The 72,089-nt window shown below is 39.9% G+C and overlaps 1 protein-coding gene across 5 annotated transcripts; it reads right to left on the bottom strand.

The window, feature by feature from the left end:
* Nucleotides 1–32,511: 32,511 nt before the first annotated feature.
* Nucleotides 32,512–46,674, bottom strand: ANP32E (acidic nuclear phosphoprotein 32 family member E). Of its 5 annotated transcripts, none has more exons than XM_068964317.1 (7): nucleotides 46,359–46,674; nucleotides 43,242–43,391; nucleotides 42,641–42,763; nucleotides 41,736–41,901; nucleotides 40,524–40,702; nucleotides 35,969–36,032; nucleotides 32,512–35,092 (listed from the first exon to the last, which is right to left on the bottom strand). In XM_068964317.1, exons 1-7 carry the CDS (start codon nucleotides 46,410–46,412, stop codon nucleotides 35,022–35,024), a joined length of 807 nt encoding a protein of 268 aa, XP_068820418.1. In that variant the 5' UTR covers nucleotides 46,413–46,674; the 3' UTR covers nucleotides 32,512–35,021. The 5 variants fall into 5 exon arrangements, with proteins under 5 accessions (XP_068820418.1, XP_068820419.1, XP_068820420.1 ...); XM_068964318.1 differs by having other exon boundaries at nucleotides 32,512–35,086; XM_068964319.1 differs by having other exon boundaries at nucleotides 32,512–35,083.
* Nucleotides 46,675–72,089: the final 25,415 nt, after the last annotated feature.

Raw genomic sequence — 72,089 nt, 5'->3', positions numbered from 1 at the left:
GATGAATATTTGTTTCCCTAACTGGTAAAGAGCTAGTATCTAGAGTGCAACTAGTAAAATAATCAAATATAATTGAGATCAGTTACTGTACCTGATGTGTAGTCACTACACACAGTATATTACTACTAATCTCACCATATTAGGCAGACAAATGATACTAAATGAACCTCAGTTCAGAATGTGAACACATAACTTCTTGGCCATTAAAATCAATCCATGTGAAACCTGCTTAGTGGTTCTAGAGAACCTCATATTACCCGTGCATTTCTAAGGGTCTGCCCTGGTCCCAGTCCATCTCTCAGAGTTTCAGAAACTCTCACTTCCCATCATCCCTGCCACCACTCCCACCATCTCCAAAATCTTAAAATTTTTACCTTTACCTTTGAGTCACCCAAGTAATTGCATGACTTTGGACAACTTATGTGCTTTCAAGGTTTAGATTCCCTCTGCTATAATTTAGAGCTATACTGTTCAATTAAAGTAGCTGCTAGCTACATGTGGCTATTGAGCACTTGAAATGAGCCTCCTGCAAATTAAAGTATGTAAAACTCATGTCACAGCCTAAAGACTGGTATGAAAAAAATAATTTAAAATATTGATTATGTATTTAAATGATAATATTTTGTTAATTTGCTAAATAAAATATATTCTTAAAATTAATTTCACCAATTTTTTAAAAAAACTGTTTTAATGTGACTACTGAAAAATTTTAAATTAAAAAAAGTGGTTCGTGTTATATTCCTATTATACAGCTTACCTTGAAGGACTACAGGACTTCAAGGTTCCTTCCTCCCAGGTTTAAACAATAAAATTCTTCCAAGGAATTCCCTTGAAGTCCACTGGTCAGGACTCTGTGCTTTCATTGCAGAGGTCATAGGTTCAATTCCTGGTCAGGAAACTTAGAACACACAAGCCATGTGGCTTGACCAAAAACTTTGAGTTCAAATCTCTGCCCTGCCCCTTACTGGCTTTATAACCCTAGGCAGCTACTTAAACTCCCTGTGTTTAGTTTCCTCTTCAGTAAAAACAGAGATGATGATAATAATAGTACCTACCTTCTTGAGTTGTTATATGGGTTAAATGAGTATATACATGTAATGCACTTAGAATTGTGCCTGCCACTTATAGACTAGTGTTAGCTATTTCCATTATCATTATTATTCACCAAAGAGAGCAAAGTCACAAACCATGCCTTTAGTATATAAAATACCTAGGTGAAAACAGGAAATATCTTGCATAATTCCAAATATACTGTTGTTTAATATTAAATGATGTATACCAAAGTAGTTCAGTGAATAATTCAGATGGATTATGTTCTATATATCCATTCATTCAACTAAACTAATTGAACATCTTGAACATCTACTATGTGCTAGGCATTTTTACAAGTATAAACAAAAATAGACAAAAATTGCTGTCTTCATGGCGTTTACATTCTAGTAAAGGGCAGTACAGCCAGTGACCAATAAAGTCAATCTGAACTACTTGGGTTTTTTTACAATCACATATTCTTGGATTTTTGAAAGAGATCTTAAAAGCAAGCTCAAAAATTATTTTAAAAAATTTCCTAGTCTTTTCCCATTCTCAGCACCCTCTCAAAAGAATGATGAACCTAATTAGTATTCTGTACCACTACACCAATTAGTACCCACCCAGAGCTAAGGGGAAAGAAGCTACAACAAAGATGTGTCTAAGCTCATTACTTAAACCAAATGAAAGCATAAGATTCAAAGAATTTTTTTCATGTTTGTTTCAGAGTTTGAGAAAATATACAATCTGATGCAACATATTATAGGAATTTGGCATTTTAAAACAGACTTAATTGATAAGATAGCAAAAAATGAATATGTGCCACCAAGGCAATGGCACCCCACTCCAGTACTCTTGCCTGGAAAATCCCATGGATGGAGGAGCCTAGTGGGCTGCAGTCCATGGGGTGCTGAGGGTTGGACACGACTGAGCGACTTCACTTTCACTTTTCACTTTCATTCACTGGAGAAGGAAACGGCAACCCACTCCAGTGTTCTTGCCTGGAGAATCCCAGGGACGGGCTAGCCTGGTGGGCTGCCGTCTATGGGGTCACACAGAGTCGGACACGACTGAAGTGACTTTGCAGCAGCAGCAGCAATTCCCATCCTTATGTATATACCCTAGGGCAGAAAGCAGCAAACTTTTTCTATGACTGGTCAGAGAGTAAATATATCAGTCTTTATAGGCCATCCAATCTCTGTTGCACCTACTCACTGGGTCTGAAAACAACCATAGGCAATATATAAACAAATGAGTATGGCTGTTTCAATAGCATTTTATTTATGGACACAGAAACTTGAATTTTCATGTGTCGTAAAGTATCAGTGTTTTTAAAAAAATTTTTAAAGCCATTCATAAAGGTAAAAGCCATTCTTAGCTCTGAATCATACAAGCGCAGGTGGAAATCCCTATGGGCCAGGTCATAGCTTGCTGACTCCCTCCTTAGAGAACTCTCCCACTGCATAAAAGCAGATATATATAAGAATACATATAACATCATTATTTGGATTAGCAAAGAATTGGAAATAAGCTAAATAACTATAATAGGAGGATGATAAATAAATATTGGTATAACTGGAGATATTTGTATCAACATGGATAAATCAAGCACATAATATTGAAAGGAAAACACAAGTTAGAGTATCCTTACATGCCATTTATGGTAAGTTTTTAAATATGCAAAAGTTATACATTACTGCACATATTTGACATATATAATAAAACTATGAAGAAATAGATGGGAATGTAAAACATCAAAGTCATCTACCTGGGCATGATGGCAGGACAGGAGGCAGGAAGAGAAGGATGCGATTGGTGAAGGGTGCACAGAGGGTTTCAGTTGAATTGGTTCATAAATGTCCATTCTTTATACTGTGTTGCAGATGGTACCACTCTAATGGCAGAAAGTAAAGAGGAACTAAAGAGCCTCTTGATGAAGGTGAAAAAGGAGAGTGAAAAAGCTGGCTTAAAATTCAACATTCAAAAAATGAAGATCATGGCATCTGATCCCATCACTTCACAGCAAATAGATGGGGAAAAAATGGAAACAATGACAGAGTATTTTCTTGGGCTCCAAAATCACTGCAGATGGTGACTGCAGCCACGAAATTAAAAGACGCTTGCTCCTTGAAAGAAAAGCTATGACAAACCTAGACAGTGTATTAAAAAGCAGAGACATCACTTTGACAACAAAAGTCAGTATAGTCAAAGCTATGGTTTTTCCAGTAGTCATGTGCAAATGTGAGAGTTGGACCAGAAAGAAGGCTGAGTGCCAAAGAACTGATGCTTTCAAACCGTGGTGCTGAAAAAGACTCTTAAGAATCTCTTGGACAGCATGGGGATCCAATTAGTCAATCCTAAAGGAAATCAACCCTGAATATTCATTGGAAGGAACTGATGCTGAAACTGAAGCTCCAATACTTTGGCTACCTGATTCAAAGACCTGACTCACTAGAAAAGACCTTGTTGCTGGGAAAGATTGAGGGCAGGAGGAGAAGCAGGTGAAAGAGGATGAGATGATTGGATGGCATCACTGACTCAATGGAAATGAGTTTGAGCAAAGTCTGGGAGATAGTAAAAAACAGGGAAGCCTGCTGTGCTGCAGTCCATGGGGTCGCAAAGAGTTGGGCACGACTGGGCAACTGAACAACAACAACATACCTTGAATGTTTAATAAGTAGGAATGTGTAGGTTCAGTGTGAGTTTAGCAAATGGCTTGTCCTGTTTGGGAGAAGGAGTTTCAATTTTTATTAAAATACCCAAAAACTTAGACTTCAGCCTGGATGTCTCACACTGAAAGAGAAAATATTGTTTCATTTTTTTAAAACTGGACTGACCCTTAGGAGAAAACAGAAAATGGCACTGCATTCTTGCACAATTAGGTAATGTAAATACCTTCACACGAACTGGTTATTATTTATCTGTTTCAGAGATGGCTGAGTCAGATTCTCTGCCTCATCTAATGGGTTCAATCAGCTTCACCTGTCTGCTCATAGTCCCAGGGTTCCAGACACTGCTTCCCACAGCATTACAATGATCCACATGTCTTAGAATAGCGACTTTCCATCACCTGCTCCGACAGAGCAAATAGAAGTGTAGGTGGCAATGACGTTAGTGTTACTGTGTGTGAAAACCTAGCGTGCATTTTCCCCTTTCTCTGGCAAAAGTTACAAGGCATCATTTATAAAAAAGAAGAAAAATCCCGCTTGCTCTGCTTTTACTGATTTCAGAAAGAGTAATTGTTAAAACTGCCTTTTGGTCTAGAATTACTTGAATAGTTCTTTAAGGGTCTCCTAAAGTCATTTATCTTCAAGTAACGTAAATTACGAGCTCATTTTTAAGTTCAAAAGACCCCCCAAAGTAAAGTAGTATCAGTCACGACTGTTGGGCAGGTACTGCCCTCTAGTGCTTACACGTTTATAAAAAAAAATTTTTTTAATACTGACATATCAAAGCAAGCCTGTCAAAAATTATCTTTCAGCTTCATACATTTGACATTTGGGGTCAATAAGTCTTTGCTGTGGGGCTGTCCTGTGCGCTCTTGTATGTTTAACAGCATTCCCAGCCTCTCAACCCACTAGATGCTGACGCACCCCCATACCTCAATTGTGACAAACAAAAATGTCTCCAGATATTTGCTAAATGTCCCTAGGGAGCAAAATCATCCCTGGTTGAAAACTACTAAAAACTATCCAAAACATTCATACTAGTCTCTTATAAGTTAAAAAAAAAAAAAAAGTCTCTCTAGACTAATTCATTTGAGTAAAATAAAAGAAAATTTCATTTCTGCATGAAAAACAAAAAAGAATTAAGATTTTTCAGCTTCTCTCCCCACCCCCAAAATCTTGGCTGGTGGGAAAGTCTTTACACGTTTATGTTCCACCTTCACTTCTTAGATCTATTCACTTCCTTTCAAAGTGCTTAGAAAATAAAACTTGCACTTCTAGCTGAATGTAGGAAATATGATAAGGAAAGGCTGGGGGGAAATATGAATGTTTGTACTTTATGTGTTTTAGCATAAGGTAGAGGATCAGGAAATGGAGACTTTGTATTGATTGTAAACATAATATGAAAATTCTTATGAAATACCAAATGAAGTTTCAAATCCGGACTTTAGAAAGTTAAGATTAGGAGGGTTTATTCAGGTCTGCTATGAATGATTTTTTTCCTTGTGTAAGCGCTTTGTTTGTAAGTCCTGATTCTATGAATTTTAAAACCTACAAATGACTGAGGATTTGATATTTTAAACATAAAAAAGTAGTTTAGACTGACACAGTGAAACTTCTTCCTCTCATCAAATTTCTCTCTAGCTTAATTGATTTTACTGAAGAAAGAAATAAGAATTAATAAATTTTAATTCACTATAAAAGCATATTACTTTTTATTAATACATTCAGATCTAATATTTTATTTATTGCTTAGTGAAATTGAAAATATTAAAGCTTTCTACAACTGACAAGTCCTTATCAGCAGAATGTTGGAATGGATATCTATTTTAGCCGCTCAGAGCAATTTGTGATCGCTTCTGACCTCTTCTTAGAGGCTGTTGCTTTGCTGATTTTTATATTGGTTTCATTCTATCCTCCCTAATTAAATTCAATTAGAAAGCCTTCTAGTCATATAATAAAGCCAGAGACAAAGAGGTTTTAGGCTTTGATCTTTTAAAGGACAACCAAATTATATAGAATGTATATTTAAAACAGTAACATAGAAAGTTACATGATTTGGAGCAAAGTGAAAAAAAGGAAAACAATCTTGAAGAATCTTACTCTGATCAGAGAGAGAGGAGTGATACATGTCACCCAGTACATTATTTAAAAGTTATTTTGTAGAACTTTTTTCAGTTGCATAGAAAGTCCTAGTTAAATTCTGTAATGTGCAATTATTTTAAAGCACTTAGAAGCTTTTTCTAAAAAGCAAATTACTCTGGAAATTCATTTACATATTCATTGGTTTTTTTAATTTTGTTATTTATTTATTTAGCTGCATAGGTCTTCACTGTGTTACAGGAACTCTCTAGTTCCTGGTGGGCAGGCTTAGTTACTCTGAGGCATGTGGGATCTTCCCAGACCAGGAATTGAACCACTGTCTGCTGCATTGCAAGGCAGATTCTTAACCACTAGACCATGCAGCAAGTCCCATTCACATATTCATTGTTAATTGCATAGGATTTTCAGCTCCTCATTGAAGGAAAATATTTCCTTAGGTTTTGATTTAAAGGAACTGCGGTGGGCAGAATAATCGCCCCACCTCTTCTCAGAAGTCCATGCCCTAACCCTCAGAACGTGTGAACATGCTACCTTACCTGGCAAACGGGATTTTTCTGGTGGTGATTACATGAACAATTTTGAGATGGGAAGCACATCCTAGATTATCTGTCTTGGCCAAATGCAATTGCAAGGGTCCTTATAAGTGAAAGAGGGAGACAGCAAAGTCAGAAGAAATACATGATGGCAGGGGAGGTCTCAGTGAGGCAATAGCTGGGTTTGAAGATGAAGAGGCTACGTGCTGAGGAAAGCGGGCCATGTCTGCTGCTGCTGCTGCTGCTAAGTCGCTTTAGTCGTGTCCGACTCAGGGCGACCCCATAGACGGCAGCCCACCAGGCTCCCCCGTCCCTGGGATTCTTCAGCCAAGAACACTGGAGTGGGTTGCCATTTCCTTCTCCAATGCATGGAAGTAAAAAGTGAAAGCGAAGTCGCTTAGTTGTGTCTGACTCTTTGCGACTCCATGGACTGCACCCTACCAGGCTCCTCTGTCCATGGGATTTTCCAAGCAAGAGTACTGGAGTAGGGTGCCATTCTAGAAGCTGAAAAAGACAAGAAATGGACTCCCCACTAGGGCCTCCAGAGGGAACACAGCCCTGCCCTTGGTTTTATTCCCATAAGACCCCTTTCAGGCTTCTGACCTCCAGAACAATAAGAAAAATGATTTGTGTTTTATAAAGTGACTAAGTTTGTGGTAATTTGTTGTAGCAGCACTAAGAAACTAACACAGGAATATTTCATTACTTTTTTAGTACTTTCAATATCTTATTAATTCAGAATTTCAGCATTTGAGGAATTATCTCTCATATTACTATCATGTTCATCATTTTTAAAGTTATAGGTGCTCTTTCTCTGGTTGCTGCTGCTGCTGCTAAGTCACGTCAGTCGTGTCCGACTCTGTGTGACTCCATAGACGGCAGCCCACCAGGTTCTCCCATCCCTGGGATTCTCCAGGCAAGAACACTGGAGTGGGCTGCCATTTCCTTCTCCAATGCATGAAAGTGAAAAGTGAAAGTGAAAAGTAAAATTGAAGTCGCTCAGTTGTGTCCAACCCTCAGCGACCCCATGGACTGCAGCCTTCCAGGCTCCTCCATCCATGGGATTTTCCAGGCAAGAGTACTGGAGTGGGGTGCCATTGCCTTCTCTGTCTCTGGTTGCTAATAAGTATCATATTTTACTAAACTATACCTGCTATTTATTTTTAATAGGCCTAAATCAGCCGAAATGTGTATTCCTTGATTTGAAATGTAAGAATTTATTTTAGCTTGTGCTAAGTCACTTCAGTCGTGTCCAACTGTTCGACCTTATGGACTGTAGCCTGCCACACTCCTCTGTCCTTGGGATTTTCCAAGCAAGAGTACTGGAGTAGGTAACCCAGGAATCAAACCCACACTGGCAGGCAGGTTCTTTACCATAGCACCACCTGGGAAGCCCTATGTTAGCTTAGCACTTGTAGTTTAGGAAAGTAAGCTTCAGAAATTCTCTTGCTTCATCTCCTCCTGTCAGGTTTCAGCATCATCTGGCCTTTCAACTACATACAGCATGAGTCGATTTCTTAGCTTCAACCAACAGTCATTTAATATATTGACTTTTAAAATAATGTCTACAGAGTAAATTAGTTATTACAGAATATTCTCATTATTTTCAGCTGGTATCAATTTGGGCATCAAGGTGTCCTTTGTACTAAGCAGTTTAATCTGAATTGGCAAGATATGAATTACATATGTATAGTAACTGATAGATTTCACTGTAGTTCTCCTGTGTGGAATGTTTTATACTATTTTTCTCCTTCTTTGATGTGGTAAAATGCTTCCAGAGAACTTAATGCTCTATGTCTGAACAACAAGTAAACTGTGAGTTTAAGGGAAAATATTTCAAGAAAAGTAAACTCTAGCCATTTTTACCTATACTTGAAACTTTTCCTTTCTTGTACTTCTGTAATGAGGCAACTGATAACTAAGTGAAGTGAAGTCGTTCAGTTGTGTCCGACTCTTTGCAACCCCATGGACTGTAGCCCACCAGGCTCCTTTGTCCATAGAATTCTCCAGGCAAGAGTACTGGAGTGGGTTGCCATTTCTTCCTCCAGGGGATATTCCCGACCCAGGGATTGAACCCCAGTCTCCCGCATTGGAGTCAGACACTTTACCGTCTGAGCCACCAGGGAAGCCCTGATAGCTAAAGGGGATTCTAAAAATCTAAACAGGCATTATAAGCAAGGCGCTGGTGCAAAAGGTGCAAGAGGCAAAGACAATTCGTGCCTTCCAGGAGTTTTCGCTTTGGTGGGGACAGGAAGATGGATGATAAGAGACTATCAGCCATATCGTGGGGGAGCACTAGACAAGCAACCCAAGGATATGGTCAGAGAAAGACTGTATCCCCAGGGATCCATAAAAGAAAATTCCCTGATGATGGACAGGATCTTAGTGAGTAGAGATGAGGGATGTTCCAGGCAAAGGGGAAAGTTTGACCAAAACCAGAGAGATATGGTATATTGTTTTCCAAGGGGTGCTGTAACAAGGTACCACAAATTAAGTGACTTAACATAACAAAAATCTATTCTCCCTTAGTTCTGAAAGCTAAATGTAAAAACTCAAGGTGTTAGCAGTGCCATGCTCTCTCTAAAGGCTTTCAGTTCAGTTCACTCAGTCACGTCCGACTCTTTGCGACCCCATGAATTGCAGCACGCCAGGTCTCCCTGTCCATCACCAACTCCCGGAGTTCACTCAGATTCACATCCATCGAGTCAGTGATGCCATCCAGCCATCTCATCCTCTGTCGTCCCCTTCTCCTCCTGCCCCCAATCCCTCCCAGCATCAGGGTCTTTCCAATGAGTTAACTCTTTGCATGAGGTGGCCAAAGTACTGGAGTTTCAGCTTTAGCATCATTCCTTCCAATGAAATCCCAGGGCTGATCTCCTTCAGAATGGACTGGTTGGATCTCCTTGCAGTCCAAGGGACTCTCAAGAGTCTTCTCCAACACCACAGTTCAAAAGCATCAATTCTTCAGCGCTCAGCCTTCTTCACAGTCCAACTCAGAGGAGAACTTTCCTTGCCTCTTCCTAGTTCTCATGGTTGCCTGAAATCCTTGGCTTACTGGACGCGAATCCAGTCTCTTCCTCCATCATCACATTCTCCTGTGTGTGTCTCTCTTGAAGGTCTTCCCTGGGTGTCTGTGTCTCTTCTCCTATTCTTATAACATTTATCAGTCATATTGGATTAGGGCCCACCCTAATCAAGGATGACCTCATTTTAACTTGATTACATCTACAAAGACTCTATTTCTAAATAAGGTCACACTCACAGGTACTGCAAGTTTGAACTTGGACATGTTTTTCAGGGGACACAATTCAACCCACAGTATGTGGTAATGAGAAGTTCAATGTGGCTAGAAAGTAGACTACACCTTGGGGAAGAATGAAAATAACCCAGGAAAGAGTTGTAGAAGACTTTGATGAGTAAGAGTAGGGGTGCCACAGAATTTTTTTTCATAATTTCTCTTTTCTTTTTTGGCCATGCTCCGTGGTTTCCAGGATCCTAGTTTGCTGCCCAGGAACCAAACTCGGGCTCCAGCAGTGAGAGCCCAGTATTTTAACTACTGGACCATCAGAGAATTTCCCTGCAGAATATTTTTAAGTAAAAAAGTATTAATAAAAAAGTAAAAAAAAGATTTTAAAAAAAGTATTAGTAATGAAACAATCCATTTGGGGAAATTAATTTGTCGTGATTATGTAAAACTCATTATAGAAAAAGAAAAAATAACAGGCAAAGTCAGAGAGCTCCTTTAGCTACAGTGTGTTTGTAATGCCTTGAATGAAATGGTCTCATAAGGTTTATAAAGAATGGGACATACAAGAGAGATTGGTCATAGGAGATAAGAAATAAGGTAAGGCAATTTGGGGACTAGGAGGCTAGTGTACAGTTATTACCATTATTATGTTAGTTGTGTTACACTTTAACACCAGTTCTCTAACAACAGCTGGGTGTCCTACGATTTAACTCTTGACACTATACTAGAGTTAATGCAGACCCTGCATGTTGAGGGCAAAGTCCTTCCCAAGACTGCCCCTACTTTAGACACCACCACAAATGTCAGGGGTCCCCCAGCCACCTGGCATCTGCCCTGCTCACTACAAATTCTCAGGCTTCTCACAGCCCCTTGGGTTTGATAAACAACTTGCTAGAACAACTCACTGAATTCTCTGAAACCACTGTACTTACAGTTTTATTATTAAAAATACAATTCAAGAATAGCTAAATAGAAGAGAAACCTAGGGCAAGGTCTATGGTGGGGGAGCAGAGGAGGGGAACACAAGAGTTTCCATCCCTTCTCCTTATGTAATCCAGTACATCACCATACTGACACATTTATGTGTTTATGAGTCAGGAAGCTCCACTGAGCCTCAGATCCAGAATATTTACTGGGGTTTCACTGAGTAAGTATGATTGACTAAATCACTGGCCACATGACTGAATCCAATTTCCAGTTGTCTCCCCTCCCAGGAGCTTGGGGCTGGGGGTTAGGGCAGGGGGCTGAAAGTTCTAATCCTTTAATTACGCACTAGGTCTTTCTGGTGTGGCCAGTCCCTCACTTGAAGTTGTCTAAAGACCCAGTAAGAGTCACCTCATTAGCATAAATTTAGGTACGGTAGAAATGGGCTTGTAATGAATAACATATTTCAGAAATTCCAAGTTTTTGAAGCTTGTGCCAGGAACTGGAGACAAAGAGTGGATATATTGCTTATTATACACATACTAACGTTCTGTGCTTTAGTCACTCCATCATGTCCGACTCTTTGTGACCCCATGGATTGGACTATAGCCCGCCAGTTTCCTCTGTCCATGGGATTCTCCAGGCAAGAATACTGGACTGGGTTGCACGCCCTCCTCCAGGGGACCTTCCCAACCCAGGGATCGAACCCACATCACCCAAATTACACGTGGATTCTTTACCATCTGAGCCACCAGGGAAGCCCAAGCATACTAGAGTGGGTAGCCTATCCTGTCTACAGGGAATCTTCCCGACCCAGAAATCAAACCGGGGTCTCCTGCATTGAAGGCAGATTCTTTACCAGCTGAGCTACCAGGGAAGCCCATGTGTATTAATAACTAATATTTAGTAAGGACTTGATATGGGGCTTCCTTGGTGGCTCAGATGGTAAACAGTCTGCCTGCAATGCAGGAGACTAGGGTTCGATCCCTCGGTTGAGAAGATCCCCTGGAGAAGGGGACATCAACCCATTCCAGTATTCTTGCCTGGGAAATACCATGCACAGAAGAGCCTGGCAGACTACAGTCACAGAGAGTTGGACACAACTGAGCGATTAACACTTTCACTTGATAGGCAACAGGTACATTTTTCTCACAAAGTCTTATTTTATCATCTCCATTATACAGATGACTGATGGCCCAGTAGATAAGAATCCACCTGCCAATGCATGGGACACAGGTTTGATCCCTGGTCCAGGAAGATTCCACATAGAACACTAAGCCTGTGTGCTACGACTGAGCCTAGAACCTGTGCTCTGCAACAGGAGAAGCCACCACAAGGAGAAGCGTGAGCGCTGCAACAGAAGAGCCCTCCTCTCCAAAACTAGAGAAGGCCTGCACACAGCAGCCAAGACCCAGCACAACCAAAAATAAATATACAATTTAAAAAAAGAAAGAAAATTAAGTCTCAAGGATCATAAGACCAGTAAATGCTAAAGATTTGAAGCCAGGTCAGTAATGGCACCCCACTCCAGTACTCTTGCATGGAAAGTCCCATGGATGGAGGAGCCTGGTAGGCTGCAGTCCATGGGGTCGCTAAGAGTTGGCAGAACTGAGTGACTTCACTTTCGCTTTTCACTTTCATGCATTGGAGAAGGCAATGGCACCCCACTCCAGTATTCTTGCCTGGAGAACCCCAGAGACAGAGGAGCCTGGTGGGCTGCCGTCTATGGGGTTGCACAGATTCAGACACGACTGAAGCGACTTAGCAGCAGCAGCAGCAGCTTACTCTAGAGCCTGTTCTAGTAACCACAATGTATACTTCGTAAGTGTCCTTGGGCAAATCATTCTACTTCTCCAAACTATCAGTAAAATGAAGAGGCTATGATTACCAATGTTCCTTTCAATTCCAGTGTTTCCTTTTTTCATTTAAATTGTTTCAAAGCATCGTAATATTCTACGTATGAGTAAAGAATAATTTACTATTGCTCTGCTATTGGACACTTAGGTTGCTTCCAGTTTCCCTTAGTATAATCACCCTGCAATAGGCATCCTAGTGTGCTCACTGTTCATTTTACAGATTATTTCCTTAGAATAACTTCTTAGAAATAATCCTATCTAAATATATTTCAATAATAGGGTTTTTTTAATTGTATTAATATAAGGAAAATTTAAATTATCATTTTAATATACCTGCTTTTTAAAAGCAGTATTTTGCTATAATGGGAATTTAATAAGAAAAATATAGCATCTTTTTTAAGTTTATTTCATTAAAAATTTTATCACTAATTTTTAAATATCAGGTCTATATTTTATCTTCACAAAATTACATTTGTTAATAATAACAATTCAAAAGAAAAGAAAGTAACACATTTTACTTACACCTGATTACTTTTAAATTGTAATATCTTATTCACTGATGTATCCTTAGGGCTTGGAACATAGACATCAATACTTATTGAATGAATAAATTAGTCTTGCTCTTTTTATTCTTTTTGAACAACTTCATAAAATATTTTCAGTTTCCCCAAAAAAACTCCATAGGGAATTTAAATGAGAATTATATTGAGCTTTTAAGTTGATTTAAGATGGCCTGAAAATTTTCAAAATGTTTAGGGCTTCCATCAAAAACTTAGCATGCCTCTCCTTTCATTCAGTGGTAAAAAAATTAGGATATTTCTGTTAAAGAGAATACCCTTTAATAGAAACATCCTTTCTATTGGGAACACCCAATATTTTTTCTCTCTGCTAATAATTTGATAGCTTGAATTATATAGGTCAAATACATTCTTCAATAAAATCATGCCTATGAATTTCATTTGTTGATATAATGACTGAGATATTTTTCATTACATTTCCTACCTAATTACTGCTAGAATAGAATGATTTTTTTCCTGAACTACTTTGTTAATTCAAATGTTCAGTTCACATAAAAATTCCATCATCTAGTTCCCTCTAGGATTTAAACCACTTATTCATTTACTGTCTTATTGCATTGGTCTAAAATTTCAAAACAATTTTCAATTATAGTGACTGAGAGACTAAATATGCAAGTGCATAATGGCCAGACCATATAATATACAGAACCTTGACCCACAAGCTGCAGCCATGTGCCCAAGAAATCATCTCCTTATTTACAATAAACAACCCAGGAGGCCAGCCTGCTATGTCAGATTTGGAGTAAGCCAAGCTGCTATCTATAGTGACAATCCAAGAAGCTAAACAATAAATTCTGTAACAACTGGCTCAAAATGGCCAGGATTTGATTAATACCTGACAGTTTCCTTCATTTTGTTTCCCACTTCTGATGTGGGACCAACCATAGAAAGCCAAATATACACTCCTAACCAATCACAAAGGATGCTCCATTTCCATCCTCCATTCCATTCCTCCATTTCTTGCAGAAACTGTCTACAATTTCTCCATGCCAATAGCCTCCAACTGGGGCACACCTGAAGCCTTCCCTTTATCCACTATGAAGCATTCCCATTTCTGCACCTGACTTTGAGTCTTTGACAAAACTCAGGTAACCCAGGCTGACTCCTTTGCTATAGCAAATTCAGAAAAAATAGCCTTTGCTTTTTTCAATTGGTTGGTCTTCATATATTTGCACAGGCAATATCAGGTTTCCTTAATTTTGCTCCTCATCTTAATGGAAACATCCTTAATTTTTTTGCCATTAAGAATAATACTATTGGTGGGATTTCTCTGGTGGTCCAGTGGTTAAGAATCTGCCTTCCAATGCAGGGAATGTGGGGTTTGACCCCTGGTTGGGGAACTAAGATCCCACATGCCACATTGCAGCCAAAAAAAGAATAATACTGCTATTTTTAAAATTAATAAAAACCTACAAATTAAGACAACATTGTAAATCAACTATACTTCAATTTAAAAAGAAAGAATACTACTGTTATTTTGAAAAAGACTTTTTTCGTGTTGGGGTAGCCTTCTATTCCATTCCTGCTGCTGCTGCTGCTGCTAAGTGGCTTCAGTCGTGTCCGACTCTGTGCGACCCCAGAGATGGCAGCCCACCAGGCTCCCCCGTCCCTGGGATGCTCCAGGCAAGAACACTGGAGTGGGGTGCCATTTCCTTCTCCAATGCATGAAAGCGAAAAGTGGTAGTGAAGTCACTCAGTCGTGTCCGACTCTGTGCAACCACATAGACGGCAACCCACCAGGCTCCTCCGTCCATGGGATTTTCCAGGCAAGAGTACTGGAGTGGAGTGCCATTAAGTACTTAAAATAGAATATTTACTTTTATCAGATATCTTTTCAGCATCTGAAAAGATCTTGTATTTTTAAAAAACTTTTTCAAAGTTTTAAAATTAGATTTTTTATTGTTGAACCATCCTCAAGTTTCTGAGATAATAATTTCTCACTTCAGTTCAGTTCACTCACTCAGTCGTGTCCAACTCTTTGCGACTCCGTGGACTGCAGCAAGCAGGCTTCCCTGTCCATCACCAACTCCTGGAGCTTACTCAAACTCGAGTCCACTGAATCACTGGTGTCATCCAACCATCTCATCCTCTGTCATCCCCTTCTTCCATCTTCAGTATTTCCCAGCATCAGGGTCTTTTCCAATGAATCAGTCCTTCACATCAGGTGGCCAAAGTATTGGAGTTTTAGCTTCAGCATCAGTCCTTCCAAAGAACACCCAGGGCTGATCTCCTTTAAAATGGACTGGTTGGATCTCCTTGCAGTCCAAGGGACTCTCAAGAGTCTTCTTCAACACCACAGTTAAAAGCATCAATTCTTCAGCGCTCAGCTTTCTTTATAGTCCAACTCTCACATCCATACATGACTACTGGAACAACCATCACTTTGACTAAACAGACCTTTGCTGGCAAAGTAATGTCTCTGCTTTTTAATATGCTGTCTAGGTTGGTCATAACTTTTCTTCCAAGGAGCAAGCAATTTTAATTTCAGGGCTGCAGTTACCATCTGCAGTGATTTTGGAGCCCAAAAAAATAAAGTCTGTCACAGTTTGCATTACTTCCCCACCTTTTTGCCATGAAGTGATGGGACTGGATGCCATGATCTTAGATTTCTGAATTTTGAGTTTTAAGCCAAGTTTTTCACCCTCCTTGTTCACTTTCATCAAGAGGCTCTTCAGTTCCTCTTTGCTTTCTGCCATAAGGGTGGTGTCATCTGCATATCTTAGGTTGTTGATATTTCTCCCAGCAATCTTGATTCCAGCTTGTGCTTCTTCCAGCCCAGCAATTCTCATGATGTCCTCTGCACAGAGGTTAAATAAGCAGGGTGACAATATACAGCCCTGACATGCTCCTTTTGCTATTTGGAACCAATCTATTTTTCCATGTCCAGTTCTAACTGTTGCTTCTTGACCTGCATACAGATGTCTCAGGAGGCAGGGAAGATGGTCTGGTATTCCCATCTCTCTCAGAATTTTCCAGTGTGTTGTGATCCACACAGTCAAAGGCTTTGGCATAATCAATAAAGCAGAAGTAGCTGTTTTTCTGGAACTCTCTTGCTTTTTCGATGATCCAATGGATGTTGGCAATTTGATTTCTGGTTCCTCTGCCTTTTCTAAATCCAACTTGAACATCTGGAAGTTCACAGTTCATGTATTGTTGAAGCCTGGCTTGGAGAATTTTGAGCATTATTTTGCTAGCGTGTGAGATGAGTGCAATTGTGTGGTAGTTTGAACATTCTTTGGCATTGCCTTTCTTTGGAATTAGAATGAAAACGGACCTTTTCCAGTCCTGTGGCCACTGCTGAGTTTTCCAAATTTGCTAGCATATTGAGTGCAGCATTTTCACAGCATCATTTTTTAGGATTTGAAATAGTTCAACTGGAATTCCATCACCTCCACTAGCTTTGTTTATAGTGATGCCTCCTAAGGCCCACTTGACTTCGAATTCCAGGATGTCTGGCTCTAGGTGAGTGATCACACCATTGTGGTTATCTGGGTCATGAAGATCTTTTTGTATAGTTCTTCTGCATATTCTTGCCACCTCTTCTTAATATCTTCTGCTTCTGTTAGGTCCATACCATTTCTGTCCTTTATCGAGCCCATCTTTGCATGAAATGTTCCCTTGGTATCTCTCATTTTCTTAAAGAGATCTCTAGTCTTTCCCATTCTATTGTTTGCCTCTATTTCTTTGCACTGATCTCTGAGGAAGGCTTTCTTATCTCTCCTCGCTATTCTTTGAAATTCTGCATTCAAATGGGTACATCTTTTCTTTTCTGCTTTGCCTTTCACATCTTTTCTTTTCTCAGCTATTTGTAAGGCTTCCGCAATCATTTTGCCTTTTGGCATTTCTTTTGCTTGGGGATGGTCTTGATCATTGCCTCCTGTACAATGTCATGAACCTCCGCCCATAGTTCTCCAGGCACTCTGTCTATCAGATCTAATCCCTTGAATCTATTTGTCACTTCCACTGTATAATCATAAGGGATTTGATTTAGGTCATATCTGAATGGTCCAGTGGTTTTCCCTACTTTCTTCAATTTAAGTCTGAATTTGGCAATAAGTTCATAATCTGAGCCACAGTCTGCTCTCAGTTTTGTTTTTGCTGACTGTATAGAGCTTCTCCATCTTTGGCTGCAAAGAATATAATCAATATGACTTTGGTATTGACCATCTGGTGATGTCCATGTATAAAATCTTCTCTTGTGTTATTGGAAGAGGGTGTTTGTTATGACCAGTGCGTTCTCTTGGCAAAACTCTGTTAGCCTTTGACCTGCTTCGTTTTGTACTCCAAGGCCCAATTTGCCTATTACTCCAGGTATTTCTTGACTTTCTACTTTTGTATTCCAGTCCCCTATAATGAAAAGGACATCATTTGGGAGTGTTAAATCTAGAAGGTCTAGTAGGTCTTCATAGAACTGTTCTACTTCAGCTTCTTCAGCATTACTGGTTGGGGCATAGACTTGGATCACCGTGATACTGAATGGTTTGCCTTGGAAACAAACAGAGATCATTCTGTCATTTTTGAGATTGCATCCAAGTACTGCATTTCGGACTGTTTGGTTGACTGTAATGGCTACTCCATTTCTCCGAAGGGATTTTTGCCCACAGCAGTAGATATAATGGTCATCTGAGTTAAATTCACCTACTGCCATCCATTTTAGCTCGCTGATTCCTAAAATGTCGACGTTCACTCTTGCCATCTCCTGTCTGACCACTTCCAATTTGCCTTGATTCATGGACCTAACATTCCAGGTTCTTATGCAATACTGCTCTTTGCAGCATCAGCCATCACCAGTCACATCCATAACCGGGTATTGTTTTTGCTTTGGCTCCATCTCTTCATTCTTTCCGGAATTATTTCTCCACTGATCTCCAGTAGCATATTGGATGCCTACCGACCTGGGGAGTTCATCTTTCAGTGTCCTATCTTTTTGCCTTTTCATTCTGTTTATGGGGTTCTCAAGGCAAGAATACTGGAGTGGTTTGCCATTCCCTTCTCCAGTGGACCATGTTTTATCAGAACTCTCCACAATTTCTCAATTGTAATCATTCTTTCAATTTATTGTAATATTTACTTGCTTGTCTTTTTATTTAAGATCTGAAGTCTGTATTTATAGACAAGACTTATTTTTAGTATTTGGTATTAATCTTACTAGTTTTATTTTCCAATGGATAATTTTATTTTCAGACTGAGAGGGCATCTTTTAGGTATTTTAAAAGGATGAACCAGAATGTTGGCAGTCACTTACAATTATAAAGGAACAATAAGCAAATGCCTCACCTTTAAGATTATAACAACATGGAACTTCCCTGTGGTCCAAGTGGTTTAGACTCCGTGCTGCCACTGCATGGGCTGGATCTCTGGTCTGGGTACTAAGATCCCAATGCTGAGTAGCCAAAAAAGAAGAAGAAGAAAAAAAGAGTATACAACAATTCAGTGTATCCAAAAGTGAGGTGAAAATAAAGTGAAGTCGCTCAGTCGTGTCCAACTCTTTGCGACCCCATGGACTGTAGCCTACCAGGCTCCTCTGTCCATGAGATTTTCCAAACAATAGTACTGGAGTGGATTGCCATCTCCTTCTCCAGGGGATCTTCCCAACCCAGGGATCGAACCCAGGTCTCCCGCATTGTAGACAGACGCTTTATCATCTAAGCCACCAGGGAAGCCCCTGAGGTGAAAATAAACATACTTGCAAATATCTGCTTTAATTAAATAGAAAACCATTATTTTAAGCATTGTCTTTATCTGAAAATTCTCAACTATAGAGAAACCGTAGCACTAAAGCTAGAGAGAGAAAATTCTATTGATAATAGAGATAAAATTGAGGCTTTTGAGAAAAACAAACAATAAATATACACAATAATGCTTTCTTTTAATGCTAATTTGTTCCTGTATTAAATGACAGTATATGTTTTACATATCAAATTCATATATGTTTAAAATCTGACTTCATGAATTTTAATATCCTGATGTGAATATTAATATCCTGATGTGAATGATATTAATATTTTAGAATAATTAGATAATAGTAAAATATTACACATAAGAATTTAATATATGCTAAAAAGGAGATATCAAAAATCATCGGCAAAGGGAGAAATGTGTTCATAATAAATAGTTCTAGAAAAACTAACAATTTACGAGCAGAGAGAGACAAAAAAGAGGTCCAAAGAATAGGCCCAGGGGCTCTCCCAGGGTGATTGATAATGAGCTGACTGGTATCTGGAGAAGCCTCATCTCATCTTCCCCCAAAGTCTCCAAGTGCTGGAAAGATAGTGTTTCCAGCAGCTCTCGGAAGAGCTGGCACCCAAGGTCAGGCTATATGACACCCAAATTCAGCTCCACCCTCAGGCCACTCCCGTGTTTGCCCACAGAACGCCTGGCGCACTCAAGCTAGTACACTGCTCTCCTGGATGGTAAGGGCACGTCCCTTGCAGCCTGCTGACCCTTCTGTTTATGAATTCCTGCTTGAACCAAATAATGCTGGCTGATGACCGCCTGAGCCCTTTGCGGAAATGGGTTTAAAATCTGACCTCACATGATGCACTAAAAGAAACTCCAGAAAGTAAATAAAATAAGGTCAATAAAATGAAGTTAACAAGAAATTAAAAGGTCAATAAAAATAAATCAACACAATGAAAAGCTAGAATCAAGTAGAATTAAATGATCTTCAAATCTCTGAAGGGTGAGACAAATTTCTAGGTTTCATAAGAAGATAAATCAAAAACACTAATCAATTTATTATTTACCTACATACTTTAAACATTTCTGTAACAACAAAAAGGCAAAGAAGAGGAGAAATATTTTTGTCTAGTATGACAAAAGTTTAAAATCCCTATTACAGAAAAATTGATACAATTGATTTTTAAAAATCAGATCACTGAAGCCTAATTGATAAAGGTTAGAAACCATCTACACAAGAACACGCAACCAGAGCCAAAGAAATGCAAACGAAAGCAACAACAAAGTACCATTTTACCTACTTTTCCCCCCTATTTTTCTGGCAACTCCTTCTTAGCCTGTTTTGCTCTTCTCCTCAATCTCTGTGTGTTGAAGTACTCTAGGAATTCAATAGTATTTAGACTCAGTGCCTAATGATCTCAACCAGTGTCGTGGCTTTAAATAGAATCCATTTATCAATTTAAAAAAAAAAGGGTTTTTGAGGGGCTGAGCTGGGTCTCCGTTGCTGCACAGGCCTTTCTCTAGTTGCCATGAGCAGGCATTACTCTCTAGTTGTGGTGCACAGGCTTCCCATTGCAATAGCTTCTCTTGCGGAGCATGGGCTCTAGGTCACAGGCTTTAGTAGTTGCAGCTCCTGGGTTCTAGGACACCAGCTTATTAGTCATGGCACATGAACTTGATTGCAATGCAGTATGTGGGGTTTTTTCAGACCGGGGATTGAATCAGGGATTCTTTATCACTGAGCCACCAGGGAAGCCCCCCAAAATTTGTATCTCCAACCCAAATTGGGATATCTAGCTGCCTACTTGCCATCTCCACTTGAATTTTTTAACAACAGACTCAAACTTAATGCAAATTCCTCTCTCCCCCAAACCAGCTCCTCCTGTAGCCTTCTTCTCAGTTGATGACACCATTCTTTCTGTTGCTAAGGCCAAAAATCTTGGTACCATCCTGACTCCTCTCTCTCATATGCCACATTTCATCAGTCAACGATTTCTGTCAGCTCCACCTCCAAAATACACCCAGAATTCACTTTACTTTCCCCACCACCATCAGGGGGATTCCCTGGTGGCTCAGATGATAAAGAAGAATCCATCTGCAGTGCAGAAGACCCAGGTTCGATCCCTGGGTCAGGAAGATCCCCTACCCACTGGCTACCCACTCTCAGTATCTTGCCTGGAGAATTCCATGGACAGAGAAGCCTGGCAGTCTACAGTCCATGGGGTCGAAAAGAGCCAGAAATGACTGAGCAACACACACACCCATCACCACCACCACAATCTAAGCCACCATCATCCTTCACCTGGGTTACTACATTAGCCTCCAGCTGATGTTCTGGCTTCTGTTCTTGTCCCTCTTCCACTATTCTCACAAGAGTAGCCAGAGTGAAACTGCTAAAACCTAAGGCACATGCTCTCACTCCTTTGTTCAGCTCTCCAACAGAGGCCCATTCCCATTCAAAGCAAAATCCAATTCCCATTCAAAATTTTAAAATGTAGGCATGATCTACTCTCTTCTTACCCTACCTCACTCCCTATCTCCATGACTTCCTCTAATATTGATACCCGCCTTGTTTGCTTGGTCTACTCACTCGAGCCATGCTCCTACCACAGAGCCTTTGCATGCACTATTCCTTATCTGAAATACTCTTATGAAGACATCAAATAGCTAACTTTATAATTTCCTTCTGGTCTTTACTAAAAATTTGCCTTTCTTTTCCTCCTCCCTTTCCTTCCTTTCCTGGCAATTCAGTCCTAAAGATATTTGGGGTCAGGGTAGAATAAGGTACGCTGGCCCACAGGGGTGTGCTGAAGCCAAGCAGGACCAAGAGGGCACCCATGCAGAGGGGTGGACTGGAATAGGGTGTCAGACCTGAACAGGGTGAAGAGGTGCTTACATGCAGTGGCAGAGCCCATATCGAGCCTATATTTAGTCAGAGGGCATCGAAGCAGGGGAAATGGTGACAGCAGAGGAAGAGATTATTTACACACAGAGGGGTTGATCAAGTAAGTAAATACACTGCTGATAAAGACAGCTAATTTCTCACTAATAGAGTATAGAGGTACAAAGATGGAAAGGGATAAAACTAGAATGAAAACTGAAGTGTTGGACTGAAACTGAAATAAACTCATGGTTTCCAATATATAGTATAAATATATTTATAGAAAAAATAAATATATGTGCATATTGCTTATGCGTACATACACAAATATTCTCAGTCCATTGAGAGTACCTGGGAGAAGGAAAATGCCGCTAGCAATGAGCATACCTAGCATGCAGAGCATGGCTTCAAAATAGCATTCCCATGGGTTCCTTGGAGAAATGCCTGGTTCCAGAGTTGGGGCAGGGAAGTACAAGATAAACCTGGAACATCTTGGTATGCCAGAAAGCAAGTTCAGAGAATGATGGTGGCATGATGAAAGACAGACGCTTAACTTGAAATGTTCCAATGGGAAAGTCTGAGAACAATTTGACCACCAAAATAATGATACTAACTCGTTGACTAAAATAGGAAACTATGAGCTCATATCAGTTCAGTTAGTCACTCAGTCGTGTCTGACTCTTTGCGACCCCATGGACTGCAGTATGCCATGCTTCCCTGTCCGTCATCAACTCCTGGAGCTTACTCAAACTCATGTCCATCACCTTGGTGATGCCATCCAACCATCTCATCCTCTGTTGTCCCCTTCTCCTGCCTTCAATCTTTCCCAGCATCAGGTTCTTTTCCAATGAGTCAGTAGTTTGTATCAGGTGGCCAAAGTATTGGAGTTTCAGCTTTAGCATCAGTCCTTCCAATGAACATTCAGGACTGATTTCCTTTAGGATTGACTGGTTTGATCTCCTTGCAGTCCAAGGGACTCTCAAGAGTCTTCCCCAACACCACAGTTCAAAAGCATCATAGACATAGACAAATAAACAAAGTTTGAGGAGAAATGTGATCAAGTATCGCACCCACAAAATACTTAGTTACAAAAAGAAGAAGCAGAGAAGTTTGGAAATCCCATCTAAATCAAGCGACAAAGTAAACATTATCAGTAATGGGCCAAATAGAAATTATGTGCCATCTGATAAGACACAACAAGAACACAGCATTGCTTCTGTGATATTCTTGCCAAAAATACATAACCTTAAGTCTAATCATAAGGAAACAGCAGACAAACTTAAATTAAGGGATATTCTACAAAATAAGTGGCCTGAAGGTTTCAACAGTGTCAAGGTCATAAAAGTTGAAAAAACACTTAGAAACTATTTGAAACTGAAGGAGTCTAAAGAGACAAGAGACTAAATGCAACAACTCACAATGTAGAACTGAATCTTTCTGCTATGAAGGCCCTGATTGAGACAGTTGACAACATTTGATGGAGGGGGGGCAGTATGAGGATAAAACAATATCAATGTATCAGTGTTAATATTCTTATTTTGATGGTTACATTTTGGTTATATAAAAGAACGTCTTTGTTTATAGGAAAGAATACTCTAAAGTTATATGGGGAGGTGGAACATTATATGGGTAAGTAACTGATTTTCAAAAGCTTCAGGAAAAAAAGATTTTGCCACTATGTTTGCAAGTTTTCTGTAGGTTTGTGATTAAAATTTAAAACAGTTTTAAAAATTTTGTCACTTACTTAATGAGAACTTTACTAGCTACTCTAAAATGCTCACCCGCATGAAACTTCATATTCTCCTTCTTGCTTTATTTCCTTTAGCACATAAATTTCATTTATTTATCCAGCTGATTGTTTCACCCAGGAGGACCTATGATGCCAGGAATTTTTGTCTGTTTTATTCACTGTTGTGTCATGAGTGCTTAGAACATTGCTGGTACATAGCAAGTGCTTAAATGGATAAGCCTATTAAGTAAGCATATGAAGAAAGATATAACCATTACAAGCACAGGTAACGTAAAACTGTTAGTCTCATGATACTTTGTAAAAATCCTTTCAGAATTCAAAGTCATAAAAATATTAATAATCCTTTAACCTATAAATTCCACTCTTGGGAATTCATTCTAAGTAACTATTCTAAAATATGGGAAGTAATCACAATGTCAAGCTTTTCACTAGAGTGCTATTTATACAAAAAATAATCATAATAAATGAGAGAGAAATAGATATTCAAAAACATTGGATAAATTATGCCATGCCTGCATACATGCATGCTCAGTTGTGTCAGACTCTTTGCGACCTGATGCACTGTAGCCCACCAGACAACTCTGTCTGTGGAAGATTCCAAGCAAGAATACTGGAGTGGGTTGCCTACTCACAGATTAAAATTAGATTTCATTTGAAATTTCATTTGAAATTCTAATAATGTGGGGAAATGCTTTTATATGTATTATTACATGAAGGGAAAATACAATGTAAATTTACAGGCTATGAGTCAAACTAAATAAAAATATGTATTGTAATAAGCAACTTGGGGTACTCTTTCTACCCCCTTCTGATGCCTATGTCAGAAGCTTTCTCTATCTCCTTTATACTTTAATAAAACTTTATTACACAAAAGCTCTGAGTGATCAAGCCTCGTCTCTGGCCCCGGATTGAATTCTTCTCCTCTGGGGGCCAAGAATCCCGGCGTCATGATTCAACAAAAACCTTTCATCTTGGGGGCTGGTCCGGGATCCTTCAGGACAAGATGGCAGTTCTTTTGTTCGGGATGGAAAACACAAAGCAGGTTATGCCATGGTGACTGCTGATTTGGAAGCAAAATCTGGATTACAACGAAGTGGGAAGTATCCTGGAGAAGACTGGGAAATTGATTTTACTCATATGCCGAAAGCTAATGGATATTCTTGCTTACAAGTTTGGGTAGATACTTTTACTGGATGGATTGAGGCTTTTCTCTGTCTTAGTGAACAGGCTAAGGAGGTTATAAAGATTCTCTTCATCAGTGGAAGGCTTCCCGTGGTTGACATCTCCACTTCAAAAAAAGGACTTTCTCCAAGTCTGTGAATACCTTCGACAACAATCACATGTGATGCCTCTTCTTCATCTGATGACATCTACCAAACCTAAAATGGACTGGTGCAGTATGTTGAACTTTAACTATGGACTTAATGTGACTTTTAATTTTGATTTTAACTTGTTTTAATGACTATGTTGCCTTACATCTGTAATTGTATAACTGGATTTGTTTCTAGCTGCATGAAAGCTTTTAAGTTACAGATGGTTGCTCAAACTCCTGCTACTGCTGCACCTTCCTCCAACTACTATTTGGGGCCCCTGGATCAGATATCCTCAATATGAGGATTAGGAGAATATATTGCCTCTCCAATTTAGGGACAATGCCCCTTCTCAGCTCGGAAGCAGTTATGGAACCAGAACGACGCCCCTTTTCCCTAGGCAACATAATTCTCCTAAAAGAAAAGGGGAGAATGAGAGTCATTTCCTAGGCAGGTTGATAAGAAGTCTAGGGGTCTCCAAGGAGAGAGGGGTCTGGAATTCTCAAGGAGGGAGAAAGGACAAACTTTTTTCCTTTTCTACATTCCTTAGGATTATATAACAACAATGTATTATGCCTGAGGACAGTCTCTGGATTAAACCTTCTGGCTAATTCTGTTATCTTAAAATGTAAATTATGGGAGTAGGTCTGGTGAGGTCTTTACAACCTTCAGACATTCTTTGGATTTACTGGAGTGTATATAACTTCATTGCTAACACTAACAAGTGGGTACTCTTTCTACCCCCTTCTGATGCCTATGTCAGAAGCTTTCTCTATCTCTTTTATACTTTAATAAAACTTTATTACACACACACAAAAAATAAATAAGCAACTATTGCATTGTGGCAAATTTTTTTCTCTTTTCCAAATTGTCAGTAATATGGTATTAATTTATAATTCTTAAAATATACCTATAATAAATTTATTATTCATTTTTAAAAAATGCATCATGAATGAAATTAGCTAAATGTAGAGAGTATTAGGGCTTCCCAGGTGGTGCTACTGGTAAAGAACCTGCCTGCCAATGCGGGAGATACAAGAGATGCGGGTTTGATCCCTAAGTGAGGAAGGGCATGGGAATTCACTCCAGCATTCCTGCCTGGAGAATCCCATGGACAGAGGAACCTGGCAGGCCACAGTCCATAGGGTCACAAAGAGCTGTACATGACTGAAGCAACTTAGCATGCATGCACAGAACATACTAACCCCATGAAAGAAAGTAACTGCTTAAGTGAAGAAATTAGGGACATACAAATCAAATATGCACTAGTCACACACACAGTCTACACACATATTCAAATATGACTAAATATAAAAGAGGTTAAAAAAATTTAACTTTTTTGAATAAAATATGCTAATATTAACAGAAAAAAGTGGTCAAAAGATGAATTTGGCAATATCAGTCTATTACTGCTAATGCAAAACTATTTAATACAACAAACTGTAAAACCACCAAAAAAGTATACTCTACTGGATCAGGGTAGGTTCATCATACTTGTCAGGTCAATAAAATATCCCCCAAGACCAACCAGCAGCCCCTGTTCTGATTCTGTGCTCATCAGAGAGACTTCTGATTATTAACTTGGCCTCCCAGTTAACCTCTTCTAGGAAAGGCATATCGTAGACTTTCACATAGCTACATGAAATGTGGCTAATCCAAATTGATAAGTGCTGTTAAGTATAAAATCCATCTGAAACTTTGAAGACTCTGTGTGGAAAAAAAAGTAAAATAATCTCAGTAATAATTTTATATTGACTACCTATTAAAATTAAATAGCATTTTGGATAAATCAGGTTAAATAAAATATGTTGTAAAAATTAATTTTACTTATTTTTATTTTTTAATATGGCTAAAAATAACATTTTAAATTACTTCCTGGCTCACATTTGTAGATATCATTATATTTTTATTGAACAGAATACTGCAGTCAGGGCCTTCCCTAGTGGTCCAGTGGTTAAGAATTCACCTAACAATAGGATAGGAATTCACCTATCCCCTGCAATAGCCCAGTCAGGGGATATGGGTTCTATCCCTGGTTGGGAAAGATCCCACATGTTGCAGAGCAACTAAGCCCTTGAGCCATAACTAGGGAAAGCTTGCAAGCAGCAAGACCCAGTGCAACCCAAAATAAAATTAAATGAATACGAAATATTGCAGTGGACTTCCTGATGGTACAGTGAATAAGAATCTACCTGCCAGTGCAGGGGGATGGGTTCAATCCCTGGCGCAGGAAGAGTCCACATGCTGATGAGCAACTAACCTGTGTACAACTACTGCAGCCCACGCCTAGAGCCTGTGGTCCACAAGAGAAGTCACTGCAGTGAGAAAGCCGTGCACCACAATGAAGAGTAGACCCCACTCACCACACCTAGAGAAAGGCCGCATGCAGCAATGAAGACCCAGCACAACCAAAAATAAATACATAAATAAGAATGCTGCAGTCAACATAATTATACAATCTCCATATAAAGCAATAAGCCGATCTCTGATTTAGAGGGCTTCCCTTGTGGCTCATCTGGTAAAGAATCCACCTGCAATGCAGGAGACCTGGGTTTGATCCCTGGGTTGGGAAGATCCCCTGGAGAAGGGAAAGGCTACCCACTCCAGTATCCTGGCCTGGAGAATTCCATGGACTATATAGTCCATGGGGTTGCAAAGAATCGGACACAACTGAGTGACTTTCACTTTCACTCTGATTTAGAACATTAGCCTCTTGTGAGCTTTCACGGCACAGGTCTGTCCCTCACTAGCTGGCTGACTTTGACAAAATGAAGCCCTGCTAAACAGGAGATGAGACCTTCACTCAAGTGAGCAAATCTAGGTTCCAGCATCCTCTGAGCTTCCTGGGCACAAGTTGTCAGCTCCATCATTTCTCTACCTTCCATCATTTCTCTCCTGTTTCATAATGTTGTGTTTAGGCTGTGTTTTTCAAGGGGTAGAGTTCTGTATTATTTATCTTTGTTTTCCTAGCAGTTAGGTGCCTTAAACAAAGATATTAAAAAGTTTGTTAAATGAACATTCTTCCACATCTTATGCCTTTGATCATAGCTACAGGCCTCCTTGCCTTGAAAAGAATTTGTAGATTATCTCCTCACTTCTTCATCTGTTAATTGTAACTAATAAAGTTTGAACACATAGAAACCTAAAAGACAGTGGTTACATTACAGCCATGAGAACTAATATCAAATATGGAGTGAAAGCTTTACAACAATCACAGCACACTATATTATCAAGGACAGAGCCTTAGAGACCGAGTACAGAATTGATATTTCATCATTATGCAATGACCTACATTATAGGACCTCTTATTTGTCCCTGAACTCCAGCAGGCTGATATAAAACAGTGGTGGAAGGGAAAATAGATGACACAAAAAGAAAAGGAGGTTTTTACGGGATCAGTGTAAAGATTTGGCTTCATAACATAGACCAGATGGCAATAGCCCCTTTCTCAGCAGGTGGCTACTCAATGTCCGATGGATTGTTTAAAAAAAAAAAACACTATCAACTTTCTCTGATAATTGTTTCTAAGTACTGTAGCAGCATCAAAACAATGCTGAAAATAGACAACATCCTTCAACATAAGGAGAAATAAACAATCTAAAAACTTCTCCTACCTATTAATTTATGACAAAAGGAAAATCCTTTTCTGAGAAATGCTGCTACCCATCAGAAAATCTTGGCTTCTAAAAACCCAAGTATATTCTCATCTTTTATTTCAAAAGAAGATGGCTTTTGTTTTACCCAATTTTGTGGTTGTTTTGTAAAAGCCATTGAAAATGCCTGAGAAACTATTGGCATTAGTTTTACTGAAGTTAATTATTTATAGTTGCTACTTTTATATAAGACAAGAACCCATCCTTTAACATTTTTATAAAAATTGTGTACCCAAGAATTCGTTTGCTGACACCTTCTATAGCTCAAAAAAAGCCTTTCTGGTGTACAAGACAAACTGAAACAATCCCTGAAAGGTGACTTACTGATTCCAATAAAAATATTAAAAGTATAAATTGGTGACAATTTCTCTCCAAAAGTTTGAGACAGTTCTAACTACAGTTCCGCTACTTTAAAAGCCTGCAAACTGACCTTCACAAAAGTTCCCCAGTATTTACCTTCCCTTGTAGAAGAGAAGAAAAAGATCGTATGTTAGTTACAGCTCTTTATTATTTGACACGTGGGTTCCCCATCAGTTTTCAGTGATTTCCCTCCGGCTAGTTAGTTGCTTTAATATTCTCCAGAATTGATTCGTCCTTAGGTACCTACTTGAACTATTAAGGCTCAGATCAATCCAGCAATTCTGGCTTCAAGATAAAGAAAATGGGAATAGGAACAGCAGAGCAGGCTAGCTAGCTACTGAGGAGAAGCAAAGGTTACCACTGAACAAAGGTTATTCAAGTGCAAACTTGAAGCAGAAAGGCACGAACGAGACGGAGAAGCAAAGTGGCCTCAGCTCGAATCGCACCTAACACACCTCAGTTTATAGTCATTAAATTGGATGATATTCGCAAATGTGGGGCTAAGAGCATTTAATATTTTAAAATTATAAAGGAAACAGAAGCTCTGTTGGCAAGGTGGCGCTAGTGGTAAAGAGCCCGCCTGCCATTGCGGGAGACCTAAGACACGCGGGTTCAATCCCTAGGTTGGGAAGATTCCCTAAAGGAGGGCATGGCAACCTGGTCCATAGGGTCGCACAGAATCGGACACGGCTGAAGCGACTCAGAACGCACAGAAGCTCTGTAAACTGTTAAGCGAGTGCTGTAAGACACGAGTGACTAAAGAATAGGAAGGTCCGACGAACGAGCTTCTCTGCTCATTAGAGGGCGGAGGCAGAGGTACCCATTCACAGGGGACCGCTGTCGCCACGCCTCACGCATGCGCAACTCGCTGACTGAAAGCTGAGGGCATGAAGTAGCCCCCGCTTACATAGAGGCGCGGGGAGGAGGGCGGGGCGAAGGCACGTGACCGGAATGCGGCATTTCTGGCCCAATCGGAGGCGCTTTGGAAAGCGCCCTTGCAGAGCAATGTGGGTAGCCCCGGTTGGTCTGGAGTCCTGACCGCTTTTTAAATTCCTGGCGTTTCGACTTCGCTCTGGAATTTAAGAAACTAGTTTGTCAGAACGTTTTACCATGGGTTTCTTAAATCAAGTCAGGGGCACACTCGAAAGTGATTAGCGCTTTTTATTTCGTTTCCCCTGTAACCAGGCTGTTATTTCTGTAGTTTCAAGTCCTGTTGCTCTCGCCAACACGCTCTACTCATTACGACCGCGCGAGATTCCAGAATCGCTGGAGGGTGTCTTGCTGTAAAAAGTCCCCCAGGAAGAGAAAGTCCGTGGGCTGCGGTCTATGGGGTCGCAAAAAGTCGGAGACGACTGGACAACTGAACTGAACTGACTGAGGAAGGAAAAACTACTTTATAGCGCAGTGGTAGAGATTACAGAAATTAAAGGTAAAAATTAAGGCAAAGACGATAACAGATAACCTCAAAGATATACCCTGAGGTTATTTTATTTCAGTAGAAATATTGAAGTAAAATCTACCGCTGTTTATTCCAGACTGCTATCAAGAATCCAAAACAGCCCAGGAACCTTCGCAGTGGGGAATCAAGCAGTACTGCAAAAGGATAAAATGCCAAATATGTCAAAACAATTTTAAATTTCCCTCCACATATCCCAATATGGACAGCGTGGTAAGAATAAGACACACATCCCGCCCCTCCCCTCAAATGTGGAATCCTATTCAGAAAGATTTCACTCATTTCCTACAAATAATGAATCCTCAACACTGCACAAGTGAGACTGTTCTTAACTCAGAATATTTTCAGAAAACGGGGGCGGGGTGCACCGCTAAAAACGACCTGCACTGGTTTCTCTGAGTTGCACTGTGATGGTACTTGTTGCTTCCCTTGCAGATGCTAGCTTCCTCTGTTGCTGCTGTCATTAGTTTAAAAAAAAATAAATGTTGCTACAACTCCAGTTCGTTCCATAATATTTATATTTTCTTCTACCAACCCCAGTATTGCTCAGACAGAGCTAGTCTTTATAAATGGCCTTGAGCTCCATTGAGCACAGTCACTGGCTTCTTCGTGCTTAGAAAAGAGGACTGTGGGAGAAAATGCCTCCTAGTGGAGAAACCCTGTAGCCTCTGTTAATTCTGGAGCTGTGGGAGTGAGTCTATCCAGGAAAAGTTAACAACTAAAATGGAGGGCGCAGGTCATGGCCTTCATCTGCAAGATGGTGCAGTCTGAGCACTGAATAGGAGATTGAGAAATTAGGAAACTATTTACCGGTTCAAAATCACTTCTTCAACAGCTAGAATGAGTTTTCACCAACGTTGTATGCCTAATTTGGTGGCCTGCAGTTGTGTAATGTGGACATGTTCATTTTATAAATAACCAGGTACAAGTGATGCTTTAACAAAAAAATAATTTGCAAATACTCATAAAATTGAGTCATTAACTTGGCTTGCTTCTGATTCTTTCTCAAGCAGAACTGCTGTCATGGGATAACCACACGGTCTTACCACACAGAAAGGTGGCATGTGTGTCCTACCCTGCGACCCCATGGACTGTAGCCTGCCCAGATCCTATCCGTGGGGTTTTTCCAGGTAAGACTACTGGAGTGGGTTGCCATTTCCTCCTCCAGGGCATCTTCCTGACACAGGGATCCAATCTGTCTCCTACTTTTGTGGTAAAACCTGTTCTCCATGTTAGGGCTCTTCATTAGACTAGTAACACAAGTAGCTGCCTAAAACCAAATTATCCAAGCCAGGTTCTCAAATCTTAGGCTGATTAGTACATGAAAAAGGAATGCAGGAGTAGAATGCTATTATTAAGCAACAGCTGTAAAATATCATTGCATCCAGTACTAGGAAGAACAGAGGGAAAATTCTCAGCCATGGGAATGTTCCAAAGCCTCTTTTTAAAATATAGAACAAGGAATGAAGTTGTGTTTGTTAGTTGCTCAATCGTGCCCGACTCTTTGCAACCCCATGGACTGCACCCTACCAGGCTCCTCTGTCCATGGGATTTTCCAGGCAAAGATACTGGAGTGGGTTGCCATTTCCTTCTCCAGGGGATCTTCCCTACCCAGGGATAGAACCCAGGTCTCCTACACTGCGGGCAGATTCTTTACTGACTGAACTATGAGGGAAAGAATAAACAATACTTAAAAGTGTTTTTGAATCCCATTCTCTCAAAGAATGGCTTCATTATCTAACATCTCCACCAAAAACTAGTGTTATTACTACCATCATCTTTAACCAGAAGAGATGTTTTGAATTGTTTTAAGCCATAAAACCAGAAAACACCATACTAATTTCAATAATCCCTGAAGTTGAAATGTACTTCAGTATTTTCCATCTCTCAGGAGGCAGAGTTCCATAATTAAAATACATGAAAACATTACTTTATACTTGTGCCTTGACTTTATCAAATTCCAGAGTTGCCTACAAATGAAACTTTTAAAAAACCACTTATCACAGGAAAACCAAAATGAGAGCAGATAAAGTTTGTTTCAGGTTGGATTTACTCAAGATAAACATGCAAGAATTATTTGTATTTATATTATCTAAGGACTCTGAAGATAAACACAGTACTAATGGAGACTTTAGACTCATTTTAGAAAACTATTTGCTGTACAAGAGGTTTATAATCACTTTGGGTAACTATAAACAAGTTACTTCAACTGTAGATATTATTACTTCAAATCAAAATACAAAAAGTACCGGCTCAGTTTGCAACCCCTTGGGAAAAGTTAATGAGTTAAACTATTACACTGTATTATCTCATATCACATTCGTATTTGAATGTTAAATTTCAAGCTGATTCTGTTTTAGGAAAGACCTTCAATGGTGATGTTCAAAAAATGTCATACAGTGAAACTAATCAGTAACAACTCTTCAATTTATTTGAAGCAATTCACTTTCAAAAACTTTAAATTACAGCAGTCACAGAAAAAAACAGGGGTCAGAAACAATAAAATAATCAGTACTGCCTTTTTTTGTTTGTTTTTAACACTGTCATGGCTTTATTCAAAACACAGTTGCACAAAAGTATTAACTTCAAAGTTTTGAAGGAGGGTCTTGAGGAATTTAACACACTATATACATACTGCCATACAAAGAGCATTAAAATAGGACCAAAAACTTCTACAAAATATAAAACCCACCCTTACTTATTTGCATGAAAATATCACCCACAAAGCTAAATAACTCTTAAAAAGTTATTTGGAGGCTCTAAGTGTTGTTTTCAAACCAAAGAACTCTAATTTTGATCATTTCGATTGCACAATAAGATGATTGATAAGAAAGTCAATATATAGATTAAACTTTTAAAGTATCTTATAATCTGGCATATTATGCAATAAGAATTCTCAGGAATTAAAACAGAGTATTATAATTGTTAAAAAAGAGTAAAATGTTAGCCTTTTGGAGATTCCAATCCCCCAACTAAACTAATTCCAACAGTTTTATTTTAGTTATGCAGCTTTTTTAGTTTATCCAGAAATAACTTTGTAATTTTTTACTCTAAAACCCTGTCATACATTTTAAACTAAGAAAGAAGTAATACTATTCTCAGTAATTTAAATGTGTCCCAGTATGCAAGTGTAACCAACTAATTTGCTGATACTCTTTAAAAACTTACATATATTCAAAACAAAGGGGAAAAAATTTTTAGCTAGCTAAAATTAAGAAAGCAATTGCCTTGAACATGGAGCCTCCACAACAACAAAAAAGATGTACTTGCCTACTCATATTATACTTAGTAGTTGTATAAGGAAACACACACTCGGTTATCCCAAATGTTTCTATTTTTAATAGACATCTACCTGAAAACAAATCTTAATATTGATTTAGTTTCAAATATTTTCCCAGCTGTCCAGTGTATTCCAATTAAATGCTATAACTGGTAATAATGCTTTAAAACTATACAAAGAATAAAGGTTCTGCTCAGAAAAATTAGAACTACTTTGCAGTGTGTGCATTCTTAAGTCGCTTCTGTGATGTCTGACTCTGCAGTCCTATGGACTATAGCCACTCAGGCTCCTCTGTCCCTGGGATTCTCCAGGCAAGAATACTGGAGTGGGTTGCCATGCCCTCTTCCAGGGGATCTTCCCAACTCAGGGATCAAACCCGCATCTCTTACGTCTCCTGTACTGGCAAGTGAATTCTTTACCACTAGTGCCACCTGGGAAGCCCATGCTTTGCAGAGTGGTATCTAAATCATTTGGAAAGCTAATCTGATTTGAATGTCTCATTATCACCAGGCAATTGTTCTGACTTTCAGAGAAGGCAATGGCACCCCACTCCAGTACTCTTGCCTGGAAAATCCCATGGATGGAGGAGCCTGGTAGGCTCCAGTCCATGGGGTCGCCAAGAGCGACTTCACTTTCATTTTGAGGAACACAGTGCTGCTTCCAAGAGTCTCCTCTATTCTTTTCTTTCTCCATCTTCCTAATACAGTCTGTACATCCTGTCAAGAAAGATTTATAGTAAGCAGAGTCTGTTGCATAAAACTGTATTGATAATAATATCCATATTTCAGAAAATACTCAGTTTCTTTCACTTAGCTTGTTTAAGACTGACACAGGTCTGAAAAGGTGGTTGAGGTATAAAACAGAGTCATCCTGGGTGTCCCTGTTTCCCAACTGTTTTTTGAGAAGAGGGAAAGGAGTGAAACAAGAAAGGAAGGTGATCATAAGAGAATCACTGAGAGGAAAACAAGAGTGCACACTTAAAATAACAACCGTTGGCAGGCCATGATCTTCAGCTGAAACAAGAAAGGGCTCACCTACATGTCTCTCAACTCAGTATAAGCAATTTTTCCTTGAAAACAAAAATCTTCTTAGTCACCTAGCTTAAAGGGTTTTAGAAGGCTCCGCAAATGCCATGAACTATATTGTTGAATAAAACCTTTACTATTCTGCCCCTACTTTCCAAGCTACTCGTGTGACAAAAAAGCATTCAACTACCCTCAGCCAAAAAAAAGGCACTGCCTTCAAACTAAAGATCTCTGGGTTGCCTCTAAAAAAATAACCAACTTAGCATTCAAGAGACTATTTTCATTCCAGATTTCAGCCAACTGTGATTTCAGTGAATTTATAAATAACTTAAAAACCCTATGAATGAAATGCACCATACTATGCCTGTGTAAAAGCGATCATATTTTAATTATGCTAAAAATGACTAATACAATGAGCTTTAATTAGAAAATTTAAGATTCTAAATAAATTGCTAGGGAATTTCACAATGGGGGGGGTCAATGAAAATTTTTCTCTACATACAATATGATCATTAACAGACTAGTTAATCTTATTTGGAATGATAAGGCAAAAATAGTAAAACCACACTTTTCCTATAAAAAGTTACACATTATATTCTGTAGGGATAGCTATCATACAAGAAGAAACAAAGAAGATGTGATCACTCTATTGCACACCCAGGAACATTAGGGGATCTGGTCTTAGAATGATCTAGTCATCTTCCTCCTCTCCATCATCTTCAGCATCTCGTTTCCTCTTTTCCCCTCGAAGACCTTCTTCTTCTGAAAAAATAAAAGGAAAACTGTTGAAAATACTTAATTTTAACAAATGAATATTTGTTAGGCTACAAAATTTTGAATCTATCTTAGTTAAAGTTAATGGCACAAGAAAATTATAGGTTAGGTTTCCCCTCTGCATTACTTTTAAGTTCAGTATTGAAACAACCTTAATAGACTTAGAAAGCCATAAATAATGACAGCTTGCTATGCACCCTTGTGGTCAAATCATGAAGTACAGATCAAGAAACATTAATGGAACTGTTACTAAATTTTTAAATTTCTTAAAAGACCTAGGTAAAGAGAGTGAAGTGAAGTGAAGTGAACTGGCTCAGTCCTGTCCGACTCTTTGCGACCCCATGGACTGTAGCCTACCAGGCTCCTCCCTCCATGGGATTCTCCAGGCAAGAGTACTGGAGTGGGTTGCCAGTTCCTTCTCCAGGGGATCTTCCCGACCCAGGGATCGAAGCCCTGTGCATTCCAGGCAGACACTTTAACCTCTGAGCCACGAGGGAAGCCCAACGAGAGGGCAAATCTAAAACAGGCATTATCTGGAGTTCAGCTGCTCTTCTCTCATAAATAAAGTTTCACCCTCTTCAAAATGAAAGTCTATAAAAAAATAATAAATTGAGCTTATGGCCCCGTTATCTCTTCATTCCTGTTTTGAAACAAATGTTATAAGCTGTTTGTTTTTTTTTCCTTTTAAATGGAATTAATGAATGTCCTGAGAAAATTCCTCTTTAAAAAGGTTTTATACCTTTCAAGGAATTGTGTGATGTTATGAATATCAAAGAGATCAGTGATAATTTGAATTATAGACACATTCTTTAAAACCCATGAATAAAGGCTTTTTAGGATTTTTGAATGGCTAATGTAACTCACCCTCTTCTTCTTCTTCTTCTTCTTCTTCCCCTTCTTCAACATAGTCATCATCATCTTCTTCATCCTTGAGATTCAAATATTCAGTTTGAATATGACACAAATAAACTTATTTACAAAACAGAAATAGACTCGCAGACACAGAAAACAAACTTATGGTTACCAAAGGGGATGAAGGAGGGATAAATTGGGAGTCTGGGATTAGGAGCTATAAACTACTATATACATAAAATAGATAAACAACAAGGTCCTACTGTACAGCACAGGGATCTAATATCCTGCAATAAACCAAAATGGAAAAGATTAAGTGTGTGTATATAAAACTGAATCACTTTGTTATATACCAGAAACTAACACAACACTGGAAATCAACTATACTTCAATTAAAAGAAAAAATTCAGTTTGAGAATAAAAAACCCATGACATGGGCTTTTCACTCTTTGATAACAATACATTCCAACAGGAAAAAAATATATGGTCATCCTATGTTCTGACAACCTCTGCCTAACTTACAGAGGTCTTTTTAAAAGCCTAACTAAATCTTGTTTTTTCATGAAAATAAGTTATAGTTGAGAATAGCAATGTTCAAAAGAACTTTCTGCAACAACGGAAATGTTCTGTATCTGTGCTGTTCAATGCACACTAGCCACACACGGCAACTGAGCATCTGAAATGTGACCAGTGCAAATGAGGAACTGAATTTTATTTTACTTTAACTAAATAAGCAAATGTGCCCAGTGGCTAATAGACAGAGTAATTATTGACTATTTCAAAGACACAGTCTTCTGTTTCATAGACTGCGGAAGGAATCACCTGAATCGTAGCTCCAACACAGTTATACGTATGGAGTAAGTCACTTAATCTCTCTGGACCTCGGTTTTCCAATCAATGAAAAAAGTATTCATCTAGAAAGATCTCTAAGTTCTTTCTACATCTAAAAATCTACACAGCAAAATAGCAAATATCAATAAAAATCACAATACAATTTGATCTATAACTCTTGTGGGATGAGGTATTTTGGATAACTAAGGTTTAAACAGACTTCAAACATAACCTTTTTTTTTTAAGCAAATTGGGATAAAATGTCTAAAATGCATTGCACACTTCTACCATTTTATGCTAAACCTTTTCCTTGAATTATCATAGTCACCATTTTGATGATGAGCAGTATACTAATTAGTATATGCCAATTTCCTCAAAGACTATTAATATATGTAAGATGGTTTTCTCCTTTTTAAAGTGACTCTTGGCCTCTACTTTGAGTTATATCTTTTCCTAATGCCTGCTGTTTCACAGTTACTATTTCAATTTTAATCTGCTATGGATTCAGAAACTACATCAAGAAGCTTACCAAAGAACTGAATATAAAGGAGAAAATAGGTTTAGAGTAACAGCTTGAATATTCTCCTACAAAGAAAACGTCTTTTGTTACTTAGACCTTTTACACTTTTACATTTTAAACATTACTGCCTTGTGCTTGGTTGTGTTCCAGATGGTTAAGTTCTAATATATATTTTTAAAAATGCAATCAATCTGGGGGCCCTCTCCAACTTCAAAACAGTGTACACTTCCTTAAAATAGTTTAAAATGGCAAATGTTAAAAACTGCTTGGTAGTTGAGAAAAACTTGGACGACCCACCTTTTTCAAAATAACCACAGCTCCATTTGTATCTAGAAACATTAATCAGAACCTATTTTTCCCGCATTTAGCTTGAAGCCCCTGAGAAACTAAACTACATGACACATATCAGAAACCGTTCTTAGTCAATTCAAACCTTAAAACACTCCATACCAGGACATCCAAGCTACAAAAAGCATAAGCAGTTGATGAGGTAGCAAATAAACTAAGCAACTACAGTAAAAATTAAGAAAATATGTGGGCTTACACCTACATAAAAAAGGAAGAGAAGGGGGTAGAGGAGAGAGGGGAGAGAAGAGCAGGGAAAGGGAGAGGAAAAAGGAGAAAGTAAAGAACATTTTTTTAAACACTTCAAATCTTCAAGGAATGACAAATGAGGGTATTTAAATACTTATAAATTAAAAAAAAATCAAACCACTTGAAATACTAATCACATGTATTCCATGGTAATTTAGAAAAGCTCAACTTTAAAAAGCAAACTGTTTCTCTGGATTTTGTTTTATATAAAACATGATTAATCAATTCATGTTTTTATGCCTTTTAAAAAAATATACCATCTTTCTATGCCTTTAAAAAAATATATATCATCTAGAGACTTCCCTGGTGATCCTTTGGCTATGACTCAGTGCTTACAAGACAGGGAGCATGGAGTTCAGGAAACTAAATCCTATGTGCTACAGTGAAGACCCAGCACAGCTAAATACACACACACACACATATAATCTACTAGATTACCAGATATTTGCTCTGTAAAGATTATGGTCTTTTCCTAATTAGTGGTTTATAAAATGTTTCCTCATTTGTGTTAATACTGTGAATAGTGCAAAAACACGGTAATTCCCAATTCTCCTAAATCCTCCATCTCCATTTTGAATGAAGTATACTACATATAAGTCCTTCTTTATACATATTAATTCCTTACATCTGAAGAGCAGCTGAAATAGAAATAACTCAAACAAAAAAGTAGCTAATCAAATATCACTTCTATTTCCTTCTGATTTTTTTAAAATCTTACTTTCTGAAGGTTCTCTGGCTCTTGGCTTCTAAAAACAAGACTTCATTTTAAAAAAAACACCAAATTACCTCATCATGATTGAAAACTTCTGGACTCAGCTACCTGGGTACCACATTGACTTAATGTTGTATATATTATCTTAGAGATGTTTGCTCTATACTTCACCACATCATTTTTAGTTAATATTTCCCAATACTCAACAGAAGGATGAATATAAACATTCAAAGTTAGCTGAAGGTCATTTTTAAATGACTTAATACTATTTAAAGAAGAATTATTGGCACAGAAAATAAAAGTCAACTGCAAGGACTGGTGGTTTAGTGGTTAGGACTCTGTACTTCCACTGTAGTAGGGGCATGGGTTTGATCCCTGATCAGGGAACTAAGGTCGCACAAATGGAGCAGTGCAGCCAAAGGCAAAAAAAAGTCAAATTACAAAATAACAAATCTATTATTTTACTAAATAAATTAAAATTTATGGGGAAAATATTCAAGTTGTATGCTGATAAAAACTGAATAGGTTGCCTTTCTCCCTGAATACTTAAAAGTTCTATTCTTCATTATTGTAAAGATCCTAACTCACTAAGGCCCCAAGCAAATTTAAGTGCCATTTTTTTCCTACACTAGTTTCATATTTAAAATGGTATCAGAGAAAAATCATGATTAATCAGTGATACTGTTTAAGTAATGTAAAAGTCATTAGGAAAACAAAAATACAATTTCTAGTCTAAATAAGAGGTTATTTTTAATAATAAATATTAAATTATGAATGATGAAAACAAAACTCAATAATTTTACATTAAGAGAAAACTTAATAACTTATCTAAACTCCTAGCGACTACAGATCATTCGTTCTAGTCAAATGACATTTCCTGTGAACCTATGTCCCAATCAATGTATTAGATGCTGAGACACAAAGATGAATAGCCCTTCCCTAAAGGAGCCATCTAGTAGAAAGTGGCCAAATAAGTTTTTACAAAATGTCTATAGGTTCCAAGGTAAAAGAGGAAGGAGTGGCTGTCCCTTTAAAATTACAGAAAGCTGAGTGTTTAAAGGATCATGAGGCACAATTTGAGTAGTAGTTACACAAGTGTGTACATATATAATATTTCATGGAGTTGTACATAAAATTGGTCCACTTTACATGCTTTAGTATATTCATGTTTACCTGAGAAAAAAGAAAAGTTCATTAGAAGGCATGGCTAGCAAGTCATTTCGGATAAAGTAAACAATGTGTGTACAGACAGAAAGGCAATAATAGCTTCGTGTGATGATTTAATTTGGTACTAAGGGAGATGAAGCTAGAGAAGGAAGCAGAGGCTAGATAATGGACGGCCTTGTATATCATGGTGGTAACAGGGAAACATTAAAGGGTTTCAAGCAGGCTAGTGATACAATCACATTTGCATGCAGACCACACAGGCAGGCATTGTGGAGGATACACCTAAGTAGTAATGCTATTCTCAGAGAGACCATTTAGAAAACTACTGGAAAAGCATAAGCAAAAAATAATTAGGGGAAAGGAAAGTTTCCATGAGTGCCTACAATGTGCCAGCAACTAGATACTTCACACATATTAGTTTGTTAAATCCTTAACGACTCTATGAAGTTGGTATAAATCTCAGTTGTATAAATGCAGAAACTGGGGCTCAGACACACTTGCAATGTTTCCACTATACCATGCTACTGAGGGAAAGATGGATTTGAAAGATATCTGGGAGGCAAAATCATAGGGTTTATGATTATCTGGATACAGTAAAAACTGGGGGGCAGTGGGGGAAAAAAGCAGGTGGATACACACAAAATTGTGGAAAAAACTCTCAAATTTCTACACAACTTACTTTTTATATTACTTAACGCTATGCCCTAAAGAGTTAATTTTCACTGCATATAAGGTCTACTCACCTGAATTTCTTCTTTCATCAAGTATGAGAGGCCCACCTCCTCTTCTCCCTCTCCCAGTTCTGAGCCTGCTTCATCTTCATCCTCATCCTCATCCTCCTCTTCTTCTTCCTCCTCTTCCTCATATCCTTCAGGTGGACCAGCTTCATCTTCCTCTTCCTCTTCATCATCTTCATCTCCATCTTTTAGAATATTTTAAAAGATGAGCAAACGTCTGGGCAAATTATTTTTGCCCTGGCCCCTCAGATTCTTAAGCCAATGGGTAGAAAGTATCTCAGGGTGATTTTTTTTTTTTAAGATTTCTCTTTTATAATATCCCTATTTACTATTTGAGAAATACAGTATCTAAACATTAAAATTTTTCCAATGTAGAGATTCTCTTAAAAACATTACATGTACTGAAGTTGATTTTACTTCAGTCTTCAAAACCTGACAATCATTCCATCATTTGGTAACACTGTTTATCCATCAAATTTCTTCTTTCAAGTAAATAACTTTTCAACCAATAGCAACAGTGTCCCATCACTAATAACAGCTGTTCTGTCATCTGATCTATTAGTCACCAATTTATCTGAAAATCCATTAATAGTCACTCACTGTTCTCCTCTCCCAGATCCCTAACAATGATTACTCTACTTTCTGTCTCTATGAATTTACCTACGAATGTGAGGCAAATGCCACACATATTGTATAACATTTCATATAAACAGTGTCATACAATATGTGGCTTTCTGAATATGGCTTCTTTCACTTAGCAAAATGTTTTCAAGGTTCATACACATTGCAGCATGCATCAGTACTTCAATCATTTTTATGGCTGATTAAGATTCCATTGTATGGATATATCACATTTTGTTTATTTGTTATATACTTGTTTCTACTTTGTGACTTTTATGGATAATTATGTGATGAATGGTTTTTGGCTTGTTTTTAATACTATTTTAAAAGTTACCAAAAAAAAAAAAGAAGTTACCATTTTACTGAGTAGTGGTGAGGTTTAAATATAAAATTTTATGGAGCTTAATATTATAATAACCATTAAATTCCCCAAAGCAATCAGAAATCAGAACAAATACAGGACTAGGGCTGTGGGTTTAAAGGTTTTCTTGTCTTATATCTTTTATCCCCCACACTTAAATACCCAAGTCCAATCTAATTTACTAGCTAGGGTAGAGGCTATAATTGTGACACATTTTTAGTATTAAAAATGATTACCCTCATCATCCTCCTCTTCTGAATCTGGTGCTTCATTATCCTCCTGGTCAAATCCATCTAAGTATGTGATTTGCTGCAGCAGTTCAAAAATACTTTCTCTGTAATCTTCCAGGTTTGTGATCTCACAGTTAAACAAGTCAAGACTCTTCAAATTTTTAAGATTTTGCTAGAAAGGTAAAAAGTAAAAAATTACACTCACGATTTAAAATCTCATGTTATTCTTTTTTAATTCATGAACCAGAAAATGTATAGAATTTGAAGTCAAGAGAATTTCAGATGTTTAGAATTTTATAACGAAGGGTTATTATATCGAGCACAGTTAATTCTCCTAATAGGCCCTGGTGCATAAACGCCACAAGAGCAGGAACTCTGTTTTGTTCACTGCTATCTCGAGCACCTGGCTTAGTGCTTCGCCTGTAGTGGCACTCAATATATTTTGTTGACTGAATCTGTGCATAAAGAGGCAACAACAATAACATGGTTAGTTTAAATCCACAATCAAGTTTATTTTCAACAATTTCAACCTCCCCCAAGCTTTTTTTTTCTTAAGTTTTCAGAGTTTCACTTCATCTCCTTTGCTTCCCTCATACCAGGAAACTGAGGAGCAAATAATGAAATAACTCAAAAAATAAGAAAGAAGGAACAGAATTTAAGAAAATACTGGAAATTTTACAACCAGATATTCAACTCCTGAAGTTGATGATAAAATAAATTTCCTACTGATTTAAACATTTATCTGAATGTTTTACTCCAAAGGAAAATAAAGCAGTATCATCTGTATAACAACATATAAGAAAGTCAAAAGTTTCACAAGAGTGAATTACAAGTCAATAGGATAAAACTCAAGCAAATCTCAGAAAATTCAACCAAAAAAAGCAAGTCCCGAGACAAACCTTTCCACTTACCAGAGCTTCTACTGTACTGAGATCTTTGATTTTGTTTCCACTCAAATTGAGGTAGGTAAGATTTGGGCATTTCTCTGCCAGGACTTCCAAGCCTCCAGAAATTATATTGTCACTAAGTTCCAACTATATATTCAACATGAGAAGAAAACAATGAATAGCAAAGGCTTAGGATACATTAAAGATTTCTAAAATATATCAATTTAAAGAAGAAAACAATTGTCATTCTCTTTGCCTTCAAGAAAGACTTTCAGAAGTCTTTAATTTCCAAATTCCCATCTATGACCACCAAATAAAATATTAGAATCTCTACGGACTTCTAACCAGGTTTGGTTCCAGTTGTATAATAGTTGGATTTTACGCTTCAGAGAAAAACATTTGGTAGGTGTTAAAATTCATGTCATAAAGTGATTTCATTATTAAATTTCTACAACCAAAGCAATATTACAGAGGATTTAAAAATGCTACACAACCCATTTTCTTACCTCTAGAAACATAGAGGCTTCTAATTAAAAGGCAGAATCATCATTTCATGTGGGAAAAAATGTGCATAGTACCCGTTGGCATCAAAGTCATGATATTCTCATGCCTAATGCCAACTTACCTTCCGAAGTTTATTTAAGCTGGGCAGCCGGGCCAGTGAACTTAGTTCCACATTAGCCATACTCAGAAACTCTAGTTTTTTAAAAGTATCATTCAGGCCCTCAATTTCCCCATTGACACAGAGGCAATTATCAAGGACCAATTCTGTTACCTAGAAGAGAGAATGTGAATGATTCTTTAGTTTGTTTAGCAAAAAGACCTGGGTCCTGACACTCTGGAAACATGAATATTAAAACCACCAATCCCCTTATATAGATCCTTTTCATTCTCTCCCAAAATCGAAATACAAAGTCTGATATCTTAAATTAATTTTTTAAAATTTAAACTTGGGCTAAGACATTCAATGCCTGCTTCAAATCACTAATAAAATTTTTTTAAAATATATATTTATTTAGCTGTACTGGGTCTTAATTGCAGCATGTGGGATCTAGTTCTCTGACCAGGGATTGAACCTGGGTCTCTTGCATTGGGAGTACTGAGTCTTACCCACTGGACCACCAGGGATGTCCCACTAATTAAAAAAAATTTTTTTTTAATTGCATAAGAAATAAACCTTTGAAAAACGTCCCACGTGAAACTTGTTTCTGACACTTGTGAAAAGGACCCTCAACATCAGGGCATATATTTATGCAGTAAGGGGACACTGAGGTTACTGAGAAAGGATTTAAATAAGCCCTAAAATAGCAGGGAGAAGAAAGGCAATTGTTTTATTCACTCTTTCACTTTAAAACCCCCTTATCTTTGGTTGATGTCACCATAACTCAAAAATACCTTGTTACCTTTCATGAAGAAACATTAGAAAGCTCCTTCTCAGACAGCCCAGCTTTCAGATGTTCTTTGTTCTAGTATCAGTATCACCCAGAACAACACATCCTCGACTAAATGTTATTTTCCCCTGCCACCCTGGTAGAATTTCTGTAACTTCTCCCCAGTCGTGGAAGGGCAGATGCTGGATCCTCTATCCGGTCAGAGCTGGAGCACAAAACTTTCTGGTGTGGGCCTAAATGGACTCAAACCTAGAAGGGAAGCAGGAAACCTTGGCCCTCCACTCTCAATGCAAAAATATGTCTGAGGTATTTTGAGAAACAAATGTTAGCAACTAGGAATGCCACCTTCTCTATTTGAACATGACATGGTATTTCAGGAAGCAAAGGAAGGCATCATAATCTGGTTAGAGCGGAAGAAGTCAAGGCCTAGAAGGTTAGCATGACTGCCTGGAGCCAGTCACAGGTGGGGCAGAGCTGTGCCGGCACTGTCAAGCCTCAGACTCCTAGTCTAGCTGAGTGGAGGAAAGGGCCACTAGATTTGGTGTCAGAAAACCAGTTTTTCCACTTAAGTAAGTAACTTCACTGCCCTGAGACTCCGTTTGCTAATTTGGATTCTAAAACAATACCATCCACCTTACAAGTTGGTGGAAAGTAATAGAGTAAATAACGAACACGAAGAGCGCCCTGTAAACTGTAAAGGGCTGTTCAAATGTAAGAGACCGTTATTACACCACAGGGGAAGGAGGAGAGGCTGCACAAGTGACATCCGGGGCTCCCCAAAACAGGCGAGAAAATTACTAGGGATAGGACAGGTATAAAAATGGGGGAGGAGGGGCAAACCCACTTTTCCAACCAAGACATAAAAGCGCATTCGAAATGTGTGCTTCTCCGAGACAGCTTTTTAACTTTGGTTTTGTTTTTTCCTTAAGTCCTTAAAGAGTAGGCCCTAGGAAACTTCAAGTTATCTGTGGGATGATAGTAGTGACTCTTTTCCCTCCTCCCTGCCCCCCACCAATTTCATGGAAAGATGTTTTCTAAAAAGTACTTAAAGATCTCGGATTCCCACTCCTCACGCCGCTACAGCCTACCGAAAGGACCCCACGCTGGTAAGCACAAGCACCACCTCTACCCCTCCCGAAAAACATATACCCCTTATATTGCAATTCTAGGGTTTATTTCGAAGGCTGCAATTAGCAAGACTCTAGACGTTTTCCACTGCGACCAGAAACGCGAGGTTCCTCGCTGGCCATGGGCCCCGCTTTCGCGACCTGCCGCTCCGACCGACGGGAAACCCCAGAAGGGGCGGGGACTCCCCAACGAAAAAAGGGGTCGCCTCCCAGCCCGCGTTCCCCCCAGTGCCTCCGCCCCGGGCGGGGAGGACTGGGTGAAGTCGAGAAGGCTCCCTCCAAAAAGGAGGCGGAAACGCCTTACGCCCGACCCCCGAAAAGTTGACCGCGACCCGCCTCACGTGGCCCCTCCCAAGCCTGTCTCTTTAACTAAGGCGACAGCAGCGAGAGCGCATCATTTAGTTTCGCCGAACCTATCTTTAAGACGCGAAACTTCTACGACCCATTTGTTTAGTTTTGTGAAACGGTCTCCCGGGATCAAAACTGGAGTTGCAGCCTCCACGACAAGACACGCAGAGCCGAATTTTGTTACACCGCGGAAGGACGAAGGGGATAAAGTCTCGTGTCCCCTCCCCACCTCCGGTCACTACGACGAGTCCCAAAACTTCCTCGCGGCCAGAGAACCAGCCGCTGACCCAGATTCCGCCTGGCGGCGGTCGGCGCGCGCCGCTTCCCGGGGGAGTGGGCGCCGCCGGCAGCCCGCGGTCCTTCCGACTACGCAAGCGACCCCAGCCAGCGCCCGGCGCGATGTCGTCGAACGCCCAGGGGCCTCGAGGCCGGGGACGCCCCCTGGCCCCAAAAAAGAGTTGGCAGCACTGCAGAAAAGTTGGACTAACTTCTCAGGCGACGATGGCTGCGGCAGAGGCGAATGGGACTGGGGGGTCGCGCCCACGCCGCCGGCCCTAAGGAGCAGGAACGTGGGCAGCGAAGCCGCTGAACCATCCCCAACACCCCGCTTCCCGCCCCCACGAGGCCACGACGCCTGACTCGAGGGGAGAAGGGGCTAAGCCCCCAAGCACACACAAAAACGCCCCCTAGAAACTTAAACCCTTCGCCATTTTAAGATTTTAATGATTTAAAAGTTAAAATTGAATATTTCCCTCCAGCCCTACCCAGATGGGGGTTAATTCATTACCCCTCCCGACACAACCACCAGGACCCCCAGAAACCCGATCCTCCGAATACAGGGCTGGTGAGGAAGGGGAGGGGGCTGAGTCATCTCACCTCCTCCGGGGCTCTGTCCCTTAACTCCAGGTTAATCCTCTTCTTCATCTCCATGTCCTCCTCCTGCTCTTCTGCTACTACTCTCCTCCCTTACCTTTTCCTGCCTTTCCCACTACCCCCAACCCTAAATTTTTAAAAGATTTGGAAATGAATGAAAAGAAAGGCAAATATAAACGCCCACCACCACCAGATAGGTATGGGGAAGAAAGAAGAGAATCGCAAATGGAGTCCAAGGAGTTGGGACTCTAACTCGGCTGCCCCCACCTCCTTGTCCACACACTCGCGCGCGCACTCACACGCACACACATACACACACCCTCAGTTCCTTCCCCTTCAATGGCTGCTCGGAGACTGAGCCTCCATGACACGGCACCGCCAACCCCCTGGCCTACACTCCACCCACCACCCGAATGTATTGGTGGATTCCTCAGCATCTCACTACTCCATTGGGTTACATAAATGTCGATCAGTCTTTAGGGCGGACCTGAACCAGAAACAGCGTGTTTACTGGCTGCGACCAAGCGCGCAGTTAACTCCGATAGGTTCAGGAAGGTGTTCGTCCCGGAGAAATGATTTTGAATCCCAGCAGCCCCCCTCCTTTTCTTTGTGTGATTGGCGCGCTTTCCCTAGGCGATCGGACGGTTCTGAAGCTTGTTGGATTTCTTTTTGTTTTTGTTTTGTCTGTTTTTAATGTTAAAGGAAGGAAGAAAACATCCTTCTTACGGGCGGAAGTTGTAAAACAGATAATTCAGCACACTGCACCCACCCGCTCCTGGCGGTTTTAAAACGCAGCTCTTGCTTTGCAGCCAAGGTGAACGGCAACGTGCTCACCACGTAAAAAGCATGCCTTCGTGGCAGTGTCCTGCAGGAGACAGGCTTCTGGTGCAGAACCAGAACAGGGATAAAGATAGTAGTTTTAACTTTCAGCATGAAGGACTAAACGATTTTGAAAGTAGTTGAAAGTAGTTGGATGAAGTTAGGCACTTTTAAACAAAACTACCTTAGAGGACTTGTTCTTGAGGTAATTGTTGCTGTAATAAAACACTAAGACCTTGGAGGGAAAACAATGCTGGGCTAACGAAAATCAGACATTAATGCGCATAGAAATAGTACCGCAATACCTCTCTTTTCTAAAATCCCTATGGTCCATTTCCAAGGAAATCTGTAGTTTAAATGTGCTTTTAAAAGTCTGTCAATGTGGAATATAAAAGCGGTATAAGAATGATTTTTTAAACTTTTGTCTTGAGAGTTTAGCCTTTCTTAGTTCTTGCTTAAATTCTGTTCTTTCCATTCCCTTACACCTTTCTCAGGATAAATACCCAAAGAAATTCCCGCTACTTTGGGGAAGGAAGTAGGTGACTTAATCCAACTTCCAGAACTGTTTCTTTACTATTTTTCCAGCTTTTCAGGTTAGAGACCTTAGGATTTCCTATTAGATTTCTAACGGCTCCACATTGCCCCATCTTCCATACTTCTCCCTAACAAGACACACAGCTCCTGAAACAGGCTTGCATTTAAAATGTAAATATTTGGAATTTGTCACGTTAAATAAAAGAAAACAAAATAGTGATTGTCTTTTCCTTGCCAAGTGTTTCCTTTGAATTCCCTGAAAAGGAGGTTTTATGAAGATAAAAACAGCGGAAGAGGGAGAGATTTTGTTATAAAATGATATGTCAGAGGCAGGTATTTGGAGTTAATATTTATTTGTTTGTTTGAACCCAGGCCAAAGGAAGTCAAGATGATACAAGAATGAATCAAAATGAACTGAGGAACAGTTCAAGAAGAGTTTTGTGTTTTTTTTTTCTAAAGCAAGACAAGGAAAAGGGGGACTATAAAGAAACACATTTTAGTACCAGTTTAGGAAGTTCTGTATTCTGATCCCACTAGCCGTTGCAACCTGAAACTCTTGAGTGGAATCCCAAAGACAGTTCAGGGAAGGAGTCAGATTAGGGAGTCATCCATATATGAGTGATAGCTGAGGGCATGAGAACAAAATAAGATGTCCACAGAGAATGTATATAAGAAGACTTATCAGGGAAAGGAGAACAAAGCATGGTTGAGGAGACAGACGTTAAGTTGTCTACCAAAGCTGTCAGAGAAGCTAAGGAGCAAGTAGAAAAGAAGGAGGTGAATTTGTAGGGGGGAAATGTATGCAAGCCAAAGAGTTTCAGGGGATAGATGATTGCTGGGGTTAAACAGTAGGGCTTTTTTATCAGAACACAATAGATAGAATGGGAGAGTGGGCTAGAAATAATGAACGAGAGGAAAGGCCATGGTAAGCCTAGACAGGGATTCTGAAAGTGGACCTTACCCCCATACCTGTTATCCCCTTCCTCATATCATCTTTTATCTTTATATCTCAATACCTTGAAACTTTCTAGTCTCAGTCAAGAAGCTAGGATAAACAAGATGCTGGAGAGGAAAGATTCCCCATAAGGCTGGTGCACAGAAAGAAAGGTGCCTAGGAAGCGGTTGAATGAAGAATTCCACCAAGCTAGCGGATAAGTGCATGGAGCTTAAGTGAAGGATAAAAGAATGAAATACAGTCAAACATGGAAACAACCTAAATGTCCATCAAAAGATGAATGGATAAAGATGTATATTATGTATATATAATATAATGGAATATTATTCAGCCATAAAAAAGAATGAAATAATGCCATTTGCAGCTACATCGGTGGACCTAGAGATCACCATACTAAGTGAAGTAAATCAGACAGAGAAAGACAAATATCATATGATATCACTTATATGTGGACTCTAAAATATTACACAAATGAAATTATATAAAAAACGAAAGCAGACTTAGATATAGAGAACAGATTTGTGGCTGCCAAGGGGTAGGCAGTGCAGAGGAGGAACGGATTGGGAGTTCGGGATTAGGGGATGCAAACTATTATATACAGCATGAATAAACAACAAGGGCATATTGTATAGCACAGGAAACTGTATACTCAATATCCTGTAATAAATCACAATGGAAGAGAATATTAAAAAAGAGTATGTTTATATATGTACAGTATAACAATCACTTTGCGGTATATCAGAAACTAACACAACATTGTAAATCAATCATACTTAATTTTTTTAATTTTAATTTTTAAAAAAATGAAGGAAAGGACTTCTCTGGTGGTCCAGTGGTTAAAAATCCACCTGCCAGTGCAGGTGACATAAGTTCAATCCCTGGTCCAGGAAGATCCCACATGTCGCAGGGCAACTAAGCTGGTGTGCCACAACTACTGAGCCACAATTCTGGATCCATGCTGTACAGCAAGAGAAGCCACCACAGTGAGAAGCCTGCACATCTCAACAAAAAGTAGCCCTCCCTCACTGCAACTAGAGAAAATCCATGCACAGCAACAAAGACCCAGTACAGCCAAAAATATAATTAATTAACTTTTTTAAAAAGGAATATAGTTAAGGAAAAAGCCAAATTCATGAGCTGAAATACATTTTAAGCTGAAATAATGAGGCAGATATCACCTAGAGCCAGACCTCCTGGAATTTGAAGTCAAGTTGGCCTTAGGAAGCATCACTACGAACAAAGCTAGTGGAGGTGATGGAATTCCATTTGAGCTGTTTCAAATCCTAAAAGATGATGTGTGAAAGTGCTGCACTCAATATGCTAGTAAATTTGGAAAACTCAGCAGTGGCCACAGGACTGGAAAGGGTCAGTTTTCATTCCAATCCCAAAGAAAGGCAATGCCAAAGAGTGTTCAGACTACCACACAATTGCACTCATCTCACACAGTAAAGTAATACTCAAAATTCTCCAAGCCAGGCTTCAACAGTACATGAATTGTGAACTTCCAGATGTTCAAGCTGGATTTAGAAAAGGCAAAGGAACCAGAGATCAAATTGCTAACATCCGTTGGATCATCGAAAAAAGAAGAGAGTTCCAGAAAAACGTCTACTTCTGCTTTATTGATTACCCCAAAGCCTTTGACTGTGTGGATCACAACAAATGTGGAAAATTCTTCAGGAGATGGGAATACCAGACCACCTTACCTGCCTCTTAAGAAATCTGTATGCAGGTCAAGAAGCAACAGTTAGAACTGGATATGGAAAAACAGACTGGTTCCAATTTAGGAAAGGAATACATCAAGGCTGTATATTGTCACACTGTTTATTTAACTTATATGCAGAGTACATCATTCGAAATGCTGGGCTGGATGAAGCACAAGCTGGAATCAAGATTGCAGGGAGAAATATCAATAACCTCAAATATGCAGATGACACCACCCTTGTGGCAGAAAGCAAAGAAAAACTAAACAGCCTCATGGCGAAAGTGAAAGAGGAGAGTGAAAAAGCTGGATTAAAACTCAACATTCAGAAAACTAAGATCATGGCATCCAGTCCCATCACTTCATAGCAAATAGATGGGGAAACAACAGAAACAGTGACAGATTTTATTTTCTTGTGCTCCAATTACTGCAGATGGTGAAATTAAAAGATGCTTCCTCCTTGGAAGAAAAGTTATGACCGACCTAGACAGCATATTAAAAAGCAGAGACATTACTTTGCCAACAAAGGTCTGTCCAGTCAAAGCTATGGTTTTTCCAGTAGTCATGTAAGGATGTGCGAATTGCACCATAAAGAAAGCGGAGAGCCCAAGAATGGATGCCTTTAAACTGTGGTGTTGGGAAAGACTCTTGAGAGTCCCTTGGACTGCAAGGAGATCCAACTAGTCCATCCTAAAGGAAGTCAGTCCTGAAGGTTCATCAGAAAGACTGATGCTGAAGCTGAAACTCCTATACTTTGGCTACCTGATGTGAAGAACTGACTCACTGGAAAAGACTCTGGCGCTGGGAAAGATTGAAGGCAGGAGAAGGGGATGACAGAGGATGAGATGGTTGGATGGTATCACTGACTTGATGGACATGAGTTTGAGCAAGCTTCAGGAGTTGGTGATGGACAGGGAAGCCTGGTGTGTTGCAGTCCATGGGGTCTCAAAGAGTCAGACACAACTGAGCAACAACTGAGCTTAAGAGGTGGGGTTTAAGTGGCCAATGAAGAGTGAGACTAAGTATTTAGGAGCAAAGGAGTGGAATGAATGAGAGGGCGGTTCAGACACTCCTTTAATCCACCAATAAGAACCATACATCAGGATATTATTTAACTCAGTAAGTCTTTAATGTTCAAAAACTAAAATTATCAGCTGCTGAATATTTTCTGTTGCCTCTCCAGATCCACTCTTCACCCTTCTCCATACTGCTCTGTGACCCAAAACCACATGAACTGCATCAAGTCCTATGACTTCCTGTATTTGGTCCATGGGGGAGGGGTGCTGGCAGGAAATCAAAAGTCTGGAGGAAAGTAAGGTTGAAGTATTTTTTGGAAGTTGGGGCCTCTGGGGAAGCCCAAACTAACCCATGAGAGAAATCACATGGAGAAGCCTCCGGCCATCATGAAGAGGTGAGAGGTACCCAGCCAGCCCTCAACTTCTCTAGGACCCTGTGTTTCCAGCTCCAGTCACTGTCTGATTTGCAGTCACAAAAGAAATCCTGAACCAGAACCACCCAGCTGAGCCCATCTCCAGTTCCTGTCCCACAAAGCCATTAGAAATAATGAAATGATCATTACTGCTTTAACCCTCCCAATTTGGAGTTGTCATACAGCAACAGTGGCTTGAACAACCCCCTCTCTAGCTCTAGCTCAGTTGTGTCCAACTCTTTGCAGCCTCATGGACTGTAACCCACCAGGCTCCTCTGTTCACGGGTTTTCCCAAGCAAGAATACTGGAATGGTTGGCCATTTCCTTCTTCACGGGATCTTCCCGACCCAGGGACTGAACCCTCGTCTCCTGTGTCTCCTTGATCAGCAGCTGGGTTCTTCACCACAGCGCCACCTGGGAATCCCTGAATAACCCCATAGATCACATTTTTCTGATCAAGGCTCACTAGTATCCTTTTGTTCTGTACAGCTGATAGTCATTCTACTCTTTTTAGTTTTCCTTAGGCTGATCTTCTGGGCTTCCCTTATAGCTCAGTTGGAAAAGAATCTGCCTGCAATGCAGGAGACCCGGGTTTGATTCCTGGGCGGGAAAGATCCCCTGGAGAAGGAAATGGCAACCCAATCCAGTATTCTCGCCTGGAGAATCTCATGGACAGAGGGGCCTCGTGGGCTACAGTCCATGGGGTTGCAAGAGTCAGACACGACTTAGTGACTAAACCACCCGGCTTTTCTCCTACTTTAACCAAAAGATTTTTACCTCCCCTGAATCATTAGAACTTATTAAACTACTTATTCAACATTTATCCTATGCTGCCTTGTAAGTCATGTCTGACTCTTTGCAACCCAATGGACTATAGGCTGCCAGGTTCCTCTGTCCATGGAACTTTCCAGACAAGAATGCTAAAGTGGGTTGCCATTTCCTATCCATGTGCTGTGCTTAGTCGCTCAGTCATGTCCAACTCTTTGCAACCCCATGGACTGTAGCCTGCTGGCTCCTCTGTCCATGGGGATTCTCCAGGCAAGAATACTGGAGTGGGTTGCCATTTCTTACTCATAGGTGTTATTTAATTCTGGTTTGCCCAACCAAAGTGGAATTCCCAGAGAGAAAACAACTCAATAGCTCAGCTTCCTCTGGCTTCACTCACAGGACTTAGCACAGGGCTGAGCACAAGGTGGGTCCTCAAGACATGTTTAGTAATTGACCATGTCTCAACCTGCAGATGGTAATTTAAATTCATACTTCCATTAGAAAATAGAGTTTGGTTAATGCCTGCTTGGGACATAGGTGACAGCATAGAAAGGAGTTAAGGAAGACTTCAAACTTCACTTTCTCTTAACTTTTTCCCTTTCCTTTTTCCAAACTAGTTTACTTGCAGCCTTAAGACAAAACTAAGCTGGTACAACCACTGCAAGTGCATTTTCTCCAGAGTTCAGACTGATTTGGAACCACCAGAAAATTTTCCTGCCCATACCTCTGAAAATTTTCAGAAAACTATTCAACAGGGTCACCACTTCCCCTCTTGACAACAGCATAGATGATGAATACTGAAAGAACATAATTCTACAATGCCCAGCGTTTTGATGTTCTATGGAAAGCTTCCAGGTCAACACGCTCCAAGGCAAAGTAAGTTGTTATATGTATAAAGAAGTTCAACCGTGCTGAAGGAGAGAGAGGCCATATATAGAGACAGGCCCTAGAGAAAGAGAGACTATAAAGAGAGAGAGCCCAGACATCCCTCAACTCTCCCAGCCCAATGGAGGCCCCAGCCATGTGAGTGAAGCCATCTTGGATCCTTCAGTCCTTGTCAAGCTAACACCATATGGACCAGAGATGAGCCATTCTGCCATGCCCTGCCCTAATTTCCAAATCTTGAGTAAATAATACATGGCTATAGTTTTTTTTTTTTTTTCCAGCCACAGACTGTAGCTTGGAGGATCTTAGTTCCCCCACCAGGGATCGAACCCAGGCCCAGCATTGAAAGCAGGGCATTCTAACCACTGGACCTCCAGGGAATTCAGCATGGTTGTTATTTTAAAATACTCAGTTTTAGGGTGATTTATTAGCAATAGATAACTAAATAATAGCAATAAATAACTAAAACTAGGGATATACCCAAGGTCTTATGATTAGTGCTTCATGAAGATGAATCCCAAACCCAGTTCCTCTGATCAAACTTCAAATCTATTTTCAAAGGCAACCATTATAATCATGTTTAATTCATGTACACAAAATATTCTGTTCCCTAAGATATCCTTACCCACCATTGATGCTCAAAATGCCACACATAGATATTCAATCTTATGACCCGTGTTGAAATGCAAAAACTACAGGATAATTAATAAGTATAGTTAATCATTCTATTAAAACTTAGTTGAAGATATTTATCAGACTTTTTTGAGAAGAGGTTTTGATTGGTACCATGAGTACTATATGATGTTTGAACTACCATGCATTCTCTAGGTTTTTCTAATCACATTCTTTTTTAAATTTAGGATTCTTTTCTCTGTAGGGATTATCAGTGAGTGGAGAAGAGGGAAACATACATGTCAATAAATTATTGACTACTGGTGTGTGAATATCAAATTCTGTGAAATATCTGCAACAGATTAAAATTCTAGGTTGAGATTTCCCAGTTTCAGTCACCTCTTTACATGTTAAGAAAGTACAAATCAGTTTTAACATTAGTCAAAGGCAAACAAAGTTAGGAGAGTAAGTCTCCTAGAAATAAATCCATATTGTAAATAGATTTGCAAATAGAAATGATTTAGGGATCTTGCACTCTAAGAGTTATTACATCACTGCTTTTCTCCAGTAGCATAGATAATAAATATTTGCCTTAAAAGAAATATGTAACCTCAATAACAAGGTAACATTCAAAAAATAACCTTAAACTTGTAGTTAAACATGGAGAATTTAATACAGTACCTGCTTAACTCCATTCTTTCCCAAACCTATTAAAATGACTTTAGATGGATAAACCTAAACCCAAAAGAACAAAAAGACTGATCAAGGAGAAAAGAGTTGATGAGAGAGCACAACAAAATTTTGGAATCCGTAAAGCTGATGGACCATGTAGTTCAGAAATGCATTTTCCTCACTTCTGAAGTTTTCCTTCTTAGGACAAAAAGAGCTCAGTTAGTGTAGCTGGGCCTCTCCCAGCCCTCTGTTCATCCACCCTCAGTGGACTGTCCCACTTCTCCCATCCTCTGTTCTCCTGGGAGAGGGAGCCTGTTCATCAGCACACATCCATTCTGCTGTTCTCCTCCACACTGAGGTCTGCCCCAGTCCAGGCTGCCTGGCTCTGGAAAACAGTTAGCAGGCCCTCAGACTCTCACACCAAGCTGCACACGCCAATCTGGCCTCTGACAGTAACAAGGCCTCTAAAAGTAATAATTGACCTCCATGTTGACTTCTTGCTTCATTTCTCAACTTGTTCAGCAATGTTCAGGAATGCTATTATGGGGATTCCCCTTAGAAATCCCGTTAGACTAGAGGTAATTGCCCTAGCAGAGAGGAGAAAGTTGAAACTTTACTGTCTGCAGGAAATTGAAAGACAATCTGATTTACACTGTAGAACCCCACAAAGATACTGAATTTGGAGACACTAAGAACCCTTGAAGATGAGAGTGAATGTAAGGCTAAAACAGAAGAAATGGCAAAAGGTCATGTTAAAAACAACTAAATTCCCTTCCCGACTCTGGCCCATAGAGGTCAAAATAAAATAAACTCAGAGATACCAGGCATAACTAAGGTAGGTTAGATGTAATGAAAACTGGCAAAAAAAAAAAAAAAAAAAAAAGAAAAATCTATATTTCAATGAAAACTCTCCTTGAAAAATCTACCCCTTTCTTTTCTCCATCTTACAATTGAATGCAACTTCAGGTAAAAAAGTTAGAGATTTCCTCTCTGGAGAAACTGATTAGCCTAAGACACAAGTCCAGATATCCTGACAAAATGGTAGGAAATGGCCAAATTACCTGTTCCATCCCCTCACCGCCATGCAGTCTACCAACTTTCATACATGGTTACACACACCTTTTAAGTGTTTTTAATGTGCCTCACTCTTAAATGTGAATGGATAGGTAAAGATCGCAGATATTTTAGAAAGCCCCTTAACATGAAAAAAAAGACAAAAATAAACAGGAAAAAGAAATCAACGAAAATAGGAAAGGATACAGAAGAAACCAATTTTCAAAAGAAAGCTTAAGTTAATATCATAAAAGATAATGTATTCATGAAAATAAAACAAAATACTGCTGTAGGAAAAACACTCTTGGGACTTACCCTGGTGGTCCAGCAGTTAAGACTTTGCCTTCCAATGCAGAGGGTATGGGTTTGATCCCTAGTCAAGGAGCTAAGAGCCCACATGCCTCATGACCAAAACACCGAAAGGTAAAACAGAAGCGATATTGTAACAAATTCAATGAAGACTTAAAAAAAAATAGTCCACATCCAAAAAGCAAATCTTTAAAAAAAAAAAAAAAAAACCGACATTCTTAGAAGAGCTTGTAAAAATTAAAAATATGAACACAATGTAATAATTCAAAAGAAAGGAAGAGACAAAGTTAAGGAAATCTCCCTGAAAGTAGAACAAAGAGCAAAGAAATGGAAAAATAGAAGAAAAAAGTTAAGGGTATTAGAGATCAGTCCAGAAGATTCAACATACAATTGACAGGCACCTCAGATAGAGAACATATAAAACAAAATTGTTAGAGAAATAATATGAGAAACTGTTCCAGAGCTTAAGTATATAAACTTTTAAACAAATGAGCCTCTTGAGTATCCTTCCAAGAAATAAAAAGACCAAGATATGTTAACATGAAATTACAGAAAATCTAGGATAAAGGAAAGAAATTTAAAAGCTCCCAAGAAAGAGAAGCTAATCTAATTCAGAACCGGAGAATGGAGGGTTCAAAGAGGAAAATTCTTTTTAAAACATTATGATAAATTACCTTATATGTTTGAGAATAATGAGAAAGGCATTACACTTTCAACAGTGAGTTTCGACATGAATAAGCAACTAGGAAACTAAACTAAAAGGAAAAAAAAATCATTATCAATTCAAGGGTAGATTACAAGTTGTACAAGAAAGGAAATATAAAACACTCCTGACACAACTGTAACTATTGATGATAATTTAAACACTAAATGCTGATTTAACTACAATTGTGGTTTAATAATTGGATCAGGAGGACAGGGTAAAAAAAATGTATAGGGGAGAGAGTGTTGTGTAAAAGAGGTAAATCCTTATCTTTCATAGTTGAAAGCGCACAGATAATATCTAAAACTGAAAAATCAAAAAATAGCTCTATAAACGTATTTTTGGAAATTTGGAGTTGTGGACTAAAAGAAATAGTTTAAAAGTTGCAGTGATTGTCTCTAGGAAGTAGGAATTGGACAAGGGGAAACAATGTTTTATTGTGACTTTTACTGATCTATTTGACTTTTAAAACTGTGTATCTTACTATGTTGATAAAAATAAAACCTAAATTTACAAATAATACAAGGTAGCTAAGAACTGACTTGTGAACTATCTAGAAACACAACAAAACATATTGAGCAGATCAGCTATCTTCAAACCAGTATCTGCTTTTCTTATTATGTGGTAGAAGATAAGAATATAGGTGTATTTTGACAGTGATAAGAGAGCAGAATCGACTATTTCAATACTTTCAGACCATTAAATTTTTGTGCCTTGCTTTATATCCCTGGATATGTTCTAGTGTCTCCTGGTTTATAGTGTATGGGAACTTGAATAGAATTTGTATCCTGCTGTTGTGTGAAAATTGTATAAATCTTTATTATGTTGAATAGGTTCATAGTGCTTTCCAGGTCTACTATTAATATATCCTCTACTTTTCTGTCTTTCTATTAATTTTTGAGAGTTTGATATTGAAACTCCATCTAAAAGTCTCAATTTATCTACTTAAAAAATAATTGTAATATATAGTAGAATTATATGTAATTTGGGGGGCTTTCCCCACAGCCCAGATGGTAAAATATCCACCTGAAATGCAAGAGACCCAGGTTCAATCCCTGGGTTGGGAAGATCCCTTGGAGAAGGGAATGGCAATCCACTCCAGCATTTGTGCCTGGGAAATCCCATGGACAAAGGAGCCTAGCAGGCTACAGTCCATGGGGTCGCAGAGAGTCAGACACAACTGATCAACTAACACTTTCACTTTGATACATAACTTTGTTCTGTGTTTTCCAAGTGTTCTGTAAATGAGTTATCATACTTTCATAATTTAAAAAATAAAAAAGAGAAAAAAGAATATAGGCATATTTTGCTATGCAGAAGTTTAGATTCCCTTATCTAAACTTACAGTTACAAGATAGAGAACTGTGGGCAGGATGCTGGTATACTCTTCTGCCATGTGTTTCAAAAACTATGTTCCTTTGTTTCTTTATTTTTTAATACAGTTTAGATTTTTGCCAAGGCTATGGTTGTGTTTCTATTTAACTTCAGCTCATCAAACCCATGGCTTTCACAAAATATCAAAATCTTACTAATCAAAGGATGAATGCAATCCTACTGAAATATATTGAAATATAATAGAAGCTGGGTGACCGGTGGAATGTGATTTATTTAATCAGTACCTTCTCCTACTTGCTATTTTGACCAGCAGTGTTTGCATTAGTATAAATTTCTATAGTATTATGATTTCTTATAGTATGATGGGTATTTTCAATATGTGTATTTGAAAAGCATGCTATACTCACTAATGTAGACTTTACTCGTCTTTAAGCTAAAATTTTCTCCAAATGAGCACATCTCTCACTTTATACTCAAAGTCCATAAGAAGATAAGATTCATTGCACAGAAATTTAGCCATGATACAAGTGAAATTTATGTCTGTGTGATAGCTAAAAGGTCACAAGAGAGGGAAAAAATACTGAATTTTTGCCTAGTTGGGGAAAACCAATTGCAGGGTCCTTTGTTTATCTCTCCAAAAAAAAAGAGAATGGCAATTTGTGTCTATATTTCTGGAGGAGTATAACTTTAATGAAGGCACTATGGCAATAAATATAGCAAGAATCCTTAAAAAGTACACACCCTAAATTAAAACCAAAGTGAAATATCACTACACACCTACCAGAATGGTTACTCTTTTTTTTTCAATTGATTATATCAAGTGCAATGGAAACAGTGACAGACGTTATTTTCTTGGGCTGCAAAATCACTGCAGATGGTGACTACAGCCATGAAATTAAAAGACACTTCCTTCTTGGAAGAAAGCTATGACAAACCGAGACAACGTATTAAAAAGCAGACACATTACTTTGCCAGAAAAGGTCCGTATAGTCAAAGCTATGGTTTTTCCAGTAGGCATGTATGGATGTGAGAGCTGGACTATAAACAAAACTGAGCACCAAAGAATTGATGCTTTTGAACTGTGGTGTTGGAGAAGACTCTTGAGAGTCCCTTGGACTGGAAGGAAATCAAACAAGTCAATAGTACGAGAAAATAATCATGAATATTCATTGGAAGGACTGATGCTGACGCTGAAGCTCCAATACTTTGGCCACCTGAGGTGAAGTACTGACTCATTGGAAATGACCCTAGTGTGGGAAAGATTGAAGGCAGGAGGAGAAGGGGATGACAGAGGGCGAGATGGTTGGATGGCATCACCAACTCAATGGACATGAGTTTGAGCAAGCTCTGGGAGTGGTGAAGGACAGAGAAGCCTGGTGTGCTGCAGTCCATGGGGTCACAAAGAGCTGGAAACAATTGGGCTGCTGAACAACAACAACATATCAAGTGCTGGAGTAACTGGAGCTTTCATACGTTGCTGGCAGGAATGAAAAATAGTACAACCACTAGGAAGAACAGTTCGGCAGTTTTTGCAAACTAAACATACTGTTACCACACAACCCAGCACTACCTATTTCAGTTCAATTCAGTCACTCAGTCGTGTCTGACTCTTTGACATCCCATGGACTGCAGCATGCCAGGCCTCCCTGTCCATCACCAACTCCCGGAGTTTGCTCAAACTCATGTCCATTGAGTCAGTGATGCCATCCAACCATCTCATCCTCTGTTGTTCCTTTCTCTTCCAGCCTTCAATCTTTCCCAGCATCAGGGTCTTTTCAAATGAGTCAGCTCTTCGCATCAGGTGGCCAAAGTATTGGAGTTTCAGCTTCAACATCAGTCCTTCCAATGAATATTCAGGACTGATTTACTTAAGGATGGACTGGTTGTATCTCCTTGCAGACCAAGGGACTCTCAAGAGTCTTCTTCAACACCACAGTTCAAAAGCATCAATTCTTCGGTGCTCAGCTTTCTTTATAGTCCAACTCTCACATCTATACATCACCAATGGAAAAACCATAGCCTTGATTAGATGGACCTTTGTTGTCAAAGTAATGTCTCTGCTTTTTAATATGCTATCTAGGTTGGTCATAACTTTTCTTCCAAGAAGCAAATGTCTTTTAATTTCATGGCTGCAGTCACCATCTGCAGTGATTTTGCAGCCCAAGAAAATAAAGTCTCTCACTGTTACCACTGTTTCCCCATCTATTTGCCATGAAGTGATGGGACTGGATGCCATGATCTTAGTTTTCCGAATGTTGAGCTTTAAGCCAACTTTTTCACTCTCCTCTTTCATCAAGAGGCTCTTTAGTTCTTCTTCACTTTCTGCCACAAAGGTGGTATCATCTGCATATCTGAGGTTATTGATATTTCTCCCAGCAATCTTGATTCCAGCTTGTGCTTCATCCAGCCCAGTGTTTCTCATGATGTACTCTGCATATAAGTTAAATAAGCAGGGTGACAATATACAGCCTTGACGTACTCCTTTCCCAATTTGGAATCAGTCTGTTGTTTCATGTCCAATTCTAACTGTTGCTTCCTGACCTGCATACAGTTTTCTTAAGAGGTAGGTCAGGTGGTCTGGTATTCCCATCTCTTTCAGAATTTTCCACAGTTTGTTGTGATCCACACAGTCAAAGGCATTAGCATAGTCAATAAAGAAGAAATAGATGTTTTTCTGGAACTCTCTTCCTTTTTTGATGATCCAGCAGATGTTGGCAATTTGATCTCTGGTTCCTCTGCCTTTTCTAAAACCAGCTTGAACATCTGGAAGTTCACGGCTCATGTACTGTTGAAGCCTGTCTTGGAGAATTTTGAGCATTACTTTGCTAGCGTGTGAGATGAGTGCAATTGTGTGGTGGTCTGAGCATTCTTTGGCATTGCCTTTCTTTGGGATTGGAATGAAAACTGACCTTTTTCAGTCCTGTGGCCACTGCTGAGTTTTCCACATTTGCTAGCATATTGAGTGGAGCACTTTCACAGCATCATCTTTTAGGATTTGAAACAGCTCAGCTGGAATTCCATCACCTCCACTAGCTTTGTTCATAGTAATCCTTCCCAAGGCCCACTTGACTTCACATTCCAGGATGTCTGGCTCTAGGTGAGTCATCACACCATTGTGATTATCTGGGTTGTGAAGATCTTTTTGTATAGTTCTTCTGTGCATTCTTGCCACCTCTTCTTAATATCTTCTGCTTCTGTTAGGTCCATACCATTTCTGTCCTTTATTGTGCCCATCTTTGCATGAAATGTTTTCTTGGTATCTCTAATTTTCTTGAAGAGATCTCTAGTCTTTTCCATTCTATTGTTTTCCTCTATTTCTTTGCACTGTTCACTTAGAAAAACTTTCTTATCTCTTCTTGCTATTCTTTGGAACTCTACATACAGATGTTTATGTCTTTCCTTTTCTCCTTTGCTTTTCGTTTCTCTTCTTTTCACAGTTATTTGTAAGGCCTCTTCAAACAGCCATTTTGCTTTTCTGCATTTTCCTTGCAGATGGTCTTGATCATTGCCTCCTGTACAATGTCATGAACCTCCATCCATAGTTCTCCAGGCACTCTATCAGATCTAATCCCTTGAATCTATTTGTCACTTCCACTGTAAAATCATAAGGGATTTGATTTAGGTCATATCCGAATGGTCCAGTGGTTTTCCTTACTTTCTTCAATTTAAGTCTGAATTTGGCAATAAGGAGTTCATGATCTGAGCCATAGTCTGCTCTCAGTTTTGTTTTTGCTGACTGTATAGAGCTTCTCCATCTTTGGCTGCAAAGAATATAATCAATCTGATTTTGGTGTCAACCGTCTGGTGATGTCCATGTGTAGAGTCTTCTCTTGTGTTGTTGGAAAAGGGTATTTCCTATGACCAGTGCACTCTCTTGGCAAAACTCTATTAGCATTTGTCCTGCTTCATTCTGTACTCCAAGGCCAAATTTGCCTATTACCCCAGGTATTTCTTGACTTTCTACTTTTCATTCCAGTCCCCTATAAGGAAAAGAACCTCTTATTTGGGTGTTAGTTCTAGAAAGTCTTGTAGGTCTTCATAGAACCATTCAACTTCAGCTTCTTCAGCATTACTAATCGGGCATAGACTTGAATTGCCGTGTTATTGAATGGTTTGCCTTGGAAACGAACAGAGATCATTCTGTCATTTTTGAGATTGCATCCAAGTACTGCATTTCTTTAAAGGGATTCTTGCCTGCAGTAGTAGATATAATGGTCATCTGAGTTAAATTCACCCATTCCAGTCCATTTTAGTTCACTGATTCCTAAAGTGTCGATGTTCACTCTTGCCATCTCCTGTTTGACCACTTCCAATTTGCCTTGATTCATGGACCTAACATTCCAGGTTCCTATGCAATATTGCTCTTTACAGCATCAGATCCTGCTTCCATCACCTGTCATATCCACAACTGGGTGTTGTTTTTGCTTTGGCTCCATCTCTTCATTTTTTCTGAAGTTATTTCTCCACTGATCTCCAGTAGCATTTTGGGCACCTACCGACCTGGGGAGTTCATCTTTCAGTGTCCTATCTTTTTGCCTTTTCATTCTGTTTATGGGGTTCTCAAGGCAAGAATACTGAAGTGGTTTGCCATTCCCTTCTCCTGTGGACCACGTTTTGTCAGAACTCTCCACCATGACCTGCCCATCTTGGGTGGCCCTACATGGCATCGCTCATAGTTTCATTGAGTTAGACAAGGCTCTGGTCCATGTGATCAGATTGGTTAGTTTTCTGTGATTGTGATTTTCAGTCTGTCTGCCCTCTGATGGATAAGGATAAGAGGCTTATGGAAGCTTCCTGATGGGAGAGACTGAGGAGAAAACTGGGTTTGGTCTGATGGGCGGGGCCGTGCTCAGTAAATCTTTAATCCAATTTTCTGTTGATGGGTGGAGCTTGTTCCCTCCCTGCTATTTACCTGGGGCCAAACTATGGTGGAGGTAATGAAGATGATGGTGACCTCCTTCAAAAGATCCCAAGCATGTACTGCTACACTCAGTGCCCCCAGCCCTGCAGCAGGCCACCACCGTCCCACACCTCCGCCAGAGGCTCCTGGACACTCACGAGTCTGGGTCAGTCTCCAGTGGGGTCACTGCTCCTTTCTCCTGGGTCCTAGTGCTCACAAGGTTCTGTTTGTCCCCTCCCAGAGTCTATTTCCCAGTCCTCTGTATGTTCTGGCAGCTCTGTGGTGGGGTTAATGGTGACCTCCTCCAAGAGGGCTTATGCCATACCCAAATCTGCTGCACCCAGGCCCCCTGTCCGTGTGACAGTCCACTGCTGACCCGTACCTTCACAGGAGATGCTCATACACAGTTCTGTCTCAGTCACTGTGGGGTCCCTGGATTTAGTCAAGAACAATAAACACATGTGTCCACTCAAAAACCTGTACTTGAATGGTTTTACCTGCAGTTGCTGAAAACTAAAAACGACCCACAGATTCTTCAGCTAGTAAATGAATAAGCCAACTGTGAATATCTATATAATGGAAAAACTTAGCAGTAAAATGAAGCAAACTTCTAATACGCAACATGAATGAATGCTAAGTGAAAGAAGCCAGTGTCAAAAGGCTACAAAGTGAAGTGAAATAGCTCAGTCGTGTCCGACTGTTTGTGACCCCATGGACTGTAGCCTATCAGGCTCCTCTGTCCATGGGATTTTCCAGGCAAAAGTGCTGGAGTGGATTGCCATTTCCTTCTCCAGAGGATCTTCCTGACCCAGGAATCGAACCCGGGTCTCCCGCATTGGAGGCAGACGCTTTACCGTCTGAGCCACCATAATTTAACCCATATGACAATCTGGGAAAGGCAAACATGTAAGGTCTGAAACAGGTCAAGAATTATGTCAGGGACAGGGTGATGTCTTGATTATGGTGGTGCTTACACTTCTTTATGTATTTGTCAAAACTCATAGGACTCTACACTTTTTAGTGAATTTTACTGTACATAAGTTATACCTCCAGAAACCTGACTTTAACAAAAAAAATGAGTGTGAAATTTCATAATTTTTTAAAGGATACACCCTCTTTTGATTTTACTTCCAGAAAATAGTTGAACAAATGTGTAAATATATATGAACAAAAATATTCTAATTGAAGTATTGTTTGTCACAGGTAAAAATTGAGAAAAAAAAACAAGCACTACCACTCCAAAGCCACAGGATTGTTTAAACAGGTTTCTATTATACAATACTTTGCAGTTTAAATTTCTGGCAGAAATATACACTTACTGATACAGAAAAGTGTTCACCAAATAGTGTCCAGGGAAAAGGTTACAATTATGTATATAGTTTGGTCCTATTTTTGTAAAACAAAAATGTATACACACAAAATATGTGCATTTAGTTATAGCTTCATAGAAAAAATTGTAAGATAGCAGAATGCTAATAGGCTTATCTCTAATTGGGAGAATTTTGAGTGACGTTATTTTTCTTTTCTGCTATTTTGAATCTTCTCTTTTCCTTAAAATAATCAGGTATTATTTTTTTAAATAATATTTAAGAGGAAAAGAGACAAGACATTGCTAAGATCTGATATTCTCTACCATTCTGGAGTCAACTCCAACGTTTCCTTTTCATTTTTTAAAAAAGGAGTAAACAGTCAATTCTTCCCCATGTGTGTGGATTTGTAACCAACTTGTGACAGCGCTATTTAAATCAAACACATGAAACAATAAGCATATTCGATAGTAGAAAGTGAGGAAAAAGGGGAGAATTAATAACTGCATTTCACGTTTGCAGATGTTGCCCACAAATGACTTGAAGCTTTAAAAAAAAAAAGGTTTGTTGATTTTGCATTTCCTCCTCAAAGCAATGCCTCCCCATCAGCTGCAAGGAATACGCAGAAGTAGCCAGAGTCAAAAATGTCACCAGTGTTTAAAATTTTTGGTTTTGTTTTTAAAGTCTCAATGCATTTTGAGCAGTGAGTCTGTCAGAGCTTGATTCTTTGTCCTAGTAATATTTCTATATGACCCCAGCCAAGTCATTTTACCCTTCAACTCATGCTTTTAAAAAAAAAAAGTATAGATATTTAGAAGCAAATAAAATGTCAGTGAAAGCACAGCCTGTTCTTTTGCTTTAAGGTTCCAAAGAAAACCAAATCATTTGTCACAATCTGATCTGAGAGCAGACTAATTATCTGGGGGATGATTAAGCCAGTAATAGGGGCATCCCAGTGGCTCAGAGGTAAAGAGTTTGCCTGCAATGCAGGAGATGCAGGAACCAAGGGTTCCATCCCTAGGTCTGGAAGATCCCCTGGAGGAGGGCATGGCAACGCACTCCAGTATTCTTGCATGGAGAATCCCATAGAGGAACCTGGCAGGCTACACTCCATAGGGTCACAAAGAGTCAGACACGACTGAAGCGATTGAGCACAGCACTAAGCCAGTAATAAGCTACCTGCGGTCACAAGATCTCATTTTGCTATATTATTCTCTGATTCCCATTCCTACAGCAATTTGCACATAACAATTCTTTAAAAATCAAAGAAAAAAATATCTTTAACAAGAATCTTCTCACTATTGAAGGGAAGCAGCTTAAGTGTTAGTGTCTTTTGTATGGGTTGTCACACACAACCTTCACTTGAATTAGATGAATGGTAGAGAATAAAAAGAAAAGGGAAAAGTCAGGCAGAATGAGGAGGCCACCAGAGCAGCTGGAACAAATTATTATAATTTCCAGGGTGGCGCTACCGGTAAAGAACCCGCCTGCCAATGCAGAAGACATAAGATACCTGGGTTTAATCCCTGGAGGAGGGAAGATCCCATGGAGGAGGAAATGGCAACCCACTCCAGTATTCTTGCCTGGAGAATCCCATGGACAGAGGAGACTGGCGGGCTACAGTCCAGTTCAGTTCAGTCGCTCAGTCATGTCTGACTCTTTGCGACCCCATGGACTGCAGCACACCAGGCTTCCCTGTCCATCATCAACTCCCGAAGCTTGCTCAAACTTATGTCCATCAAGTCACTGATACTATCCAACTATCTCATCCTCTGTCGTCCCCTTCTCTTGCCTTCAATCTTGCCCAGCATCAGGGTCTTTTCTAATGAATCAGTTTTTCACATCAGGTGGCCAAAGTATTAAAGTTTCAGCTTTAGCATCACTCTCTCCAATGAATATTCAGGACTGATTTCCTTTAGGATTGACTTGTTTGATCTTGCAATCCAAGGGACTCTCAAGAGTCTTCTCCAACATTAATTATCCAACACTTCAATTCTTTGGTGCTCAGCTTTCTTTATAGTCCAATTCTTACATCCATATCATGACTACTGGAAAAACCATCACTTTGACTGGATGGAGCTTTGTCAGCAAAGTAATGTCTTTGTTTTTTAATATGCTGCATAGATTGGTCATAGCTTTTCTTCCAAGGGGCAAGCGTCTTTTTAATTTCATGGCTGCAGTCACCATCTGCAGTGATTTTGGAGCCCAAGAAAATAGTCTCTCACTGTTTCCATTGTTTCCCCATCTGTTTGCCATGAAGAGATGGAACCGGATGCCATGATCTTAGTTTTTTGAATGTTGAGCTTTAAGCCAACTTTTTCACTCTCCACTTTCACTTTCACCATGAGGCTCTTTAGTTCTTCTTTGCTTTCTGCTATAAGGGTGGTGTCATCTGCATATCTGAGGTTATTTCTCCCTGCAATCTTGATTCCAGCTTGTGCTTCATCCAGCCCAGCATTTCTCATGATGTAGTCTGCATAGAAGTTAAATAAGCAGGGTGACAATATACAGCCTTGATGTATTCCTTTCCCAATTTGGAATCAGTCTGTTGTTTCATGTCCAATTCTAACTGTTGATTCCTGACTTGCATACAGATTTCTCAAGAGGCAGGTAAGGTGGTCTGGTATTCCCATCTCTTGAAGAATTTTCCACATTTGTTGTAATCCACACCATCCAAGCCATTGGCATAGTCAATAAAGCAGAAGTAGATGTTTTTCTGAAACTCTCTTCCTTTTTCGATGATCCAGCAGATGTTGGCAATTTGATCTCTGGTTCCTCTGCCTTTTCTAAAACCAGCTTGAACATCTGGAAGTTCACGGTTCATGTACTGTTGAAGCCTGGCTTGGAGAATTTTGAGCATTACTTTGCTAGCGTGTGAGATGAGTGCAATTGTGCGGGAGTCTGAGCATTCTTTGGCATTGCTTTCTTTGGGTTGGAATGAAAACACCTTTTTCAGTCCTGTGGCCACTGCTGAGTTTTCCAAATTTGCTGGCATGTTGACCAGCAATATTGACGTGCTAGAAATGTTTAACAGCATCATATTTTAGGATTTGAAGTAGCTCAACTGGAATTCCATCACCTCTGCTACAGTCCATGAGGTCGCAAAGAGTCGGACACGACTGAATGACTTAGCATGCATGCATCATGATATCCTTCCTTGAAGGTAAGGCAGCTTCTTAAATATATTAAGGAGAACGCTGCTTTGACACAACGTAGTCTTTGGTGTCACTCTTAGAGACAGTGAAGCATGGGTCTGCCTGCTGTGGAGTGGCATTTTTTATGTTCTTATATATAACTATAGACCCAGGCTATGCAACCATCACAAGACTGTTGGCATCAGGTAAAGAAAATCTCACTACTAATTACCCATTCCTCTTGGTTCCCATAACACTTTGTTTCACCACTATTTAGAACTTCTCATGGCTGTATTCTGGTAATTGGGTAAGGTATCTGCATCCCCTAAAGAGACTGTGAAATTCTTGAGGGCCGGGATTGTGGCTTATTAATTTTTTATTTCTAGAGTCTGCCCTGTTGCCTAGCACTCAATGTATGTTTGTAAATTAGTGATGGTATTGTTGCTAACCTCTGCAAAAGCGACTGCAAAGAACAATTCTAGTTCGCTAGAATCTCTACAGAGAATGGCAAACTCCTGAGAATTCCCTGGTGGTCCGGTGGTTAGGACTCGGTGCTTTCACTGCCATGGACCAGGTTCAATCCCTATCCAGAGAACTAAGATCTTGCAAGCCACGTGGTGCAGCCAAACCAAACAAAGAAAAAGGCAAACTCTATCACCTCTGCTCCTTCAGTAGATATACAGCACTGGTTCTCAAGTGTGGACCCTCAGACCAGTACCATCTCCCTAGGTGACCTGTTAGAAATGTAAATCTCTGGGCTGCTCTCACCTTCTGAGAAGGACCCACATTCTGCCCATGGAATGTGTCCTCTACTTTCACTTTACTATGGCTTGCTCTTGAATTCTTTCCTGTGCCAATCCAAGGACCCTCACTTGACAGCCTGTCCCCAGTAATTTGACTAAGACCTGGGACATGACCATCCTCTTGTGCCCCATTTTCTTGCAACCTCTTTGCAAAGTATATTAATAAATCTACTTCTTGTGTGTGTGTGTGTGCTCAGTCATCTCCAACTCTTTGAGACCCCACGACTGCAGCCGACCAGGCTCCTCTGTCCATGGAATTTTCCAGGCAAGAATACTGGAGTGGGTTGCCTTTTTCTTCTCTGGGGATCGTTCTGATTCAGGGATCAAACCTGTAGCTCTTACGACTCCTACATTGGTAGGTGGATTCTCTACCACTAGGGCTACCCGAGAAGCAAATCGACCTCTTACCTATCAAAAAAATGCAAATTTCTGGACATACCCCAGACCTACAGAATCAGAAACTTTAGGGGCAGAGGCCCAATAATCGGTATTTTAACAAGCTTTCCAGGTGATTCTGATGTACAATGATGTTTGAGAACCCAAAGGAGAAAGTTCAGTGGTGTCTATGTCTTTATCCTGGTTTAGCTTAGCAGCTATATACCTAGCCAAGGGAGAATCCATAAATCCCTCAAAACTCAGTCTTTAAAGGGTATAACAAGGGAGCTGAGATGATGACTGAGGACTCTTCTAGCCTAAAATTCTGGGAAAAGGCAGAAAGTAAATAAATGTTCCAATGACCAGATGCATTCATTCAATCAGCAAATATTTATGTACCAGGCAGTGCTCTGAGCATGGAATCAGTGCATGACACAAATTTACTCCTTTTGAATTAAAATTTTAATTTTTAATTAAAATTGTTCAGACCACAAACTTGGAACTGTCTTCTGTCTATCAGATTCTTCTACTGCATCTGCCACGCAATGTGAACTGGAAAACTGAGAAATGATCCAAAAGAGTTCTGGCCACCTTCTCCCCTAAATTACTTTGACTTTAATTCTTGAAAGCTTCTGTGCTTGTTTAAGAGCCTTCAGTACCAGTGTGTTAGAAGACAAGAGAGTGATAATAAGCGTGAGTATCACAATAGACTATCTCTGGATCTGTGTTACTTACGTCACAAAGTTCCTTGCTCTTTTAGGAAACTGAATCCATCTAATTCTGTCTCCTCATCAATTCTCTCTTCTAAGCAGTGAGTCACCACCTGGACTGTTTGAGTAAGTTCCCTGTGTCGACCGTTCCTCTTTCCTTCTGACCTGACTCCCTCCCTCCCTCACTGAACTCTCATTTTCCCCACCACACAAATTCAGAGCACTTAGTGAGTTACTGTAAGGTGTTTCAGACTATTTAGAATGTTTAGTCAGTTTAAATATCCTTTTAAAAAAGGGCCTTTTAAGAAAAACCAACCCAGAAGTCACCAACACTTGGATACCATCGATTCTCTGCCCAGTTCCCATTTCACTGCATTTGGAAGGACAGGAGATGGCGCCAGAAAGCCATTTTGGTTTCCAGTTGGGTTTTTCACCAAGCTCAGAACGAGCAAAGGGCTAGAGAGTTGAAACAAAACCGCCAGAGTTTGAGAAGCAACTAAGGTCAGGGGAGGTGAGGTGGGAAGAGTTTTTTGTTTGTTTTTTTAATCATATAACGGTCCTCTTGACACTACTCCAAATCAGCCCGGTAACAAAAGAAATATCCATAGTAAAGATAAAAATAAAGACAACCCCAATAAAAATTTTAAAAATTAATAAATACAGGCAACCCCCTGGAGTTTGCCACCTTTCCCCTCTTTCCTACATACCAGGGCCTTTGTCCATTGAGGAAACACACAAGGGCTGGGAGGGGCTGCTCACTCCCAAGTGGGAAGGCGCTGATTTGAGGCTGAGACATCTCGGTGAAACTGTATCCACTTGTATAGGCAAAATCCCAAAGCCCACCAGCAGTGAAACACTTCCGAGAAGGAATCACATGCAAGACATTTTGAACTGGAACTTTAAAAAAGTTTTTAAAATTCATGGACAACCAGGAGGTGGCGCCTGACAAGACACATTATCTCTCTCGGGAGGCTGCATCGCTGCCCTGGACACTCCAGGGAACTCTGTCCTGGCAGAGGTCATTCTGTCCAGGCCTCTTCTTTCCTACCTTGCAAAAGAGGTCTCTGCTTACTTGCTTGCTTTTTTCTGTTCCTCTGTGTTAACAGTCATGATTCCCAGGAAGTCTACTTTACACTTTAAGCCTTTTCTTCTTCTTAGATGGGATGAGAGGGGTTTAGGGGGAACCTCAAAACATAAAATTTTTCTGGAAGGGAAAAATAATTTGAAGGGTGATGAAAGAATTAAAAAGGATATGGCATCTGCAAAATGGCTTTGCTTTGCAGATCAATCACAGTGGACGGAAAAGCAACCAGGCTCCTGTTTCAGCAGGGGCTGATGATCTAGCATATGCTTTATTTCTGTTCACTTGGCTTTTATCCTGCCCCCTTATTTAGTTTCTGCTCCCTTTGTTTTGACTATTTATTGCTACTGGGCAGGAGCAGGGAGGGCACAGGGACCTCACATGGGTGCCTCCTCCAGGCTGAGACTCTGGTGAGGGAAGGGAGAACTGGGGCCAGTGTTTGGCCTGAGGTTATCTTTGAGTCTCACAGTTCATAATGAGGGATTTAGGATGTACATTCCAGTCAGGATTTCCAGTCCCATGGGGGAACAAGCACCAGCCTGCATTCCTGAGATTCAACAGCCTCTCTGCTCCACTTGCCCAGCTCTCCGGCAGCAGGTCTCACTCAGCCCCCAAAGTCCCGCCCCAGGCTTTGGTTAGGCGAGTGGGAAGACCCTGGGCCCCTCTCCCACTCCAATGTGATCACATGGTCTCTCCTCTCCCTCCCCTCTCTTAGCCTGGAGTCCACCTTTTCTTTTTTTTTTTTTTTGATGGTGGTAGTGACTGTTTCTAAGGTCTCCCCGCCTTTCCTCCTGCCCTGGCCACCGTGCCCAGGGTCTGTGTCCTCTTCAGTGACAAAAGCCGCCCTAGATCTGGGTTCCCTGGGGAGGGAGGTGGCTGGGTCTGGCAGTTGCAGCCGCTGTCTCTTCATGGTGCTGCTGCAGCCCCTCCCCCCGCTGGGCACACAAATGGGCTTTATCTAGCAAACAAAACCACCCCCCACCCAGGCCACAAAGGCACGTGGACCCAGCCTCACCGTGGGAAGGGGGTGGTGACAGGCGCAGGAGAAAGAGCGCTCCAAACGAGCTCTCCTCGCCCGCCTCACTTCTCTTCCTCACTTTCCACAACCAAGGTTTTAGTCCTTGACTTCCTACCCTCCAGCTGCACCCTGAGTCCCCCGACTCCTTTTAACTCCTCACTCTTCCTATTTCAGGGCACCTCACATTCTGCAGGGATTTGGGCACGGGGCCTCCTACTATCTGTCCCACACCCAGGGAGTGGCCCCTCAGAGGAGAAGCCAAAGTCCCTCGGAGGGGGACTGGATGCGACCCCAAAGGATCGGACCCCCAAAACCTCCATTCCTGCTCCTGCCCATTCCCAGGGACACCTTTCTCCACAGTGGATAGCAGAGGAAGGAAGAGCTCACCCCAGCTGGATTACTGAGCCAGGGCCAGGGCTCCCGTTTTCACAGCCGCACTCTACTCCGAGCAGGGCCATCCTGCATGCTTAATCGGCTATTTAAGGAGCTGTTCGCCAGCAACCCAGGCAGCCCCCCCCCACCCCCAACGTACACCCGTCCAGAGCCACCTTAAAAGCAGGAGGCAATTGGAAGTAGCTGGCCAGCAAGTGAAGACTCCAAAGAAAGGTAAAAAGAGAGAGGGCAGAAAGAGAA

This window comes from Capricornis sumatraensis, chromosome 2, assembly GCF_032405125.1.
Source record: "Capricornis sumatraensis isolate serow.1 chromosome 2, serow.2, whole genome shotgun sequence".
Lineage (NCBI taxonomy): Eukaryota > Metazoa > Chordata > Mammalia > Artiodactyla > Bovidae > Capricornis > Capricornis sumatraensis.
The sequence above is the reverse complement of the archived record's forward strand: the minus strand, read 5'-3'. Positions and strand labels throughout refer to the sequence as shown.

Bases quoted from the DNA above. Each gene is read 5' to 3' on its own strand.
- ANP32E (XM_068964317.1), bottom strand. From the start codon at position 46,412: ATGGAGATGAAGAAGAGGATTAACCTGGAGTTAAGGGACAGAGCCCCG. The intron at 42,764-43,241 runs GTAAGTTGGCAT...TTGAATATATAG, and splicing joins GCTTAAATAAACTTCGGAAG to TTGGAACTTAGTGACAATAT. The intron at 40,703-41,735 runs GTAATCATTTTT...ATATTCTAAAAG, and splicing joins AGAAGAGGAGGATGATGAGG to ATGGAGATGAAGATGATGAA.